We start from the raw sequence: 72,089 nt of genomic DNA, 5'->3' as shown, positions 1-72,089 counted from the left end.
TTTAACATTTTAAGCCCGTTTTTCGTGATTTTAAAGCGGGATTTTCTCCAGAAATTATATTTTAACATAATAAACTCTAAATATTCATAATTTAAACATATTTTGATGAAAATCATTATCTAAATAATAAAAAAAAAATCAAATGGGTGAATTATTAAAGGTGGAGTGTTGACTTTGCCTTATCCAATGTCACAAGCAACCACCCCACACCCACTCTTTGACTAACCACACCTCCCCACCTTACCTAAGTCATTTCAATGTCCCTTACACTCAAATTACACTCATTCCCACGTTTTTAGAGCTAGAACAAACATCCTCTCTCCTCATTTCTCTCATTTGCTCTCATTTCACTAAGTATCAAACACCACTTTTCTCTCAAACTTTTCCCACTCCAATTTCGAGATTCAAGGCTGATTTTCAAGTGTTCTTCCACTCTTAGTAAGTATAATTCATCCTCCTTATGATTATTTCACTTCATTCTACTCAAATCATGAATATCTTACACAAACTCCATCATATTAGCGTTAGAGTTTTGAATCTTCAAGTGATTTTTCAAGTGTTCTTGGGTTGAACACTTCTCTTCTTCAACACTTATCTACTGAAATCACTCAAGGTGAGTTCATACCCCTACATTTTTATGTTTTCTCAAGTTTTTAGGGGGGGAATACAAGTTAAAACACTAAGAACTTAACTAAAATTTTCTAACAGCCTTCATCAGAAAAGTTCAACTCCATTCACGGACTGTTTTGGGCATCTTAAACATTTTTGTTTTCAAAACTGTACAAGGTGCAAATTGTTCAAGTTTTTAGCTTTAAAATGAGTACTTTCACATCTCCATACGATTTTTCTACAATTTATGGTGATTTTTACAAAACTGCCTATCATTTCAAACAACAATCCGGACCAGTCTGTGATTTTGGACTTATTCACACAAGTTGGAGGTCATTAAAAATCGTGATAAAAATTATGAGTAAACTAGACACATTTTTTGAACTCTTAGAATTTACGGATCTAGTTTTCGACTTCGTATGATTTTTCTATGATTTTTCCAAAACAGGGCAGAATGGCTAAATTTAGCCAACAACATGTAAATATCATAACACTTTGTAATATGTTGAGCAAAGTGTATAATCATAAGTTCTAATTATGGAATGTGTTTCTTTGTTAGTTTATCATCATGAACTGAATATAAGTCATTCATAATAAATATAATTCATTCATTTTAGAACACGTATATTAAACTATCAAAAGGATAGTTTGATAAATTCATAACACTAATACATTTCCATAAAAGAGTTCATACGTATTACATACATTTTAGATAAATTATAATAGGTATAGTTTATGATACATCACCCAACACACTCGTACAAAAAGGGTACATTCATACAAGAAAGAGTTATATTCACACACATTTCACGTAAACCTGTTAACCTATATTGTGAGACTCTCTCTCTCTCTCTCCCCCCGTACGTCCGAGTGCGGGATATAATTCCTGGTAGTTATAATCAGAATCTCCTTGAGGGAGAACGTGATACTTGTATATAGATCTATATTGGGTTTGACACCCCACACCTTGCTGCTAGCTACAGTTGGACCTGCAGGTCTACGGGTGACAAATGTCATTTTATTTTTCGCGACACCTGAGAACGTCGTGGCAGGTTCACATAGTCATAGTATGATTATAGCGACTCACATAGGGATATAACAATCCATAAGTTTACGGGATTTTATTTTTAAAACCTAAATGAGTTTTATGTCGATTTAAAATCACTTTTTATCTCTATGGGTACAAATATTACTGTACACTTTTGGTTTTGGTAGTTACGACTACACATCATTTGAAACCACATTTATACTTTTAAGTATGGTCAATACTTGTTATTTCTCGGTCCTCTAATTTAGGACTACATATATATAAAGTATTAACGAACATGAGAACATACAGAAATTTCATTTAATTCAAACGCGTCCATGTCCATTTAAGTACATAACATTTTCTATTAATAAGAAAGGTTACTTTTACATTTTGGTCTTCAGTCATAAGACTACATTACGCAGATTTTAAAGAAAATATCGGATTTTCTGGATGCATATTCTAACGCTTTTACAAGGAAAACGATTTACTTTTCCAACGAAATCTCTTATGAACTCACCAACCTTTGTGTTGACACTTTTCAAAACTACTTGTATTCTCAGGAATTCAGTGAAAACAGGAAATCAACAACGTTTTGAGGATGGGATGATAAATCGTCAAACAGTTCATTTTGTATTATAATGTAATTGAGGTGAATCATGTAAACATGTGCTTTGATGTAACGTTTTCAATTATATTTGTGTTGGTTGTATTTACTTTGAGCACTATTATACTCATTGTTGTGATACTCTACATGAAGTCCTCCACCCCCGGACGTTTCCGCCATCCTTGGTTTGGGGGTGTGACACGTTTTGCATCGATTTGCGTGCCAGAAGTACCCCGAAGCCCCGGTAATATTCCCGAGTCCCGAAGCATGTCCTGAGATCCCGAAGATCCCGAGAAGTGCGGTTTTCGAGCCGAAGCTCTGCCCACGAGAAGTTCGATTTTTGCAGAGATCTTCCAGATCTACCGAAGAATACTACTTTTGCAAGTCGTAGTGCTGTCCGATCATCTTCTGATCAAGTGAGTGTATACTACCTTTCATAAACACGATAATAATACAAGTATGGTTTGAGTGTATTAAGTTTATTGTTGTTTATATATGTGAGTGTGTAGTTACTTTCTTCTAACGCATAATTATGAAGTATTTTATACGAAATACGTGTTATGTGTATATATATTGTGGTTTATATGTGTGAGTGTGCGGTTACTCTCTTCTAAACACATAAATATAAAGCATTAGCTATGAAATACGTGCTATGTGTTATATATTAATTGTCTATATGGGATGGGCTTGGAATTGATGTTTTTATATGGGTGTTAAATGATTTAAACTATATATGTAATTTATATCTACAAATATGTTGGGTAGAACATGGGTAGATGAAATAGTTGATGTGTGTTGAACGAATGTGATAAGAGAAAGGTGAGGATATAATGGTGATGATAATTAGGTGATGAGAAACAGGTGATGATGATTAGGTGATGAGAAATAGGTGATGATAGAAAGGTGATGATAATTAGGTAATGATAAATAGGTGATGTGAGATGAGAGGAGATACCATAACCTTGACCGGCGATTTGGAGTATAGATGGCGACCACGGACTATTCTAGATGACCCTGTGGAAACACCAGCAGGCTCATAACCTGTAGGTGATGAATTACGAGTCCAGGCGATGTTGTGGCTACGTATTCATGCGATGATACTCTAACCCTTACTATGAATTACGAGTCCAGGCGATGTTGTGGCTATGTATTCATGCGATGATAGTCTAACCCTTATTATGACTTACTAGTCCAGGCGATGTTGTGACTACGTATTCATGCGATGATCCTTAGGAAAAAGTCCTTAGGAACAATCATACAAGGAAATGTGATGTAAGGAGATGAGAGGTAAATATGATGTAGGAGATGACCCTTAGGATAATTCCTTAGGGAAGGTACTTAAGAAATAAATGGAGATAACGGGGATGGGTAATTGGGTTGATTGTTTGATGATTGAATATAATAATTATATTATTGTGGGTTGAAAACCCTATATGCTCACCAGGCTCCCAAGCCTGACCCACTCAGTTTAATTGTATCACAGGTATTGATACGAAGCTGCTTTGCACTGAGAGATTAAAGGAGATGTAAATCATTAGTGTAATTGAATGTAATTTCTGTTTATGCTTATATGTCTGTATCGGAACATGACATCCCGAGGTTTTATTATTAAATGAAAATACATTCTCTTTGAGAAATGTTTTGATAAGTTATTATCATATCTTGTTTTGGGAACAAATTCCACAACTCTTTTAATCAAAAGATTACTCTGATTTTATAAAACAAAGCATAAACAAATCGGTCTTTTCTGGCCATGAAATTGGGGATGTCACAGTTGGTATCAGAGCCTTAGTTTAAGCGAACTAGGAATTTGTAGGATTTCTAGACTTAAACTTAGAATGCTAAGTGATGATTGTGAGATGAGTGTCTACCATATTTTAGGCACGAGCACTAGTATATTTTAGGAAAGATGTCTAAAATGCTTTTATGTGCTAAATGTTATATGTTTGTTATATATGAAATTGTTTGTTTGGATCTATGGTTTGTTGCCAACCGGATCTGGAAAACCTTATGTGTTTAGGATTCTAACCGTATGATTACGATATTAGGACTAGCATGTAAAAGTTTCGGAGTGATAAGGAGATTTATACATGTATCGTAATTAAAGCTTTCTTATCTTAAATTCTTGCCTGATGCACCGAAGGTTTGCTTGGATGTACAAAACATTATGGTGAAGACTCGTAGAGAATTGAGTAAATGTAGGAAATGAAAGGCTTATGATAGTGAATGACACCTATTGGAAGATATCATAAGAGTGGTGTCTTGCCTTTAGTATATGTCTGGTAAAATAACGAAACGTTTAGAGGGGTACGATACGTTTGAAGTCCACTTCGATTGGCAGGATGATGGAACGATTGGCGAAATTCTTGAAGTTGTCTCACCGTCTGGAATTTCCATCACCAATCGAGTTGAAGTAGAGTTGATGATTGAAGATACGCATGGAAGAAGTCCTAGTAGAGTCTAGGAGAATTTTTATGATTAATTGGACACATTAGTATGTGTTAAATTGTTTGGTGATTTTAGGACTTGGGGACTACGAGACAATACTTGGGACGAGTATAAGTAGGTGTGAATAGTAGTGGAGATCTATACTACTGGAAGCACAGGACTCACGCTTGGATCATGGGAAGTCGCAAGCTTACCAAGAAGCTAGTAATTAATTCCATTTTATTCAAACATGTCGTTACCATTGTTTCGGTAATGACTAGTAAGACGGTTGTTATTCCGACCCTAGTTGTAACATCCGGATTTTACCAGGTATAATGTAAGTTTAATTGTATTATTTTGTAAGAGGGACTCGGCGAGTCAGGGCTCAGACTCGCCGAGTAGGGACGCGGGATTGAGCGAAGGTGCGCGCTTGGACTCGGCGAGTCCAGGGTATGGACTCGGCGAGTCTGCGCTGTGTTATGGAACCCTAAATCCCCGGGTTTGTGGCCTATTTAAGGGGCCTTATGGCCGTCATTTGCGCTCATCCAACCCCCAGAGTGTGTCCCTAGAGTTCTTGAGCGTTTGGTGAAGGATTGAGAGCAAATCTTGACCTTGTGAGTGTTGTTTAGCAAGAAGAAGGAGGCTCTAGGCAAGAGGAGGCAAAGGAGGTTGCTATTTCGTGGATTTGGAGCTTGGATCATCACTTTAAGGTAATATTTTCGGACCATTTTCTGTTTGGTGAAACTTGATGCAAGTTAGGGCTTAATATGATCATTTATGGGGTGATTTGGTGCCCTTTTGTTCCCTCTTTGAGTTGAGACCATGGATCTGGATCCATAGAGGTCCAGAGGGCCTCACTCATCAAGCTTTATGGGTGGAAATGGAGTCCTTGGCCTTGTGTTGAAGTAGTAGAGTCAAAAACATCATTTGTGATCATGTAGAGGTTATTTATGCATCAAGATTGTGACTTTACGTGCTAAATAAGCATGGGGGGACTGGATCTATGGATCAGTGGACTGGATCTGGCCTTTAGAGCGAGATTGAGTCAGTGCATGGCTCTGACTCGCCGAGTCCGAAGAACAGACTCGGCGAGTAGCTTGAATGCTGCACGACCACTCAGCGAGTGGCCTCGCCGAGCTGGGATGAGTGAACTCAGTGGGTCAAGGGGGAGTCAGGATGGACAGGTGGACCGAGTCAAACCGGACTCGCCGAGTCAGTCTTGAGACTCGGCGAGTTGAGTCGTGGTGGCCCCACAACTCGTGCCAGGTGGAGCTCGTCGAGTTGGGAAGGGATGCTCGACGTGTCAAGAGAGGATTCCAGGGAAATTGGTGATTTCGCTCAGACTCGCCGAGTCGCTATAGTGCACTCGCCGAGTCCGGTCAAGTTGACCGTTGACCAGCGTTGACCTAGATTGTCCTGTTATGGTATGGTCAACCCTAGTTGGGAAAGTGTTAATTAGAGATATATTGTGCTATAGGGGGACTTCAGCTCGGCAGATCGAGTGTTTAGCGATTCCAGGGTTACGGGTTACCGAGACACACGAGGTGAGTCTTCTCACTATACTTTACCTTGAGTAGGTAACCAGAGTTATGTGATAGAGTAATTGTATGCTATGTATGTTATGTGTTGTACTGCATTACTTTATATGTTTGATGCTGTGCATGTTTACAGAGTTAGAACCGGAAGGTTCACAGAGTTAGAACCTGAGGGTTCGCAGGGTTTGGGTGCACGGACCCACAGAGTTATAGCCTCGAGTGGCTAATATGTGTTATATGTAGTATTTTGGGAAACTCACTAAGCTTTGTGCTTACAATGTTGATGTTATTTGTTTCAGGTGCTAGTGACGACCGTGGGAAGGCGCCGGCTTGATCCGTACACACACGTTTGGAGCTTGACATCTTGATCTTGGGATTTTGTAATATCTTGTTGAACAATTAAAAGGGGTTGTTTCTATGAATATTGATGGAATTATGCTTTTATAAAAATCAAAAATTTTGTTTGAAAAATCAGTGTTACACTAGTGGTCATATCAATTGAGTCCGACTACGATAAGAGGTCATCAGGACACGGCCCATCAGTTTGTTACAATAGATAAATGAATGTATTTATCCTTAGAAGAAGAAGGAGTCCACAATAAGTATTTATTTTGTAACTTAAAGATGTCGATCTAAAGTCCAATGTAGTACGAAGAGCAGATGCAGGGTTGAGCATCAAGGTTATTACTTAGAATGCAGAGATAATTTATGGAGTCAGTATACAAATCCTATTTCGTTGATGATTCCGGGACGTAATCATCCTAAGGGGGAGATAATTGTAACGCCCGTAGATCCGGGCTAGTCAATTTAGAGACGATAAGCATCAAAACTGACTTTTTGATGGAAGATTATTTAGAAGGATTAATCTTAACCAAGTTTTAGTATATGTCACAAGGTTTCCGTGCATATAAAGAACGCCAAAATCCGAGTTATAACGAAGAAGTTATGACCTGTCAAAGTTTCGAGACAGAACCGACACGACCCAGCGCGACCCATCGCGACATAAATAGTGAAATTAAGGTAGATAGATATCTATCCTTAGTGATCTAAACAAGAGTTGAATATTCATTCGATAGTAGTCCAACGATAAAAAGACATATGAAAACGGAGTTCAGATGAAGGAGTTATGAATTTCGAACGGAGTTTTCCTGTCCCGGCCTACTATAGATATATATAAGTAATATACTTATAATATATTAAAAATAAAGTCAAAATTAGCCAATGGAGTCTAAACGAGAGTTGTAGAGCATAATCTCACATTCGCGGCAATATAAAGAACGTCGAAAACGGAGTTCGTATGCAAAAGTTATGAATTTCTGAAGTTCGGGGCGCGAAACCCCAAAACTGTCAGAGACCACGACGTGGCAAGCAGTGCCACGACGTGGCAAGTGTCCTGACACCTCCGGGAGGCCCCCAGATGCAACTTGGGATGACGCATGCAGTGACGACCAAGCCCACGATGTGGAAAAAGGTTGCCACGACGTGGCAAGGGCCAAATTTGCCCTATAAATAGATTTGAAGGGCCAGCCGTTTAGGGTTGCTATTTTCTCTCTTCTCTCTCCCGTTTTGCATCGATTTGCATGCCAGAAGTACCCCGAAGCCCCGCTAATATTCCCGAGTCCCGAAGCATGTCCTGAGATCCCGAAGATCCCGAGAAGTGCGGTTTCCGAGCCGAAGCTCTGCCCGCGAGAAGTTCGATTTTTGCGGAGATCTTCCAGAACTACCAAAGAATACTACTTCTGCAAGTCGTAGCGCTGTCCGATCATCTTCTGATCAAGTGAGTGTATACTACCTTTCATAAACACGATAATAATACAAGTATGGTTTGAGTGTATTAAGTTTATTGTTGTTTATATATGTGAGTGTGTAGTTACTTTCTTCTAACGCATAATTATGAAGTATTTTATATGAAATACGTGTTATGTGTATATATACTGTGGTTTATATGTGTGAGTGTGCGGTTACTCTCTTCTAAACACATAAATATAAAGCATTAGCTATGAAATACGTGCTATGTGTTATATATTAATTGTCTATATGGGATGGGCTTGGAATTGATGTTTTTATATGGGTGTTAAATGATTTAAACTATATATGTAATTTATATCTACAAATATGTTGGGTAGAACATGGGTAGATGAAATAGTTGATGTGTGTTGAACGAATGTGATAAGAGAAAGGTGAGGATATAATGGTGATGATAATTAGGTGATGAGAAACAGGTGATGATGATTAGGTGATGAGAAATAGGTGATGATAGAAAGGTGATGATAATTAGGTAATGATAAATAGGTGATGTGAGATGAGAGGAGATACCATAACCTTGACCGGCGATGTGGAATTTTGGCGATGTAGTCATCTACCAGAGTATAGATGGCGACCACGGACTATTCTAGATGACCCCGTGGAAACACCAGCAGGCTCATAACCTGTAGGTGATGAATTACGAGTCCAAGCGATGTTGTGGCTACGTATTCATGCGATGATACTCTAACCCTTACTATGAATTACGAGTCCAGGCGATGTTGTGGCTATGTATTCATGCGATGATAGTCTAACCCTTATTATGACTTACTAGTCCAGGCGATGTTGTGACTACGTATTCATGCGATGATCCTTAGGAAAAATTCCTTAGTAACAATCATACAAGGAAATGTGATGTAAGGAGATGAGAGGTAAATATGATGTAGAAGATGACCCTTAGGATAATTCCTTAGGGAAGGTACTTAAGAAATAAATGGAGATAACGGGGATGGGTAATTGGGTTGATTGTTTGATGATTGAATATAATAATTATATTATTGTGGGTTGAAAACCCTATATGCTCACCAGGCTCCCAAGCCTGACCCACTCAGTTTAATTGTATCACAGGTATTGATACGAAGCTGCTTTGCACTGAGAGATTAAAGGAGATGTAAATCATTAGTGTAATTGAATGTAAGTTCTGTTTATGCTTATATGTCTGTATCGGAACATGACATCCCGAGGTTTTATTATTAAATGAAAATACATTCTCTTTGAGAAATGTTTTGATAAGTTATTATCATATCTTGTTTTGGGAACAAATTCCGCAACTCTTTTAATCAAAAGATTACTCTGATTTTATAAAACAAAGCATAAACAAATTGGTTTTTTCTGGCCGTGAAATTGGGGATGTCACAGATGTGGATTCTGTTTTGAGATCAGCACGAAGGGCATCAAACTTAGTAGTATCTTCTTGAAGAGTTTGAGAGAAGGAGTCAACATAAGCTTGGTACTTAGCTGCATTAGTATCAGCATGAGCTTTGAGGGAGTCAAGGAAAATCTGAGTTATATGAACAACCTCAGTAACCTTCTCTGTGGCCTCGGAACATGAAGTTGTGGACTTGTTTACTGCAGCAGTGGATTGGTCAATAGCTTCAGTATATTGCTGAACAGCTGTTTCCACAAAAGCTTTCATGACAACCCCACTATAAGCTTTGTTGTCTGCAAGCAGGCGGTCATGCTTTTCATTGATTTCTTGAAGCTGTTGATTGTTGGTAGGAGCATCAGCATCTGTATCAGTTAGAATCCAGTAAGGACTAAAGTATAAAGAATCATACTCTTTGTCATCACCTCCCAAGGTTGCACCAGAGTTAGAAGATGGGGTGGGAGATGGTGGTTTAGAAACAGGTGGATCAACCACAGAAGTAGCCCCTGTATCAGATACATTGACTTCAACTGGGATTTGGGGAATGGTAGTAGTGATGGATTCTGTTGCAAGAGAAGTTGTGATAGGTGTAGTGGAGATAGGAACAGAGGTATAGATAGTTGAAGTTGGTATAGAAGAAGTTTCAACCGGAAGGGTTGGTATATCTATGGGAACAGAAAGTGGAGCTTTCTGTTGTGGTGATTAAGTTGGGGTTGAAATTTTTGTGGGTTGAGGAGATGGAACATTAGTATCTTTAGGAGATGAGGGTGGGGTTGGAGATCTCGGTGGTGTAGGATCTCTGGTGAACACTGCAGGATTCTCAGTTTCTGCTGCTTGATCTTTAACAGTGTCAGGTTCAGGAGACACATATCTCTTAGGCCTTTTAGCCATCTTTTTTACCTTCTTCTGTTTTGTTTGAGAAGAAGCTTCCTCACCAGCCTTTCGCTTAGAAACTTTCTCCTTTTTCTCCTTTATCTCCTTTACTTCTTCTTTCTCTGTTTTAACCACCCGCTTGCGTCTGGGTGCAGGTTGTTCCAAAGCATCCAGTGCAGCTTGTTGTTTTGCAGACAAGACCCTTGGACCAACTAGAGTTAATTTTCGGTAATCATCCATCACCGTGCTTTGTGCTGTGACACACATGTACATCGATTCAGGAATTGATCCATAATGAAGAAACTTACGTGGATCAGAGAGAATAATCTTCGTGGTGTGATAAGTAGTGATAGAAGCAAGAAGAACGTCTGTCATAACCGAAATCTCCAAAGAATCCATAGCTTTCCGTGTAATTACAGTCTAGAATCAACCACATGAGATTTCAGAATGACGGGTTGTGGTATTCAAACTTTGCACCACTTGGGACCAGATTATTGTGCCATAATCCAGATTTATCCCGTTATATAGACCATAAAGCATGGTGAGAAATCCTTTGCTAGTGGTATCAGAACCACCACTTCTTTCCGCTAAACCCTTGATGAGCAGAGTCAGCAACCCATTCCACTGCGATGGTAAGTATGACTTCTTGACCTTCGCCACCGTTGTAAGAACGTCGGTGTACCCCATTTTGTACAACATTGTGAAAATTTGGGTTATAGTGATGAAATCTGGAGAGATGATGGAGGAATCAACTGTAAGCCCTAAAAGGGAACAAAACTTCGTCTTTGAAATTGAGGATTGCTTATCGTGAATATTGAAGTAGATGCGATCCTTGTTCTTGTCATACGTCGCTGATGAGTACACTTAAGAAAGTAGCGACATCGGAACTGCTTCAACTAGGGTTAGGGCCATTACCAGTGGGGAATACTTCAAACACTCCACCACATGCAACATGTATGAGTCATATGCAAATGGACTCAGTTCGATGACCAGATTTTGGTTGGGTCATATTGTAAGCAAGGAGGATGTAGCAGTTTGATCATACGTGGAGGATGAGGTCGCCATTGTTGAACAAAGAAGAAGATGAACAGTTTAATCTTTGTGTGAGAGAGATAAGCTGTGACTTGGTAAATGACAAAGAAAACGAACACCCCTATTTATACGATTGCCTGGAGAGAGAAAGCATGATGATGAGGTTACTAAAACGTCGCCTGAAAAAGCGCGATTTGACAGGGTGGTTAATCCCAGGAAAATGTAAGCACGCGTGGGTTTGAAACGGATCAAATTCACGCGCCCAAATCTTATCTTCAAACTGTTTGAAATTCCCTGTTACTTTGTGTTTGGTTACAACGGATAACCAAAACTTATACCAATCAGTAATTAGAATGTTGGAAAATATTAATTTTCGTGCATAAGAGTGTGAAAGATAAAGAAATAAAACAAATATGTATAGGGTGTGAGTGCTGTCCTTTTAGAGAACAGAAAGCAGAGGATTCCGGGCAAGAATCACTTCCTTCAAAGTCAAGAGAGACTTGAAGTGCTTGTGTGGTTTCCCAAAAATACGATCAACTGTTTGTCAATAAACAATGAAAGACTTCTTTTAATCATATGCATTGGGTGGCTTTCCTCCAACCAAACTTCGAGTTTTAACATAAAACCGATCGTTGGTAGAGGTACCTGTGAGACCGATGTGATCTATTGAACATGTAGGTGGGATATATTATGTTTATGACTTATAGGAAGCAGAAATCAAAAAAAATAAAAAAAAAATAAACTGGATCTCTTTGGGAAGAAATGTCTTAGTTGTAGACGATTTCGTAAAAGATCACGCAAAATAAAAAAGATTTCCTCAGGTAACCAGTTAAAGCTTGAGTATTTCACTCACTGTCAATTCATTATTGGTGTTGAATTTTGGGTTTCACTTAGAACATGGTAATCGTATCTAAGATCATTAACACAGATTTTGTGTAACCATAAACCTCAGTGGTAAAGACCGAGAGTCTCAAGGGTTACATTTATGAACCGAAGGTAGATGGAGAATATAAGTAGATGGTTAAGGAACCGAATGTACCTTCTGCTAGATAAGCGTGACAGAGCAGAGAAACTCTTAACTCAAATGAGAAGAGTAAGGTAGCTCTAGAGTGAGTGAGTTAAAATAGCCTGATTTGGAAGAAACGATGGGTATCAATTGAATCATTAAGGCTTACTCGAGATCATAGATGCTTTAAGACAACATACAGCAGCATGCTTCTAGGGACACTTAACTAGTTTGTATAAAAGTTAAATCATACCTGCTTTGAGAATTTTCAATGGTTATTCTTGTGTCGTACCTATTAATAACAAAACAAAAAAAAGCAACAAAAAGAAAAAAAATATTTTTGGATTTTTGGATATTTTCTGAAGAAAATAAAAATAAAAACAGAAGATAAAATATTTTTGGATTTTTTGGAGATTTAAAAAAAATAAAATAAATAAAATAAAATTAAAAATAAAATAAAAATAAAAATAAAGATTAAAAACAGAGATTTCAGACGATTAGTGAGAGCAGACATAGTGAAGCCGAGGTTCACGGAGATGAGATATACAGAGCGTTCTGTTTAATTCGAAAAGACTAGAGCAGAGATAGACCGAGCGCTCTGTCTATCTCTGTCGTCCTTATTTTAAGGAGAAAATTGAAGATTCGGTACCGACTCTCCTTCCATCATACCCAAGCCTTGTAAGATTTTATTGAAGGTTGTTTCTGGTAAGGCTTTAGTAAAAATGTCGGTCAGTTGATCAGCAGAACGAACATAATGAACTTCGACATTCCCGTCTTCTACATTATCCTTGATGAAATGGTACCTTAGTGATATGTGCTTAGTTTTCGAATGCTGCACTGGATTATGACAAATCCTGATTGCACTTTCCGAGTCACAGTAGAGAGGGATCTTTTTCATACTCAGTCCATAATCTCTCAACTGACTTTGAATCCAAACAACCTGAGAGGTACAAGATGCGGCAGTGATGTATTCTGCTTCTGCTGTGGATAAGGAAACTCAGGTTTGCTTCTTTGATTGCCAACTGACAAGTTTTCCGTCAAGGAATTGACATCCTCCGGTAGTGCTTTTCCTGTCCAATCCACATCCTCCAAGATCAGCATCTGAAAAGGCTTGTATGAAGAATCCAGATCTTGCTGGATACCAGAGACCGAGAGTTGATGTCTTCTTCAGATATCGGAAAATATTCTTTACAGCAGTCATGTGGGGTTCTCTTGGATTAGCTTGAAACTTGACGCAATAACAGACAGAGAACATGATATCTGGTCTACTAGCTGTTAGATACATAAGGGATCCTATCATTTGTCGATAAAGAGTTATGTCTACAGCCGGTTTCTCCAGAGATGGGGTCAGCTTGGTATCGAATGCCATTGGAACCTTTACTTTTGAATCACCCTTCATTCCAAACTTAGTCAGCAGATTTTTAGTGTATGCTTCCTGGTTTATAAAGATGCCCTCTGGTCCCTGTCTAATATTCAAACCAAGGAAAAAGTTAATCGGACCCATTGTGCTCATTTCAAATTTAGTCTCCATCAACTTCCGAAATTCAGCAGTTAAGCTAGGATTCGTAAAGCCGAAGATGATATCATCAACATAAATTTGAACAATCATTAGATGTTCGCTTTCCTTCTTTCGAAAAAAGGTTGGGTCAACCAAACCTTGTTTAAACTTTGACATTTTTAGAAAACGAGTAAGAGTTTCATACCAGGCTCTTGGTGCTTGCTTTAGCCCATAGACAGCTTTATCCAGTACATAGCAATGATCCGGATACCTTTCATTCACAAAACCGGGTGGTTGCTCAACATAGACAGTTTCTTCTAATTCTCCATTCAAGAATGCACATTTGACATCCATTTGGAAAACTTCGAAGTTCTTGTGAGCAGCATATGCTAGGAAAATTCAAACAGACTCTAACCGTGCCACAGGAGCAAACGTTTCTTCATAATCAATCCTTTCTTCTTGACAGTAGCCTTTTACAACCAACCGAGCCTTGTTACGAATGACATTTCCTTCTTTATCCAGCTTATTTCTAAATACCCATTTCAATCCAACAACAGAGGCATCTTTCGGTGTGGGAATCAATCTCCAAACTTTGTTTCTTTCAAATTCATTGAGCTCATCTTGCATTGCTTGAACCCAATCAGAATGATCGAGTGCAGCATTTACTGTTTTCGGCTCTATTTTGGAGATAAAAGAGTTAAACATACAAAATTCCACTTTGGAGAATAATGCTGTTTGTTTTGCCTTCAGTTGAGATCTAGTAAGAACACTTTCAGACGATTCACCAATTATTTGCTCTTTGGGATGGTTTTTTGTCCATTTTACAAGAGGAGGATAGCTTGGATCATATTCTGGATTTAATTATGCTTCAACTTCAATTTCAACATCTGACTTATCCGCTTCACCTTCGTCAGTTGAACAATTACTTGTTATTACCTTCTCCCCCTCGACTGGCGAAGTGTAGCCTATGTCTTCAACAGAATCAGCAGTAGGAGTCTCCCCCTCGATTGGAGTTACGCTTGTTAATTTTGGTTATGTTGTTTGAGTATCAGATGAGGCGGAATGGTAATTCTCCCCCTCGATAGAAACTCCAGATGGTTGGAAAGTGTTATCGTCCTCCCCCTGGAACGTTGAATCGGAGTTTGAAGTACTAGGTGATGGTTTAAGAGTGGGTGTTTCGGTTTCCAATGATTTGGCAGCTTCGTCTATGACTTTCTTCATATTATCTACCTTGTTGTCTGCTGCTGTTACTTCCGAATGGATTGCCTTTTCCGGTTCATCGAACAACCGAATGTATTCATTAAACATATTTGATATTGGAACTGAGACCTGTCCAGATGTGGGAAAGATGTCTCCAGAGGCATCTTCTGTCCGTTGAACCTTCTTCATGTAATTATCATCAAAGGTGACATAGTAAGTCTCTTCTATTCTTTTGGAATGCTTGTTCAATACTCGATATGCTTTTGATGACAGAGAATAACCCAGAAAGATCCCTTCATCGGCTTTAATGTCAAATTTATTTCGGTTTTTTTTAGAGTTAAGGATAAAGCACCTGGAACCGAATATGTGGAAAAACTGGATGTTTGGTTTCCGATTGTTTAAAATCTCATAAGGAGTTAATGAGAATCGCTTGTTGAGGAGGTACCGATTCTGATTATAGCAGGCCGCAGTAATGGCATCAGCCCAGAAGTATAGAGGTAGGGAGGCATAACTGAGCATGGTCCTGGCTGCTTCACACAACGATCGGTTTCGTCTTTCAACGATTCCGTTTTGCTGTGGAGTATAAGGAGCAGAAAAGTTGTGTGTGATCCCCTTATTGGCCAGAAAGTCTTCAAAATCCTTGTTTTTGAATTCCAGCCCATTGTCACTTCTGATGTTTCTCACCGTCTTCTTTAGCTGAACTTCCACTTGCTTGATGAACATCTTCAGCTTGCGAGTTGCATCTGATTTCTGTTTAAGAAAGAAAACCCACGTGAAACGTGAAAAGTCATCTACAATTACCAGAATATACTTACTTCCTTCGATACTCTCTATAGCAGATGGTCCACACAAATCGATATGTAACAATTCAAGTGCTTCCACGATCTTGGTATTAATGCGTGTTGGGTGGCTTTTTCTGCTTTGCTTTCCCGTTTCACATGCTGCACACAAATGCTCCTTTTCGAACTTTAGAAGAGGAAGACCTCGAACGTGATCACCAATTACCAGTTTGTTGATATCTTTGAAGTTCAGGTGAGATAGACGTCGATGCCAAAGCCAACTTTCATTAGTGTTTGCCTTTGATAGCAAACAGATTGCTGGTGTCCCTCGAATCGGATTAAGATTCAAAGGATACATTTCTCCTTTTCTTGCCGATTTTAGCAGAAATTTCTTAGTTTGTTTTTCAATAATCTCAGATCCTGTATCATCGAATGATACCTTCAAGCCTGTGCCCACAACTAATTGCGAGACACTTATGAGATTGTGCTGCAATCACTCCACATAAGCCACCTTTCTGATGGAAAAGTCTCCATTAGTTATCATTTCGTATCCTTTGATTGTTCCATAGGAGTTGTTTCCAAATTTCACTGAACCGCCATCCTTTAGAGATTGAAATTCCCTTAATTCCTCCTTTCTTCCTGTCATGTGACGCGAGCAGTCACTATCTATATACCATTCGTCGTCAAACTGCTCGTCACTGATTACCTGCAATTTCAAGCAGATTTAGGAACCCAAAGTTTCTTGGGTCCTGGTGAGTTTTTCACAGAGAAAGGAATTACAATAGAAGCATCAACAAAATAAGTTCTTTTGACGAGAGTTGTTTGATCTTTTCTTTTGATAGTAAATACCTTGATTTTTGTTTTATCTTCTTTAAGGTTTAAGGTATATTTATTAGTTAGTTTAGTGTTTTTCGTTTGATTCTTAGGGTTAGGGGAGGATCGCTTATGTTTATATTGGAACGTGGAGGATCCATATCTAGTATTGGGACCGAACTCAGTGTCCGAAATGAATCTGGTGTAAGGACTGAACTTGGGTTGATGATGCAAAACCTGGTTTAGGACCGAACCTCGGTTGAGAACAGAATCTTGGTTTAGAACCGACACTCGGTTGAGAACCGAATCTAGGTTTAGAACCGACACTCGACTTTTGGTTTTGGGATTTGGAATAATAGGGGTTAGAGTCAAAATCTTCCTTTAACTTTTGTTTCCCTTTATCCTTGGATTCTTTCCTAGGATATTCATAGTTAGGATTTTGAGAATTCCAATGCCTTTTCCGTTCATTTAGATTCGAGGCATATCGCTGATTTCTGAGTCTTTTCTGTTCAGCTAGCTCCTTCTGAGATTTGTGAACATTGAAACTTGACTCTGATTTCTCCTTCATTCTCTTGTCTTCCACTCTGGTTTCGGTGCGTTCCTTAGTTTGAACTGCTGATGCTTCCTGTCTCTTGAGTGGACCTTTCGGTTCTTTTCTTTCGATTGGAGCGTCAGGTTGCATTGATGGTTCTTCAGGAATATCTTTCGTTCCGCTTGTGCTAGGAATATCGAAACTTGAAGGTTTATTGATGGGTTCTGGTATGTATCGCCCTTTGACTCTCCATGTGGTTTTCTCAGACAAACCCACAGTCTCATCTGCATTGTCTATGGGAGCAGACCAGAAATAGTCTTCGCATCCTTCAACATTATCCTCTTCAACTATCGTCCTTAATTCAGTTGTTTGTCTGTGAGTGACTCCAGTCACAACATAAACTTGGTTTGGTACGGTCTGTACCTTCTAATAAACCATAGCCTTTTCTTTGAGTTTCGGTTTCTGTTCCTTTGACAGACGAGCAAACTCAACGGAGTTTTCTGAAATAAGAGGTTTTTCACTCTTGGCTTCATCTTTCACAAACTCAGAACAATCAACAATATCCTCTACTGAGATTTCACTCATCTCACTCTCTGTTTCAAATTCAGAAGTATTATCTATAATAATTTTATTTTCCTTGACGATTTTGGCATTTGATTCATCGAATGTTTGTATAGTTTCGGTTTTAATATTCATCCTATCATTTTCATCTAAGATATCTCTTAACATACTTTTATGTTCCTTAGAATCAATGAAAGTTTCTATCTTATCTAAACCTAGCCTATATGACATGGATGTTTCTTCAGAGGAAACTTCTGATTCACATTATGCTATAACATCATCTTCCTTAAATTCAAGAAAGGGCAAAATCATTTTATGTATTTTCTTTCCAATTTCACAATTAAGATCTAATTGAGAAATATTAGTATAAAGACGCTTAGCAATTAAACAGAAAACATTTCTTTGTTTTAATAATTTTAAATTGTCTCTTTGCAAATAAATACTCTCATCCTTAGCCCTAAGTAACTCCGCTTCCTTCTGCTCAATCCAGATCCTTCTCTCCTCACTTTTTGAAGACACCCTACCGAGTTGGTCAGTTAGGTTAGAGTTTGCTAAGTGGGTTTGCATGAGGCTGCTACTAAGGTTGTTAAATTTAAAGTTCAGTTCATTTAATTCTTCTAGATATTCAGTTTTGGAAATTTTAAGAGATTCAAGGAGAGAATGTACCTTCTTGATCAATCAATTGCAGTCGTTGATCTTCTCACTCACTGGCTTGGCTGCAAAACACTTGTTCTCAGTCATGTTCGGTTCTGTGTCTGCACTTTCGGTTGATGGTCCAGCAGTGACTATCAGGCATTTTCCACCAGAACCTCCAGCCTTTCCGTACGTGGGTCTTCTAACCTCTTCGTCTTCAGAATCGGTTGACCAGACTTCTACGCCGCCAAACTCGTCTTCCCCTGCATCTTCTTGTACAATTAGAGTATTCATGGAGCTGTTGGAAGCCTTCTTCTTTTTGACTTCTTCAAGTTTTCGCATATAATACGCTTCATCGTCTTCACCCTCTTTCTTCTCAGCCATCTTTCTTAACATGCAATCTTTGGCAAAGTGGTTCTTGCCGTGACAGTAATTGCAGTCGTATCCAGAGTCTCCCGCAAGTTTGTTTTCTTCCACCTTTTGGGATGAGCCTTTCGGTTCTTCTTTTACCTTCTCGGAACGGTAACTTCCTTGCCAATTTCGGTTCTTATTGGTAGGAAATTTTCTTCTAGCAAATTTCTTTGGATTGGTTATCATCAGAGCATACTCCTCACTTGTAAGATCACATTCTGACATGTCTGACTCTTCTTCTTCTTCAACAGTACTTTTTCCTTTAGAGACAAGAGCCAGTGATCCCATGCCAGAGACCACTTTCGCCTCCTTAGTTACAACACTTTCATGTGACTTCAGGGATGGATAAAATAGAATGACCACTTTCGAACCTCCTCCATATTGAACTTGGCAATCGAAATTTCAGGTGGTATGACCGAAGTCTGCTCAGGGATGGATAAAATAGAATGATCACCCAGATTAGTGGTTGTGTCTAAATTAGATGTTTCCACATTGCCACCAGGACTTCCTGTCGCCTCGACAAGCGACTTAATAAGAGAGCCCCTCTGAGATGAGTCGAATCCCATATTATCATAACGAAGTGGAGACTGAGACTTGTCACTATCTTCAAACTCTATCTCGACAACAACCTCATCCACTTGCTTTCGCTTCTTGTTTATTTTCTTCACCATATCCCGAGCTCTTCGTTTCTTTGAAGCTCGAGAAACTGGAGCTGGGATTTCACAAATATTAACCCCCTTTCGACTAATTGAGGTTTGTAAATCCTATTTTGGCTAGAAAAAGAGAAACCTTTGGGGTGAAGAAATAGACTTCTCAGGAGCCTCTTCGACAATAGGCCGTTCAGGTGAATGACGAAGCCTATGTGCCATTTTCTTCAATCTCTTGAGAACACCAAATTTCGAAGGCACTACTTCATTTGCAAGTTCTTTAAGATCAGGAACTTGAACAAGCTTTGTAACCTCCGCCTGAGTAGGAACATGATCAGGCTTTGATGGATTAGCCTTGGTAACCTTCTTAGAAATCTTGCCACGTTTTGAAGTCCCTTCTATTCCCTTTGGAAATAGAACACCTATTCCGATAGAAGGATTGATGGTTTGAAGATAAGCCACGAGAATTGTATCTGCTGGATCAACTTTGCGAAACATAACATCAAGAATCCTTGCTACATTGGGGAACACCTCCGAATCATATTCCACCGTCGTGGGATGTTGATATAAGACAAATTCTACTTTAAGAACATCATCTGGAACCATTATTCCCGCTTTTTCGTACACATACTTCAAGATCAAACTCCAATATCTAGCATAAGAGACACAATTCGCAACATTGGTGTGTCCAATACTGTTACCAAACTCTTGCCATAATTGAGTTACATAATCCACTTGAAGATCATAATACAAACCAACAACCATCGCATATACCTCCAACTTTACTTTATCCAACCCAACACTTCGACCTGTCAAGCATCGAAGAAAAATACCAAATAGAAAATTCTAGATACAGGGTTAGGATGATTTCTTGAAATCACTGATCTTGGTGAGTGGGGGTTGATATATGAACGATTTGTTCATTCGTAACCTCATAAAAAGGTTCAACATTAGGAATATTCAAGATCTGAGCAAAGTGCTTCTTTGTCAGTTTGTATTTCTCTCCTTGGTAAGTAACAACCTTTGTTGTCTTGTTAAACACAGTTGTTGATTCGGCCAGTGATAACTATGTCATCGGTACAGAAAAGGAAGACGACATCACTGTGGAAAGCACCGGGTGATTTAAAGCAATGATTAACATCTTCAACTCTTCCAGGTACTTAGAGACATCCAGTTGAAATCTGTAGTTGGTACTATGGATCTTCAATAGAGGGTGAGATGTTGTAACACCCGCAGATTCGGGCTAGTGAATTTAAAGACAATGAGCGTAAAAAATGACTTTTTGATGGAAGATTATTTTGAATTAATACTCTTAACAAAGTTATAGTATATATCACAAGGGTTCCGTACATATAAAGAACGTCGAAATCCGAACTATAACAAAGAAGTTATGGCTCGTTGAAGTTTTACGGCAAAACCGACACGACACCGCGTAATGTAAAAAGTGAATTTTTGATAAAATACTTTTTAGCCTTAGAAATCTAAATGAAATTTGTAGTATACGTCAAACTGAGATCGTGCATAAAAATAAAACCCAAATTTGACTTCGTATGAGGAAGTTATGATTTTTCTACGATTTGGCATAGCAGTGCACAATCCGGAATTTGAATTTTAGATCGATCAATTTTTGGCCAACGCAAACTATATGAGAATTGAATATCTCATGAATGGGAACTCAATGATAAAAAGAAAGATGAAAACGGAGTCCGTATGTAGAAGTTATGAATTTTACACGGTCATTTAACAATGTAATCTTCTCATACTATTAAATTTAAAATCGGTTGAGAATTTGCCAATGGAGTCAAAAGGAAAGTTGTAGATATTGTCTTTACCTATGCGTGGATATAAAGAATTTCAAAAATGGAGTTTGTATGAGTTATGAATTTTTAAAGGTTGGTTGTTTTACCTGCGTCCTGCGCCACGTGTCAGCACCAGGCTTCGCCTTGGTGCCTACGCAAGGCTCACGACATGAGTACCTTGTCTCACGACGTGAATCGGCCCAGACAACCTATAAATAGAGGCGTAAATCACCCCTCAAAACTCACACATTGCATACCCTTTCTCTCACATTACCCCTAAACCCTCTCTTCCATTCCCTAGGACCTCTTAGGTGTTTGAGGCGAGTCCCGGAGCGTCGGAAGGCTCCGAGAAGAAGAGCTTTCGGATGAGAAGTTCTGTTCCTATAGAGCTCGTCTCCTAGCCAAACCCCCTCGTAGGTAAGTTATGCTTACCCTACTTTAAGTATAACGTATGTTTAAGTTCATTATCGTTATTATGAACCTATAAACAAGATTTATCAGTGATTCCAAGTCATTATACTAATTGAACTACTTATGGGGATACTCTTTTAAGGACACATAGAACTTACAGTTATTACCTAGGATGAATAGATAACGTATGGAATCATTATACAACTCCTATTTCATTGATGATTCCGGGACGTAATCATCTAAGGGGGAGATAATTGTAACGCTCATAGATCCGGGCTAGTCAATTTAGAGATGATAAGCATCAAAAATGACTTTTTGATGGAAGGTTATTTAGAAGGATTAATATTAACTAAGTTATAGTATATGTTACAAGGATTCCGTGCATATAAAGAACGCCAAAATCCGAGTTATAACGAAGAAGCTATGACATGTCGAAGTTTTGCGATAGAACCGACACGACACAACGCGACGTAAATAGTGAATTTACGTTAGAGCGATATTTGGCCTTAGAGATCTAAATGAAAGTCATAGAATACGTTAAATCGAGAGCGTGCATAAAAAGAACGCCCAAATCTGACTTCGTATGAGGAAGTTATGACTTTTCTGAAGTTTCGACTTAGCAGTATGCAGCCCGAATACTCGATTTGAGATCGAACGGCTTTTAGCCAAAACAATCTAAATGAGAATCGAATATCTCGTTAATAGTAGTGAAACGATAAAAAGATAGGCGAAAACGGACATTGGATGAAGAAGTTATGAATTTATAACAGAGTTTTCCTGTCACAGCCTACTAAAAATAATATATAAGTAATATATTTATAATATATTAAAAATAAAGTCAAAGTTAGCCAACGAAGTCTAAAAGAGAGTTGTAGATCATAATCTCACCTACGCGTCGATATAAAGAACGTCGAAAACGGAGTTCGTATGCGAAAGTTATGAATTTATGAAGTTCAGGGGGCGAACCCTAAAGCTGTGTCAGAGACCACGACGTGGCAACAGTGGCCACGATGTGGCATGAATTCTGACGCATTCTGGAGCCTGACAGAGCAAGTGGACGATGATGCATGCAGTGACGACCAAGCCCACGATGTGGAAAAAGGTGCCACGACGTGGCAAGGGCCAATTTTGCCCTATAAATAGATTTGAAGGGCTAACCATTTAGGGTTGCTCCATCTCTTCTCTCCTACTCCCGATACACCCTCTAAGCCCTATTTTAACCCCCCTAAGCCCCGATAACATCTCGAGACCCAAAGCAAGTCCCGAAGCCCGAAGATCCCGAGAAGAAAAGAGTTTCCGAGACGAAGCTCTGCCCGCGAGGAGCCCGGTTTGTGTGAAGATCTTCTAGATCTACCGAAGAATACTACTTCTACAAGCCATAGTGCTGTCCGATCATCTTCTGATCAAGTGAGTGTATAGTCACTTTCATCTTACATATAGATATGAAGTATCTTTTAAAATACGAGCTATGTGTATATATATTGTTGTTTATACGTGTGAGTGTGTGATTACTTTCTTCTAACACATAAATATAAACTATTAGCTATGAAATATGTGCTATGTGTTATGTATTATTTGTCTATTTGATATGGGCATGGAATTGATGTTTTTATACGGGTGTTAAATGATTCAAACTATATATGTATTTTATATCTACAAAATATGTTGGGTAGAATATGGGTAGATGAAATAGTGGCAACTATGAGACGTAGTGCCTATTGTATAAACCTTGGTGACTATAGAGTTAGCGCCTATTGTATAAACCTTGGTGACTATGGAGTTAGCGCCTATTGTATAAACCTTGGTGACTATGGAGTTAGCGCCTATTCGATAAACCCTGGTGACTATGGAGTTAGCGCCTATTTGATAAACCTTGGTGACGATGTGACTTCGTGCTTGTTGAGTAAACCTTGGTGACTATGGAGTTAGCGCCTGATAACTATGGATTTAGTACCTGATAGATAAACTTTGAAAACAATATACTTCATGCCGATTCCTTAGGTAAATCCTTAGGAACGAATGGATAAAGGATAGTTGATTCTTAGGGTAAAACCTTAAGAAATAAAGAGAATAATGGGGATGGGTATTTGGGTTGATTGTTTGATAATTGAATATAATAAATGTATTACTGTGGGTTGAAAACCCTATATGCTCACCAGGCTCCCAAGCCTGACCCACTCACTTTTCTTTGCATTACAGGTAATGGCACAAGAGTATAAGTTGGTGGACTTGATGAGAGAATTTGGATTATAGATCAGTAGTTATAAATAACTGTTGTAAGGTCTATTTTATATTGTTTATGCTTTTGGTCTGTATCGGAACATGAGATATCGAGGTTTTATTATTTAATGAAAATACATTCTCTTTGAGAAATGTTTTGATAAATGGTTATCATATTTTGTTTTTGGGACAATTTCCGCAACTGTTTTCCTTCAAAAGGATTACTCTGATTTTAAAACAAAGCATAAACAAATCGGTCTTTTCTGGCCGCGAAATTGGGGATGTCATATTCACCGTATAATTACCATCTTTGCTCCATTTGAATCGAAAACCATTAGCATCAGGGGATAAATTAACATTACAAAGCATTGAGCACAAGCTTTCGAAATAACGTGCAACCTCAGTATCCATATGTGGTGTTTTCCAATTCTAATTAAATTCATTGGTGCTAATCCTATCAGCGATTGAACAAAGCTTAACTTTCTCCAACGCATAAAGACGGGGAAAACATTCTTGGAGCGTAAGCAATCCACACCACCTATCCTTCCAAAATAAGAATCTTGTGTTCGAACCTGGGATTATGATGAACATGTCGTGATAATTAACATCGAATTCAAGGAGGGATTTGATAGCTTTTGCTATGTTGCACCAAGCTCCATTTGTTGTTTTCTTTGCCATGCAAGTGACAAGTTTTTTGTTCAAGTTATGTATGTAATTAATGCAATCCTTCCATAAACTGTCAGGCGCTGTTTTAAGTTTCCACCACCATTTTGTTAGTAGTACTAGATTTTGTGCTTTTAATGTCCCAACTCCTAGGCCACCGTCAGTTTTGTCCACTACAACTTTTGACCATGATACCGAATGTACTTTAGATTTGGCATCATCACTCCCCATAAGAACCTTCTACGTAGTTTCTCTAATTCTTCAATGATCCCCTCTGGTTCTTTAAAAAGTGATAAATAGTAGGTGGGGAGGCTATTAAGAACGGACTTGATTAGAGTAAGTCGACCACCAAATGACAATGTTTTCGCTTTCCAAACCGATAGTCGTGATTGGAATTTGTCAATTATCAGTCTCCAATGCTTTTTTAATGTCATGTTTGCTCCTACGGGAACTCCAAGGTAAGTAAACGGGAACGAGCCTTTAAGACAACCAAGCACTTGTGCTTGATGTTGAAGATCTACTTTTGGAATGCCAATCCAAAATAATCGAGATTTTTGAAAGTTGACTTTTAAACCCGAGCACATGTAGAATAATTTTAAGATCCTAGCTAGGTTTTTAATGCTCGAGGTGTCCCATCTTCCTACAAAGATTGCGTCATCTGCATAAAATAGATGTGAACTGGAAGGACAACTGTTTGGTAATGTGACACCCACAATAAGTTCTTTCTCCAAATCTTTTTTGTTAGCTTGGTTTAGGCCTTCCATGGAAATAATGAAAACAAACAAAGACAGAGGGTCACCTTGCCGAACACCCTTGGTGATAGCAAACTCTTCTGTGGGAGCTCCATTGACTAGTCAAGGTCAACAATCCATGTTGACCTTAACTCGCCGAGTTCCTTGAAACTTCTTCCCACTCGCCGGGTCACCAGGGTGACTCGCCGAGTTCTTACAATTTAAGACCGAACCCTTTAGACTATTCGTCGGGTTTCCTTTTAACAACACGACGGATACACATGCATTCATAACTTGGGGAAAACTCATCCGACTTGCCGAGTTGTTCATACAACTCGTCGATTCTATGGAAATCTTCATCGGACTCGCCGAGTTGCTCATCCTACTTGCCGAGTCCACGACTATCTTCATATGACTCGCCGAGTCAACCTTGCGACTCACCAAGTCCATTCAATCATTTTTCCATACAAACCTGTTTTGAGCCATACGTTGGCTCCAAATCTCAGATCCAAGCTTCTAGGGTATGCTTGTCACGTAAAGTTGCAAACTTTACGTGCATGCTTGGCTATAAAGGCACTAAATGCTTATTTTAAGTTCTTCAAGGAGCTTCATGCTCAAGAGGGACCTCAATCATAACCAAGACTGCAACTTTATGCTTCTAGAATCCAAGGAGAGTCCAGATCTGAAGTTACAACTTCAGATCTAGCCCATAGCTCATCTCATTAACTTAACATTCCATAAAAGAAACCCTAAAACTCAACTAATAGAAGAGATCTACAAGGAAATGGCGATTTGGGTACCTTTAGAAGATGATAACTGAGATAAGTGTTGATTCCCACACTCCACTTGCTCCAATCCCCTTCTCCTCCAAGCCTTCTCCCTCCAAAGATCCTCTTTTCAAGCTTCAACACACAAAGGGCACACACACACACACACACACACAGATTAGGGTCTCACACGAGCTCTCTAGAACTGTAAAAGAGGCCCAAAGGGGGCTAAGGTTCCTTTAAATAGGGTGTAAAATCTTGAGAATTAGGGTTTCATCTGCCAACACCTACTCACCAAGTCCCAATATGGACTCGTCGAGTCGGTCACTTATCACGCGATCCCACCCTGCTGCTACTCGACGAGTAAGGCGACCAACTCGTCGAGTAGGCCTTAACCCAAGAAATCTTATTTAAACCATACCTGAGAATTGGGGCGTTACACTCAATATGGTTAGTAAAGATATGAAAGCTTCTATTAGATAGAGATTTAAAGTTTATAGATTTGAAGGTCAATATTGTTGGATTAGTGTCTAAGCCCGTAACCATATTTGGTAGGTACTTGACCTAATTGTGCATAGTCCTTTTGGGTTGCCTTCACCAAAGCTACTTGACTGGAGAAATAATAGAGAAATAGGTAATTATGGTTTATTAATATATTATGAGAATTATATATTAAAAGAGACATCATATTTGTTTAATTCATATTGGTCAATAATTAATTAAGAATTAATTATGTGATCAAAAGTAATTAATTAAACTAGAGGGGTTGAACTGTAATTATGTGATAGTTGCAAAGTAGGGCAATGGATGCCCTATGGGATAGGGTAGACGAATTAAAGGTGATAAGGCCTTAGAATTCATCCATGATAAGGTTTCTAGGGTTATCTTTTGGGTTGCTTGGTGGGCAAACAACCAAATAAGGATAAGAACTGAAACCCTAATCGCTACACCTATATAAACACCCCTTGGCACATGAAATTTGTCCATGCCTTCCCAAGGGTTCCTAGGGCCGAATTTCATACCTCTCCTCTCTCTCTCTCTCTCTCTCTTGTCTCTCCATTTGCTCTTGGTGTTTGTGAGCCATTAGAGGTACTATACTTGTGGTACTTGCTTTTGAAGACAAGAAGATTCAAGATTTAGTTGTTATTACAATATAACAACAAGAGGTATGTATTTCATCTTTCATTGTTGATTTCGAAATTCGTAGAAGCCTTTTAGGGTTCTTCAAGTGTTCATAATGTTGTATAACTAATAGTGATAACATAGATCCAACTCTAGGGTTGCATGCTCCCGATCAAGAAAATACTGCAAATCAATATCGGTAGATATGAATGCTACTTATTGCATTTCAAGTTAATGGTTTCATAAGACATGTTTAGAAAGTATATTGCTATTATAGTATTATACTAATTTTCTTTTCTTATTTCTTTGATCTTTGGATAAATAACACTAACTTCCTTCATATTTTTGTTTTAGCTATTTGGAGCTCTTAGAAACTCAATTTTTCAATCTAACTAAGAATCATCAGGAACCTACATAAACTCTCAAATGGAGCACATCCGGATGCGGAACGAAGACCCTCTAACCCCCGCAATGCGGTGAAATCTTTTCTAGTTTATAAGTAAAAACAAAAAACATAATGCAAAGGATTCCTAATTTATATAGAAATATACTATTAAATGGTAACTATAGTTGCATAGGGACTAGGAAGTACTATTAAATATTCATTTTGAAATACATTTTAGACATTTCAAATTTTTAATAAATGTAAAAAAAATTACTTGTTTTAAGCTTTCTACTATTCAGATTATGCTTAGTAGTCTTATGCCATTGATTCAACACAAAACACACAAATACACTTCAACGATAAGTACATTGCAAACAAATATTTATGAGAAATGAGCATTGAACCTTTTTACCAAAATAAAAATAAAAAAGTTATATCCTTAGGATGAGATTTTTTTTTTTTTTTTTTTTTTTTTCATATCTATATTATCTTGAGGAACTTGATTACATTTACAAAAGTTATTTGTAAAAGGAAAAAAGTTTAACATGCTTAATTGTAAAGAAAACAAACGTTTCTTTGTTCTTAAATTCACAAACAAGCAAAAGGTAACGTTTTGATTAGGATGCCTTTCTAATCGAGACACAAAAACACACACAGATCAACCATTTTTAAAATCACCATTATAACTTGGAAAGGTGTATTAAATTATCAAATATTCATATCAGACTCCGATTTACCACTCGAGAATGTGGACGGACGATTCACAGCACCTACATTGTCAGTATATTCCTTCCCGACGGCCGGTTTCCTCTTCCATAACCACCACTTCTAGAGACAGAATCAAGCTTCTGTAAACAAATTCAACCAAAAGATTCAATCGTTGGTGTCGATTTAGCCAGGAGATGCAAAACTCAACTCAATCATCATCCACCACCACCACCACTCTTTACATCATCTTAACCATCACCACCTTTCTCTTTCTTCTTTTCTTCCTTTCCCCATTCCCATCCTCACCACCACCGCCGTCCTTCTCCGACCCATACCTATTCCCCCACCGTCCATCCACCGCCCAATACCACAACCACCAACTTCTCTTCCTCAACAACAACAAAACCACTAACCAATCTCCCCCCGCTTCACCCACCATCGCCTATTTCATATCCGGATCCTCCAACGATTCGGCTCGGATCATCCGACTCCTTTTGTCTATCTACCATCCGAGAAACCAATATCTTCTTCATCTCGACCGTTCTGCCCCTCAAAAAGAACGCGACTTTTTAGCCCTATCCGTTCAATCAATTCCGGTGTTTTGGGCTGCTCAAAATGTTAATGTTATAGGGAAATCTGATCTCGTTTCTCCTAAAGGATCTTCTTCAATTTCTTCCACTTTACATGGAGCTGCTATTCTTTTGAAGCTTTGCCCTGATTGGGATTGGTTTATTAATCTCTCTGCTGCTGATTACCCGCTTGTTACGCAAGATGGTAATCTTCAATTTTGCATATTTTACTTCAATTAGTTTGTTTCTCACCCACTTTTTTACATACTCTTAACTGCTAAATTTCATTTTTCTAGGGTTTATCTGTTTCAAGTAACATTGTCTTGGACTCGTTATTTATTGTTGGTTTTTTAAAGCTTTTCCACAATATATCCATCTTCCATTGATTATAATTTGGGGGTATTCTCTGTTCTTCCATAATATTTAATTAGAATTGATTTGGAGCCCTGATGGAGTTCCATTTTTGACCTACCCGAACTACTTTAACTTAAAAGACTTCTTGTTGTGGTTATTGTTGCAAAGTCCAATTCACAGAGTGTAAATCTTGTTAGGAAGTATCTATCTTGAATTGATTTTAGTTTGTGGGTTTAATTGGTGATTTGGTTGCAACGTTTCATTTTCGTTTTTTTGAATATGTCTTTGTTTTTGGCTAAACTACTTTTGAATATGCTTATCTTCAAATCTAGGGAACTACCAAAAAGTAGAGTAACATTACTTATATACCCGTATGCTTATCTTCATCTTATCTTGTGCATAATCACCTTTAAAAGTTATCTGATTATTCTTGACATAATCACTTTCAGATCTTCTTCACATTCTGTCATATCTACCTAAAGATCTTAACTTTGTGAATCACACAAGCTACATCGGATGGAAAGAGTATGAAATGATCACTTTTACCTAATATTTACACATGTTTGAATAGCAATTATGGAGTTCAATAATATGTATTTTCCTTCTTTTTGTTGTTAACATTAACAGGTCACGAATTTTAAAACCTGTGGTGGTTGACCCGAGTCTTTTTCTTGTTGAGCAAAGTGAGGTCTTTTATGGCACTCAAAGAAGGCCATTGCCAGATGCTTATCGATTGTTCACAGGTATGTTATCAAGAAATAACAATTTACTTTCATTGATTATGTTTGTTATAGCATCTTATTTCTATTTCATTTTATTACAATAATTGTTTTTGTACACATTCAGTCCTTATGACCAACTATTCCAAGTTAAGTTCTCACTTTGTACAAATATAGTCATTAATGTTTTTTTTTTTACAAAATAAGTCCTTGTTGTTTTTGTACACATGAGCAAAACCTAAAGAAAACCGGTCATAAGGATTGAATGTGTACAAAAACAACAATGACTTGTTTTGCAACAAAAAAATATTAAGGATTAAATGTGTACAAACAGAGAACTTAACTTGGAGTAGCTAGTCATAAGTACTGAATGTGTAGAAAACAAGTTAAAAGGCTTATTTTACAAGAAAACAAGAATAAGGACTAATTTTGTACAAAATGAGAACTATATTACCCTTTTAGGTCGTTTCCCATTTCGTTATTAGGGGATTTTACTTTGAAAAGTTACCTAAGATGATGTAATAAACAAATTAATGAAAGTATGTTGATATATCTTGCATTTAACCCAATGAAAGAAAATCATGAACTAAAAACATACTCTCATTATTTATCTATGTATTATAGCATCCTACTTCCATTTCTTTCTATTACACCATTGTACATTTAGTTTATTTATTTTTATCAAGGCATTATAATTCAAAAATCCACCCAATTACAACACTATAGTTTCAATTCTCTTATTAGCACGTTATATTCACAAAAAAAAAATCCAATAATATTAGCAAACATTGCTTTGTATTTGGATGACATTGCTAAAGTTAGATGGATTTTATTTATTCCATTCAACCCTATCATTTCCTCCAAAATGGAGGAGAATTTCACTTGTCAAATTTTAGTCCCTCACATTTTAGTTTTATCACTTTCTATCTTGTTTTATCAACTAAGTGTAATTTAAATGATATATTGTTATTGCAGGCACTCCATCTTCCATATTGACCCGAAAGTTTGTAGAATTTTGCATTTTGGGAACAGAAAACTTACCAAGAACCCTTCTCATGTATCTATCCAACAGCCTTTCATCTCAATCTGTATACTTTCCAACTGTTTTATGCAACTCTCCACATCTAAACAAAACTGTTGTCAACCACAATTTACAATATTCTGCATATGAAACCAAACATGAACCCCGAATACTCAACTCAAACGACTTCAATGACCTAATCAATAGTGGGTCAGCTTTTGGGTCTCCTTTTCTTCATGATGATCCGGTTCTTGACTGGATTGACCAACAACTTCTGAACCGTGGTCAGGGGAAACCGGTTCCTGGTGGGTGGTGTTTGGGTGAGTCGGGTGATGAGGTTTGTGGGATTTGGGGTGATGCTGATGTTTTGAAGCCGGGTTTGGGTGCCAAAAGGTTGGAGGAACGTCTTGTTGAGTTGCTGTCTAATGACGCTTTTTATTCCCATCAATGTATTTTTGAATGATGATGATGCACTGTTGTTTTTTTTTTTGTCTTTTTGTAGATTTACATTTGGAAAATTTTGTTGTATATTGGTATTTGGGTCAATTGAGTTACCTGCTTTTTTTATGTGAATGTTGTTTAGGATTTTAACTTCACTTTTCTGTTTGTTGAATTTCTCCATGAAAGCTTGGATCATTGTAGTCGTTAATGGCAGTTGGATAATTTCATTTTTTTTTTTTAGGCTGTGTTTGGTGCGCCACAACTAGTTGATAAACTAATTTATTTTTCGAGTTTTTTTATGTTGTCGTGTTTGACAAACCAAAAAATAGCTTATAAGCTAGCTTTTTGGAAAGCTACTTAGATCGGCTTTTTAGGATTTTTTTTTAAAATCTTTTTTCCAAATAGACTTTTAATTAATTATAAAAACAAATACTCTTCAATGTCTTTTTATGTAACTTTATATATTTCAGCAAATTTTACCAAACGTTATTTTTTATCAGTTAGTTTTTTAGCTATCGGCTGACTTTTTATTTCACAACTGACTTTTTATTTAACAGCTAGCTTTCAGCTAACAGTTAGTTTTTCAGCTAGTAAGCCTAACATAGTTTTAATGAAGTACCGAAGTTGTCCACTATCCGACATTTTTTTCGCTCTTATGATTATGATCATGTATTGTGTTATATATACTTTAGTGTTTACTGAATATGAAGAAGTGTAGATGAATGGATGAAAAAAGTACAATAAGGGCATATTGGTGATTTTATATAAGTTAATGACACAATTGTTAAACTAAACCGGTTTTAGGTTATCTAGTCGTCTTTTTGAATAGAAAATATGCAATGTAATCAAATATATGTAATATTCGTTTTGGGTTATCTTTTGTGAAATTAAAATTTAAGAAGGGTATGGTCATGGTGCTTGTGAAATGAAAACATATTCTTCAGAAGTTCAAGATTTCGGGACTGAACGGAGAGAAGCTTGTTCCACAAATTTTCCTGATTATTATTATTATTATTATTATTATTATTATTATTATTATGAATTAAAAATTTAACTGAACAATCAATCTTAATAGATGATTTAGAACTTGCTGGTCGATCCAAGGGAGCAATGAACATACTTACATTACATATTTAATTTTTAATTTTGCACCTATATTCTTTGATAAGCCAAATGTTTGCAATTTCTTCAACGAAAAGTATCACGATAATGTTTGCAATTGTTTGTCTAAAATGGATGTATAATGAATTTGATTGAAATGAGAGGGGGTTAACACTTAAGAAGACGACACATAAACAAAAGCTGATCCAAATGGTATCCACATCAGCCAAACACCATGTCCATATCAGCAAAGGTAGCCATCCACCTGGATCCCAATATCTTCTCCAGCTGGCATGACACATCAGCAAAAGAGCTGGACACGTGAAAAAAGACAAGTCCACTTGGACGTCAAATAAACAAAAACACTTTCAAGGCTCGTTTGGAGGATGTTCCAGATATAGCTGCACAGACAATGGATGAATATTCATGGACTTGATTGGTGTTATTACAGGAGGTTGTTTCCATTGCTGTGTGTTGCTTGAAATCCACGCATCAGCTTCAGCTTCAGGAAGAGAGCAAAAGTAACCTGTTATTTCCCACCTCCAATCAGATTGTTTACATTGAGATACAACAGCAGCATTCTTTGAAAAAGGTTCTGATAAACACAGCTTCACCAAGAATGATCGTAGCTCCATGTCCATCTTTTCCCCATCATAACACGACTGCTTCACATTAATCTTGAACATAAATCTCTCAACTGGAAATTTATCATCCTTGAAGAAAATAACTGCAACTCTCTCAACCAGCCCCTGAGACAAAAGTTACCTAAATCAATTCTCTTTTTCTCTCTCTCTCTCTCTCTCTCTCTCTCTCTCTCTCTCTCTCTCTACTTTTGATCTACATAATTAATTCTCACCTGTTGGATGTAAGGCTCAAGCGCATTGACAGAGTTGAGGATATAGTGATGAAGCTGAGGGTGTCGAGCCCTGTGAACCAATAGATTCATATATCTCCGCCTTTCAAAAGCACCTGTGTCATGTCATACATGAATTTTCAGACTTCAGTGACTCGATGAAATAAAAATGGAGGATCTTGAAAAGATTGCGAACCGGGTGGGTATATTCCTTTCAGGAAGATGATGGATGTAATGGCAACTTCAAGGAATTCAGCAACTACACGTGAAGTCTCCCCTGGAATTTAGATTTAAAAAAAAGCGAGGTGTTAGGGTTTATTTGATTAACAGATGGTTATCCAGAAAGAGTTGAAATCCATGAGACTTACTTTCCGGACATTCGTTTTCCTTGCAATCCATTTTGTTCTTCTCCCTTCACAGTATGTAACAAATGGATTGCTGGGTTTATGTAATGGTTTGACGCATTGACGTTCTATTTTTCATTCAACTCTGTCATTTTTTTTTTTCTGTAATGCATTGAATTCTAACAAGGTTCGATGAGGCTTATATAAAAAAAATCATTTACTACAAAACTTAATTTATGACATTTATTTAAAGATTAAAATGTTTCATTTTTCTTGTTGAAGAGGTCAGTGGCCATTTGTTAAGAACTAAAATCTCGATATGATAATGAACAAGGAATAACTCAAATGAAATGGACAAATTTGATTCAAATAACGAAATGGAGTGACACTTACATACATATAAGAAGGAAGAAACAGCAAAACAGGATCAGAAGAAACAGAAACAGCAAAACAGCCAATCGATTTCTCAGCAAAAACTCTTACATACGCCAGCAAAATTTCAGAAAGAAACAAGAAACAAGAAGGAGAAATCAGAAAATCTCGTATGAAATAGAGAAATTGGGAACAGAAAATCCCGTATGGAATGCAGAAATCAGGAACAAGAAGGAACGAAGGACGAAATAAGTAGCTGTTGTTCTCGTTTTCTCTATTTTCGTTGGAACTGGAAGTGAAGGCAGGAAGCGAACGGGCGATAGCTGTGTTCGACCGAGTGCCAAAGGGCTTTCTTTTGGGACCCAATCCATATTTGGACCCAATTCGGATTCAATCCATATTTCAGACATAATTGAAATGAACGTCGCAAGCATCTATAAGAATATTCACTTATTAGCTTCCTAATTAATATATATTTTATTTATTTTTTATTATGTATCATCTTATTATTCACCACTTGTCAACATAATGATTCTTTATTTCAAATTTCAAAATTTAAACTTATTACCCTAATTAAGTTAAATTAATAACAATAGAATAAAAATTAATATAAATTATAAAATGATATATTTCACATATATATTTAAATCAATAATTATAATTCTATATAACTAAAAAAATCTCTTAATTAATAAAATATTTAAAATAATTTATTTAAATAAATTGATTAATAATTTTAAGTTTTTACTACAAAAATTTAATAAATTTTATAACCGTGGTTTCCACGGGTTATAAACTAGTTTACTAATCAATCAAGACTTCTACAATTCTAATTCAAAATTCAAAATTAAAAGTCTAATATATTAATGAGACCCTTTCTTATCAATTCTAATTGAAACCCAACTTACCTACTATCTACTAAACAAATCTTTCAATCCAATTCAAATTCAAACCAAGTTTAATAGCCCTACACATTCATGCCCAGATGGACAGTTTGAATCCAAGACATGGGAGATTCATTAATGCAATCGATGGTGTATCATTATCAACCAATCAAACACAAATTGAGTTACATAGATGAGAGAACTAAGAAGTTGAGTTCTTTTATGTGCTTCTAAATTCTAAAAGAGTGTAACTGGATTCAAATACTGAAATAAAGCTTGAGTACGTAAACTTTTAAAAGAAATCATACAAAACAAGAACTAATCGCTAATATTCGATAAATTACTCGAAAATTGGAAATACTCACACAACCCGAGATTCCAACATATACAACTATGAAAACTTATTTGAAATTCTAAAACTGAAATTAGCTCTGAGATTGTGGAAAACGCAAGGTTAAGGCGATTTTGAATACTCCAAAATACAAAGACAAAGGGAAAAGAGCCAAAGAGTAGAGGAGATAGCGATTTGGAATAAAGAAAAGGTGAAAATGTAGCTGATTAGTAGTTGAGAGAGAGCTTAGATTAGATACAGAGACTAGAGTGGGGAAGATAGAGATGGAGACAGACAATACATGAAGATTGATCATCGCGCAAACCGTGGGCAATTGCTTGATTTGTCTTCGTTTCTGTTCTACGCGACTATATCCCTTTTTTTTTAGCACCTTTAATTCTTCAGTTCTGGGCTTCAATGCCAGGCTACCTATAGTCTGGGTCGGGCCAGGCTAGACAAATCTAAAGTTATAAAAGTTGGCCTAATGATATAACGCTAAATACTAAATAGAGGTCCACAAGGGCCGATTAAAACAAGTTTTCGGTTAAAAAATAGAATCGATGCTCCCCAGAGAGAGTTGTTCGGTCTGATAAACTGTTTGCCCAATAGCTCATAAAGCTGAGAGGACAACTCATGCATCTTTGGTGGTGCGAGGTGATACAACACTTTGGTAATCGGGGGCCGTATCGGGGATCAGGTTGATCTTGAACTCTACCTGCCTCACGGGAGGCACATCGGGTAAATCCTTCAGGAAAACTTCTGGAAACGCTCTAACAACTAGCACATTTGAAACCGAAGCTCTCCTCTTAACTCGAGTGTCAAACACATATGCGAGATAACTCGAACAACCATGGTGGAGATACTGTCTAGCCCTGGAAGCCGAACAAAAAGTTGAACCAATCCTGGTACCCTCTCTATAAATGGTCAGTTCTCCCCCACTTGGGGCTCAAAACACCACTAACTGCTTTTCAAAATCGATCACAACTCCAAACCTATTCAGCCGGTCCATCCCCACAATTGTGCATACATCCACCATAGGGATAGGAATCATGTCAATTGGGTAAGGCGCCCCGAATATCTTTAGAGTACAACTGCGAAACACGCTTAAAGCACAAACCTTGTGTTCGTTGGCGATGGAAACTCACAATGGGGACTCCAACTCCCCAATGCTTATATCGAAATCCCTACTGAAGGTTTAAGATACAAAGGATTGACTCGCATCCAAGTAAAAAAGCCCAAGTGTAAACAAGGAATTCACTAAGAAGGTACCTATCATGAATTTAAACATGAGTATACATAAATTAAATTTGACCAAATAGTAAATGAATACATACTAATAACAACAACACACGCCTCCCTGGCCTTCGGGCCTCAACCCTCCCCTGGTGTCCTTCTGTGATCCTAAGGGTAGTCGGAGCTGGTGCCTACACCTGTCTAGCAGCGAGCAATGGAAAACCGACATTCACATGGCCAACCTAATCACATTGATAGCAAATCATAGTACTCGGTGATGGATTCTGCTGACGACACTCCCTCGCAATATGGCACTCCTTTCCATATTGATGGCACCCAGTCACTGACCGACACACTTCCTCGTGCATTCTCCCACACTTGCCACAAGTACGACCCCTCTAGGCTCCATATCATGAATCAGCGTGCTTGAACTGCTTCGATGTTGGCTACGTCTGAACTGGGGTATGGATTTTCTCTTTAGTCTGGGTCTCAATCTTAGTCTCTCTCCTCCAAGAAAATAACTGAAGCTCGAAGAGGGAACAATACTTTTGATTCGCCACAAATCTCAGTATTGAGCATGCTCACGTAGCAGGACATCTAAACCTGCTCTGAGGCAGCATACTCAAGTCAGAAAAGAGCTCTCTTAAGCAACATCTTGATGATCTCCGTCACCGACTCTGTCGTCTGCTTCAAGGAAAGGTACTCCTAGGCTAACCTATCCCTCTTCACCAATGGAAAATAATCAGTGCAGAACATATCAATGAACTGCGACCTTCTTCGTAGGAGAATAAGTACCAGTCACCAACTTCCACCAACCTTCTGAAACACCCAGAATCTTGAGGAACAATTGTTGGGAATAAATTCCCTTTTGAGGATTGGACACGATGTGCTGGAGGAACCAACATGGCATGTCTAGATAAGAAGAAGCGCGACTTTCATTAAGGTCAACACGACATGTTGCCTCTTGGAACACGGGGTGTTGACGGATGAATGAAAACTCTAATCTTCCGGGTTTTTGTTCTCTATTTAAAAGACTAAGGAGGCTAGGGTTTGTCCATCCTTAGCCCCTCAAGCCCTGAAAGAAATCTTAATCATCTTCCTCCATTTTTAGAGCTAGTTTGGTGCTTTTTAAAGCTAAGAAGGAAGAAGAAGGAGGAAGGAAACAAAGATCAAGCAAGCAAGTCCCCATTCTCCACCATGGCACTCTTTTGGACCTTCGTAAGTGTACAAGACTCGATTTTTATCGTTCAAGTTGTTATATCTTTAGTTTTGTTCCTTTAGCTTCTTATTCTTGAATAATGGAATGGTTAGACCTCATAAAGTTGGCAACTTTATGAATCTCCAAGTCAAGAGGGGTTAGTAGTGTTTTAGATCTGAATTATAATCAAGTTTTGATGTCATGCTTAGAGATTAGGTCATGAATCTCCATTTTGACCTAAAATGGGTTCAAGACATGCATTAGACATGTATGTCTATAAAGCACCAACCTTTTGGATGGTTTTGTTGTTCGAATCACTTCTAGAAAGGATGAACTTCAAACTTTAAGGATTAAATGCTTGTTTGTTAAGCTCTTACATTATTAAGCTTTATGGATTGAGTTTTGAACCTTTTGGGTAGTCCCAATGGATAAAGTTGGAAAATTTATTCTTCTGAACCACATTATGGACTATATCTAAGTTTTGGAGCTCTTAGAATAGGTGAAAAAACTTAAGGTATTGAGCCATTGAAACTCAGGCAAACACGGCATGGTGTGTAACGCCCGCATATCTGGGCTAGTCAATTTAGAGATAATAGGGGTCGAAAATGAATTTTTGACAAAAGATTATTTAGAATAAATAATCTTAACCAAGTTGTAGAATACGTCTCAAGGGTTTCGTACATATAAAGAACGCCAAAATCCGAGTTATAACGAAGAAGTTATGGTCCGTCGAAGTTTTACGGCAAAACCGGCACGACACCAGGAGACATAAATAGTGAATTAACGATGGAGGACTTTTTAGCCTTAGAAATATAAATAAAAGTTTTATTATACATTAAACCAAGAACATAAAAAAAAAGACCGCCCAAATTTGACTTCGTATGAGGAAGTTATGAATTTTCTAAGATTTGGCTTAGCAGTGCACAGCCCGAAACTCGAATTTTAGATCGAGCAGTTTTTGGCCTACACGACCTAAATCAGAATTGAAGATCTCATTAATAGGAACTCAAAAGTAAAAAGAAAGACGAAAACAAAGTCCGTATGTAGAAGTTATGAATTTTACGCGAACATTTAACATTATAATCTTCTCGTACTATTAAATTTAAGATCGGTCGAGAATTAGCCGACAGATTCAAAATAAAAGTTGTAGATATTATTTTTACCTACATGTAGATATAAATAACATCAAAAACGGAACTCGTATGTGAAAGTTACAGATTTTAGAATTCGAAAGTGTGTTATATGAAAATGGGTGACATGGCACAATCTTGGCCATTGCTTTCTCCCCAAGTCTTGCCACCAGATGGTAACATGTGGCACAAAGTTCAGCCATATTTCACCCTATAAATAGAACCTCTCCCACCCTCATTTTTTCACACCTTTTCCATTCTTTCTTCTCTTTACTCTCTCTCTAGAACCTCTCTCTAGCCTCGAAACCCCCTGAAAAGCCTAGGGAACCTCCCTAGCACGAGGCGGAAGCCCCGGAGTGCTCGACGGCTCCAAGAAGAAGAGATTTTCGGCTCGGGAACGCCGCTCCAAGCAAAGCCCGGTTTTCTATAAAACCCGTTGTTTCATCGAATGAAATTATTTTTAAGAAGCGAAGCGCTATCTGAGTTCGGAATCACCACATTTTCAAGTAAGTGCATGGTCCCTTTCATCTTACACATAGATATGAAGTATTTTATATAAATTACGTGCTGTGAGTGCATAGTTACTTTCATCTTACACATATATATGAAGTATTTTATATAAATTACGTGCCAAGTGTGCATATTATCTGGATACTTGCTGTCTATGTTGGATGAACGTTTTTATACATGTTTTAAATGATTTAAACTATATATTTATTTTATATCTACAAATATGTTGGGATAAAACATGGGTAGATGAAATAGTTGATGTGTGATGAAGTAAAAGGATGAGAGATAGGTGATGATAATTAGGTGAGGATAGATAGGTGATGATGAATCGGTGATGTAGGATGTAGATACTATAACCCTGTCCGACAATTTGGAGATGTAGGCATCTACCAGAGTATAGATGGCGACCACAGACTATTATAGACAACCCCGTGGAAACACCAGCAGGCTCATAACCTGTAGGTGATGAATTACAAGTTCAGGGGTTGTTGTAACTACGTATTCATGCGATCATACTCTAACCCCTTACTATGAATTACGAGTTCAGGCGATGTTGTAACTATGTATTCATGCGATGATACCCTAATCCTTGGTTGGCATGTATTGAGGGAGTAATCCCTGAATCAATACTGTCTATGCGATGTAGGAGATGATCTTTAGGGAGAGTCCTTAGGAACAAACATATAAGGAAATGCGATGTAAGGAGATGATAGGTAAATATGATGTAGGAGACGACCCTTAGGATAAATCCTTAGGGAAGGTACTTAGGAATAAAGAAGATAATGGGGATGGGTAATTGAGTTAATTGTTTGACGAGTAAACATAATAATTATATTATTGTGGGTTGAAAACCCTATGTACTCACCAGGTTTTCCAGCCTATCCCACTCAGTTTACTTGTATCACATGTGACGATGTGAAGTTACATTACATTGAGAGATTAAGGAGATATAGATCACTAGTGTAAATGAATGTAAGTTCTGTTTATGCTTATGTTTCTGTATTGACGATGACATCCCAAATATTTTAAAAGGAATAAAAATACATTTCTTCGGAAATGCTTTGATAATGAAATTATCATGTTTTTCTGGGAACAAATTCCGCAACGTTTTTATTGAAAGTGATACTCTTATTTTTATAAAGCATAAACAAAAATCGGTCTTTTCTGGCGATGAAAATGGGGATGTCACAGTTGGTATCAGAGCATTAGTTTAAGCGAACTAGGAATATGGATTTATTTCTAGACTTAAACTTAGAATTCTAAGCAATGATTGTGAGGAGTGTGTATTAGGTAATACACCTGAATAGACATAAGCACTAGCTTATTTAGGGAAAATGTCTAACATGATTTTGTGTGCTAAATGATTTATGATGCTAAATGTATAATCAGATCTATGGTCTGTTGCCGACCGGATCTGGAAACATTATGTGTTCAGATTTCTAAACATTTAATTATAGTACTAGAACTGGCATGTAACTTTTCGGAGTAATAGGGATATTTACACGTCGATCGTAAATAAAATCTTTCCTATCTTAATTCTCGTCACTACATACCGAACGTCCGACTTGGTGTATAGATCGACATGGTGAGCACTCAAAGAGGAATTGGAAGTGGAAACCCGTAGCCCAAACCAAAAGTGAGTGAGCATGCACCAAAAGTAGCAGCTGCACCTGGGCCAATCACGATGGCAGGGGTACATGCAATCGTGTGGATAATGTTGGATCAACAGATGGACTAATAGGGATGGCAACGGGGCGGGTTTGGGATGGGTTTTGGTAATCCCGCCCCTGTCCCCGAATATGAAAATCGATCCCATCACTAGCTCGATTCCCAACGAGTATCCGTTTACCAAACACTATCGGGTCTGCGGGTATCCCAACGGGGTAATGGGGATCCCCGTTTAACATTCAAATTAATTTTTTTTTTGAAAAAATGAGAATACAAACCATTAGACTTAGTGATGCAAACATAAATTCATATCCAAAATAATTTTGATAATTTACAAAACTAGTAAGAGCATACATATTTGTTCTGATACATAAGTGGTTACTAGTGGCAATAATAACAATAAAGACACTAGCATTCATAAACCATAATATCACTATTACTCTAAGTAATATGAATAAAAAAGTGTCAAAACACTAGCATTACAAATAAACACGAAGCTATCTTAAGAAATTATCTTTAAATCGTTCACAACAAAGAAGATAACTCAAACAAATTAATATATATATATATATATATATATATATATATATATATATATATATATATATATATATATATATATAATCATATTAACGGTTTCAGGTAACGGGTTTCGGTTTTGGTTTTGGTTTCGGGTAATCGGGACGGGTATTTTGTTTACCGTCCCCGTAACCAAACCCGCGAAAATTTTCTAAAAGCATACCAAACCCGATCCCGACCCCAATTAACCGACCCCAAACCCGAACCTAATATGTTGGTTTTCGGTTTTCACCATCGGGTTCGGTTTCTTTTGCCATCCCTATGGACTAAACAAGGAGTTTAATTCAACAAAGTAAGGACGAGCTTACTGTGCCAGTACGCCAGGCACCTACTCTTGAGGCAACGATCTGGGTTGCTAAGTCTGTCGAAGAAATGATTGACAATAGGATCACCAACAAGGTTGAAGTTGGAAAGAAGAGGAAATTTGAGGGGTCTTCAAGGTCTAACAAGAACAACATGTTCTCAAAATATGGAGGAGGAGGTGAAAAAAAATGGTGTAACAAGTATGGAAGGAAACACAATGAGATATGCCCTAAGGAAGTGGCCTGCTTCAAATGCGGGAAGAGTGGTTACTATGCCCACAAATGCTCAACCAAGGATGTAGTTTTCCTTAAGTGTAGTGGAGAGGGACACTTTAAGCAAGATTGGCCAATGAGAGCTACAACGCTAAATGTATCGCTGAAGCACTATGAGAGATGCGACGAAGAGATGACTTGCTACAAATGTGGAAAGACAGGGCATTATGCCGACAAGTGCACATCCAACAAGAGGGTGTGCTACAGATGTAACAAAGAAGGGCATTTACTTAGGGACTGCTCGAAGAAAAATGAAGCAACAAGAGCGAATGCACCTCCATGACCAAAAAAAAGCATGATTGACGAAGTAGCTGACAATGCAATGAATCAGAAGTGAGAATTGATATCCGAAGATCGAGTCATGAAGTAGCCATAGTATCGTAGGGGTAGCCTATCAGAGGCATACTCTAGGGTAAACTTGAACACCTATGTAATTGTTTTAAGAAATAATATAAAACCTTTGTTTTGTTATCTGATATGTTGAATGATTGTGTGATTTTCTTGCATGGTGACCTAGATAAACTGCGAGACAATACTTGGGATGAGTATGAGTAGGTGTGAAAGGTAGTAGAGGCCTATACTACCAGAAGCACATGACTCACGCTTGGATCAGGGAAAGTCACAAGGTTACCAAGAAGCTAGTAATTGATACTGTTTTATTCAAATATGTCGTTACCATCATTTCGGTAATAACTAAGAAGATGATTGTTATTCCAACCTGAGTGGTCATATCGAATTGAGTCCGACTACGATGAGTATGTTATGTGGTTCAGAGAACCAAGTTTGATGCAGTATCTGACTTAAGCCGGAAGATTGAAATAAAAGATAATCAAAGCGATCGGTAAAGGTATCGTGATAGTTGCTTGTAGCTAGGAATGCTACCCTTAATATGAGATTAGAACATGAAGGAAAGTATAGTCTGTTCTGGAAGAATCTAAGAGACCTGAGTCTAAGCATTGCAACATACGATGATATGTCATTAGAGTATGACACATCGTTCCATTGTAGTAATAAAAGAATGTATCTTAAGTTTGTATCTAGTGAGGATTGAGATTGTGACTTGAAGGTCATAATTTGGAGTCTAACGTGAGATAGTGTGACAACCTGAAATTTCCATTCTATACAAACAATATCACTTCAATAGAAGTTATAACAATCATAGTCAATTTTCAGATTTTTCGTATAAGTTGGAGTAATTCAGGGTTTACACTTCAGTAAATATCAGGAGAGTGGATGCACTATGGTTTTGTGCAACACTGTTATTCCAACACTCTGTTATATTAGAAATCATTTCAGAATAAAAATATTTTCTGTCGAAAATATCTTAGGACTATAAATAGATTTCTGAACCAAATTCATTCATTATTCACATTTCCAACTAGAGAAAAGCCATTTTCTCTCTCACGGATCTTCGGGTTTTCGTCCCAAATCGTGAGTACACGTCTCTAGTTGTCTTATAATTCTTATTATGTAGTTATAATATGATTTAGGTGGCTAAATCACTAGATTTAGGATTTTACTCCCCAAGGTGTTCTTGGGCGGTAAACTCCCGAAACAAGGCCTAGTCTTTTCCCCATGATAAGTGATGGACTTAGGCTTAATTGTATGTGTATTTAGGCTAGAAAACAATCCAAAAACACCAAGATTAGAGTGTTCACGGACCAAGAAGTTCTTGGACCGTGAACTCCAAAATCAAGGGACAAAATGTGTTTTAACACTCCTAAGGCCTTGGACATTTAACCCTATTTGTTCCTAGCTAATTTGTGGACTTTAAAACATCAAAGACACCTCCCCAAAGAGATTTTACAGCCTTGGTAATGTTCTTGGGCCGTGAACATGAAACAAGGGAACCAAAGTGTGCCTAGGACCTTCATTAGCTTAAAACAAATGACTAGAAGCTATCCCACTTGTGCATGAGACTTGAAAACATCAAAAACAAACATCTTTAAGAGTTTACAACCATAAACTCTAAGGGAATTGTTCTTGAGGCCGTAAACTCCTCTAAGGAGTGTTTCTAGGTCTTAAACCCTTCCAAGAATTTAACCACCAGATTGGAATAATTCTAGGAATCATTTGGAACTTCAAAACACACAATACCCCCATGGTTGGGAGTTTACGGCCGTAAACTCAAGAGTTTACAACCGTAAACTCCATGTGTGTTGGCATTTGAAGAGTAAACACTCATACAAGGTCCTTTGGAACTTCAAACCCCTTTAGCCTTGTCCCACAACAACTTAGATGTAACCATTAGGACTTATAACACTTATACAAAGTGTTTACATGTTCTAGAGTGTCCTAAATTATTTCATTAGTTATTATTTGGCTAATTAGTTATATATATGCTCATTATATGATAACTAGGCTCGTGCGTGTGAACAAGTCTCCGTTTTCCTCCTAGCACAATATCCGACACTTCAATCCAATGCACTCACCACAGGTGAGTTCATACCCCTGTTAATTAACCTTTGAAATACTTTTAAATGTTTTAAATACTTTTATGGTGGGGGGGGGGGGATACAAGTTAAATACTTATAGTTATTACATCAATCACATGTGATTAATAACTATAAAACCAATGATTTTATCACTCTTCAAACTGTTTATCAAACTGCTTTACTTCAAAATGTTTTACAAACTCTTTTCTTACCAAATACTTTTATTTAAACTTTGTTATACTTCTTATAAATTACATGCCCATATATGTATAGATATATAAGAAATGTTTAAAGGGCTTAGGAAGGCCATCGACCCTATTTCCTTTTCGCGCTTGAGATGTGGTCTGGTGGGATTTCGGGTAGCCGTCCGAAGGTCGTTTCAATATTAATTATATATCAAGTGTACATATATAGACATAAAAGTACTTCCATATTCATGCGTATTGGTTACATCATTAGTAAGTTACCATCGGCGTAACACAGGATCATACTACTACAATTTTTAGATCAATGAGTCAGTTTATTCATGAGCCAACACTTATTACTATGAGAACATATACAACTATACTAGAAAGAGAACATATACAACTATACTAGAAAGAGAACATATACAACTATACTAGAAAGAGAACATATACAACTATACTAGGAAGAGAACATATACAACGATACTAGAACAAGTAACATTACATTACATATACATGAATACGTTAACCATTGTGATCCACTGTATCAGAGCATGCCTTAAATGTGATGCCCGAGTTGTAGCCAGAATTCTCTTGGAGGGAGAGCGTGAGTTTGCATATAGATCTATACTGGATTGACTATCCTACACCTTGCTGCTAGCTACAGCTGGACCTGCAGGTTTGCGGGTGCCAAACGTCATTCCGTTTTACGACCATTTGTATGTCGTTGTTACCAGTCAGTAGTATGGTGCAATTAATCACATGATACCTTAATATAAATCCGGTTTAAGGTATTTAGTACAGCAATAGTTCCTATAATACAACAGTACAGTACTACAATAATTTACCCATTACATATACTAGGTGATTATTTCACTTAAACATTAATGTACAAACTATATTTTGATAATGATAGTTACACTTCGGAAAATTACACACTTTTACAACAAACGATCATACAAAACAGTTAAGCCTTGGTAGAAGGCTACTTTAATAGAAAATATAGGTTTTTCTAAGAGATTCAAACTTTTACAAACACTTACAAGCATTTACATACATTTTACAAACATTTACATACATTTACAAACTTACACTTGATACATGTTCAAACGTTTTGATAACAAACACCAACACTAAAATACTTATGAACTCACCAACTTTATGCTAATAAACTCTTTCAAAATAACTTGTATTCTCAGGTCATCAGTAGACAGGTACCGAGGCCGGCTTTTGAGAAGATGGAGCGCATCCAAGACTCATCTTATTGTTTTGATTTACATTATTTTTGGTGTCTATAACTGTACATAACACGCTTGTATTAAAATTATATATTTAATGCAATGGATGATGTTGTTTGCTTGTTTACTTTCACTGTGTTGTGATACTTTACATGACGTCCTTCGCCCCAGAACGTTTCCGCCGTTCTTTGTTTTGGGGTGTGACAGATTGGTATCAGAGCATTGTTTATAGTGAATTAAGTATATCAACCCATAAAAGATATACTAACTATAAACCCATTTGGGATTAAAATACTCTGACCAAGAGTCTATACTTTAAATATTAAAATATTTAATTAAGTATACTAGTCTGCATTCATACTAAAATCAGTGTCACAATGACAAGAACAAAAGTATTACGATTGTTAAATATCACAGGTAAGCTCGGGGATGTATGGTCAGTCCTGGGAATGGCATAGCCTGATCAACTATGCTGGTCCGAGGAGTAATTAGCATATGCCCTAGAATGGTTGTGATATGCTAACAAGTCTAAAAACTTACCAACAATACCACAAGAAGATCAGTAGAACCTAAACTTAAAATACTATAGGTGCATTTATTACTACTAGCTACATATATACTATATCCTTATACCTCTCTTCTCGCGTAGATTTAAATGGCTGGATTCCATCACGGCGACCCGTACTTTCCAAATGAAGGCAACGCAGGATGGCTCGAAGCAGAGTCCGATGATGAGCACCAAATTCCATTGGATGATCATCAAGCTGAAGGCTTCTCGGATGGATCTGACTCTGAGCCCGAAGTCAACAACCTACCTCCAGTAGGTCAAGCCCCGAACAACAACCCCGACCAGCTTTTCCAGGTCCTACACCTTTGTGGGCAACCAACTTGAATCGCTGGAGTGACGAACAGGGACAACCCTTACCATACTTTGGGGCCGAAGCTTTTACAACGTCAACGAAGGTGGTTCTGCTGACCGAGCTCTGCCCATCATTATCCGCAAAATAGCTCGTAATGTTGAGCAAGGTCGAGCAGCCATCGACCGGGTCATGGAGATTGATGCCAACTCTGGTGTCAACACAGCTCGCATCCGCCGTCTTGAAGAAGACATGGAACGGACCCGGAGAACAAATGAAACCCTGCAGCAACATCTGGTTGCCTCTCAAGAAGATGTCATGGAACTTCGAGCTCATCAAAGGGGTCATGAACGACACCTTCAAGATGTGATCCGTCAAATGAGAGACCTCAGGGTTCTCCCAAGGAATACTCATCGCCGTTAGAAGATGTCTAGCACATCTCTGTCTTTTGGTTAAGGAATAGCCTTTAACATCTGTGCTCTAAGTAGCACTTGTCGGTAAAATATTCCTAACTTTCAGTACTCTAATTAGGAATCTAAGAACTGTCAAACTTTTCCGTATGGTATGATGTAAGACCTACTGATAGGTCGATTTTCCCTGAACTTATTACATCGGTAATACCAGTATTATTGACATCTATCTAATCTATGGGAAAAATCTGTACACTTGTGTTTTCCTACTAATATTCTTTGTTGTGATCTCAAACACTCATTCAAACTGTGGGGCTATGGTTAGTTAGTCCATGTGTCACTCTCATCTTACTTACAAATTGATCCTTACCACTTTGCTTATCTTTATAAACTTATAGCTGAAAGATGCCTCCTCACAAATCTCCCCGGAATAACCCGACACCTCCACCGCCTCCTCCGCCTCCGGTAATCGATACTGCAGCCCTGAATGCTACCGTAGTCGTAGCAGTGGCAACTGCCATGGCTCAGTATCACTCTTGTGATGCCAGCAGAGGTGGAACCCCTGTTGAATCAATTCCGGTTGAAACTCCTGTGCGTTCTAGAGAGTGATCCTACAAGGATTTCACCAACTGTAAGTCGATGTCTTTCCATGGAACCGACAGAGTCATTGCCCTCTCGCAATGGTTCGAGATGACTAAATCAGTCTTTGAAATCTGTTCATGCCCTGCGGCGAGCAAAGTCAAATATGCCGCATGCACCTTTGAAGGAAAGTCTCTAACGTGGTGGAACGGCCACGTTAAAGCTCTAACCCTCGTTGTAGCCAACGACATGGGCTGGGAAATGATGAAAGACCTCATGATTGAGGAATACTGTTCGAGGGGCGAAATCCAAAAAATTGGAGCAAGAGCTTTGGAGCCTAACCATGAAGGGCACCAACATTGTCGTATATACCGCCAGGTTCAACGAACTGGTGGCCCTTTGCCCCAATATGGTTCCCACTGAAGAGAAAAAGATCGAAAGGTACATATGGGGTCTAGTGCCTCTGTATCAGGGGAATGTCCTATCATCAAACCCCGCTACCTTCGACAGTGCCAAGCGACTGGCATAGCGACTCAATGACCATGGAGTCAAAACCCCTGCAACAACAACCACCCTAGCCATCCCGGAACCCTCCAAACCCGCTGACACTAAGCGAAAGTTCTAGGAAGACAAGAAGAAATAACGAGCTGCTAAAAAGCAGCAAGTTGTGGCTATGCATGCTGTGATAACCCCTGTTTCTGATACTGCTCCGGTGAGGCAGTATGCTGGAAGTTTGCCGAAGTGCAATAAATGCAACTTCCACCACAATGGCCCCTGCCGTGAAATGCAGTGCTCTAACTGCAACAGGAAAGGACACACCGTCCGTTTCTGTAAATCCCCGGTGAGGCCGATTGCCCAAGTCCCTAGATCTGGCACGAGCCCGACCTGCTATGGATGTGGTGAAGCAGGCCACTATAAGAGGGACTGCCCCAAAGCGAAGAATGTTGGCGGAGCAGGGAGGGTACTGGCAATAGGCCATGGGGAAGCAGTTGTTGACCCGATGGTGGTAACTGGTACGTTCCTCCTCGATAACTCCTATGCATGCATTCTGTTCGATAGTGGAGCGGAGCGAAGCTTCGTGAACCATAAATTTGCTCGCATGCTTAAACAATAACCACATGCACTTAAAGAACAATTCACAGTAGAAATGGCTAATGGAAAAACAGGAAACACCAATAGCATATACTTAGGCTGTACCCTAACTCTAGATTACCATTCATTCCCAATCGACCTTATGCCGGTCTCGATTAAAAGCTTCGACGTTATCATTGGCATGGATTGGTTGAGTCTTCATCGCGCCAACATCATGTGCTATGAGAAAGCAGTCCATATAAACCTCCCGTCTAATGAAACCCTCATCGTCTACGGTGACAAACCTGGTGCGAGTCTCTGTATTATATCAAGTATTCAAGCATAGAAATATCTGCGTAAAGAATACCATGCATTCCTTGCTCACATCATCGACACGAACCTCGAAACGAAAGAACTAAAGAACATTCCAATAGTGAGCGACTTCCCCAACATTTCCCTAGAAGAGCTGCCAGGATTACCTCCGCAACGACAGGTCGAGTTCAGAATCGACTTAGTTCCAGGAGCTACCCCAGTAGCCAAGTCTCCCTACCGATTAGCACCAGCAGAGATGCATGAACTGTCTGGTCAACTTAACAAACTGCTCAGCAAGGTCTTCATAAGACCAAGCTTCTCACCTTGGGGAGCACCGGTCTTGTTTGTTAAGAAGAAAGACGGATCATTTCGTATGTGTATCGACTACATAGAACTCAACAAACTGACGGTCAAAAATCGTTACCCTCTGCCACGCATAGACAATCTATTTGACCAACTGCAAGGGGCGAGTTACTTCTCCAAAACTGATCTGAGATCCGGATATCACCAGTTACGAGTACTAGAGGAGGATGTTCCTAAGACAACCTTCCGAACTCGTTATGGACACTATAAGTTCGTGGTGATGCCATTCGGATTGACCAATGCGCCCGCAGTTTTCATGGATCTGATGAACAGAGTATGCCGACCTTACTTGGATCAGTTCGTCATCGTTTTCATTGACGACATCCGGATCTACTCCCGAAGTAAGGAAGAGCATGGCGATCACTTGCGACAAGTTCTAGGAACTTTACGAACGGAGAAACTCTATGCGAAGTTCTCGAAATGTGAATTTTGGATCCGAAGAGTCGAATTCTTAGGACACGTGGTAAGGAAAGAGGGAATCCACGTGGACCCATCCAAAATTAAGGCCATTGAGAACTGGTCAGCACCGACGATACCTACAGAAATTCGTCAATTTCTAGGCCTCGCGGGCTAATACCGTAGGTTCATACAGAACTTCTCCCGGATAGCGAATCTCTTACAACGCTGACCCAGAAAGGTGTGGCCTTTGACTGGGAAGAGAAACAAGAAAGAGCATTCCAAATGCTCAAGCGAGCCTTGTGCACCGCACCAATACTGTCTCTCCCCGAAGGGATAGAAGACTTCGTAGTCTACTGCGATGCATCGAATCAAGGACTCGGTTGTGTTCGGATGCAGCAAGGTAAGGTCATCGCCTACGCCTCCAGACAGTTGAAGACACACGAAGTTAACTACACGACCCACAATCTTGAACTAGGAGCAGTGGTGTTTGCTCTGAAAATCTGGAGACATTACTTGTATGGGATGAAAAGCACTATTTTTACCGACCACAAGAGTTTACAACACATATTCAATCAGAAGGAGCTCAACATGAGACAACGATGGTGGGTCGAGATACTCAGTGACTACGAATGCGATATTCGTTATCATCCGGGTAAAGCCAATGTAGTAGCAGACGCCCTAAGTCGGAAGGAATATTTTGGTCGCAGGGTCAAGTCATTGTCAATAACCATCCATTCACACTTGTATAAACAAATTCAGGCGGCCCAACTTGAAGCCATGAAACCTGAAAATGTGACGAGTGAATCCCTTAGAGGAATGGACAAGAATTTAGAAGCCAAGGGTGATGGAGCCTTATATTTCATGGACCGAATCTGGACCCCGAAACACAGTGGGTTCCGAGATTTAGTCATGACCGAGGCGCACAACACTCAGTATTCCGTCCACCCAGGTTCCGATAAGATGTATCTGGATCTTAAAAAGCTATACTGGTGGCCTAATATGAAAGCAGAGATTGCTACCTTCGTAAGTAAATGCCTTACTTGCGCAAAGGTTAAGGTCGAGTATCAGAAGCCCTCCGGTTTACTGCAACAACCAGAGATTACAGAATGGAAGTAGGAGCGGATCACTATGGATTTGATAACCAAGTTGCCCAAGACAACGGGTGGACTTGATACCATATGGGTCATCGTCGATAGATTGACCAAGTCTGCACACTTCCTGCCTATCAAAGAAACCGACAAGATGGAGAAACTTACGAGAACATACATTTGGGAAATCGTACGGCTACATGGTGTGCCTATATCCATTATCTCCGATAGAGATAGTAGGTTCACCTCAAGATTCTGGCAATCACTACAACATTCCCTGGGAACAAGGCTGGACATGAGCACAACCTACCATCCACAGACCGACGGACAAAGTGAGAGGACCATCCAAACACTGGAAGATATGTTGAGAGCATGTGTGATTGACTTTGGAAAGGCATGGGATACTCATTTACCCCTTGTCGAGTTTTTTTATAATAACAATTATCACACGAGCATCAAGGGTGCTCCATTTGAAGCTCTCTACGGCCGAAAGTGCAAATCCCCTCTGTGCTAGGCTGAGGTGGGTGATACCCAATTAGCCAGGGGGCAGGCCTCTAACAGTACTCTCATCGGTCCGGAGATCATTCGGGAAATGACAGAGAAAATCGTTCAGATCCGTGAACGATTGAAAGCCTCTAGAGACCGACAGAAGAGCTACGCTGATAAGCGAAGAAAACCTTTGGAATTTTAGGTGGGAGACCGAGTCCTTCTTAAAGTCTCACCCTGGAAAGGCTTGATACGCTTCGGTAAGCGTGGTAAGCTTAATCTAAGGTACATAGGGCCTTTCGAGATTCTCGCAAGAGTCGGCCCCGTAGCTTACAAACTCGACCTACCCAACACACTTCGTAACGTATATTCTACATTCCACGTATCTAACTTAGAAAAAGTGTCTGTCCAACGAGACTCTTGTAATCCCACTCGACGAGATCGAGATTAACGAGAACCTCAACTTCGTGGAAGAACCAGTAGAGATCATGGACCGTGAGGTCAACCAGACAAACCAAAGCCGTATCCCAATCGTGAAGGTTCGCTGGAACGCCAAGCGAGGACCGGAATTCACTTGGGAACGCGAGGATCAGATGAAACTGAAATACCCACATCTTTTCGCTTAGTTATTTGTAACTTCTTATATGCTTAAATTCTAATTTCAGGACAAAATTCCTTCTAACTGGGGGATGATGTGACAACCCGAAATTTCCATTCTATACAAACAATATCACTTCAATAGAAGTTATAACAGTCATAGTCAATTTTTAGACTTTTCGTATAAGTTGGAGTAATTCAGGGTTTACACTTCAGTAAATATCAGGAGAGTGGATGCACTATGGTTTTGTGCAACACTATTATTCCAACACTCTGTTATATTAGAAATCATTTTAGGAATAAAAATATTTTCTTTCGAAAATATCTCAGGACTATAAATAGATTTCTGAACCAAATTCATTCATTATTCACATTTCCAGCTTGAGAAAAGCCATTTTCTCTCTCATAGATCTTTGGGTTTTCATCCCAAATCGTGAATACACGTCTCTAGTTGTCTTATAATGCTTATTATGTAGTTATAACATGATTTAGGTGGCTAAATCACTAGATTTAGGAGTTTACTCCCTACGGTGTTCTTGGGCGGTAAACTCCCGAAACGAGGCCTACTATTTTCCCCATGATAAGTGATGGACTTAGGCTTAATTGTATGTGTATTTAGGCTAGAAAACAATCCAAAAACACCAAGATTAGAGTGTTCACGGACCAAGAAGTTCTTGGACCGTGAACTCCAAAATCAAGGGACAAAATGTGTTTTAACACTCCTAAGGCCTTGGACATTTAACCCTATTTGTTCCTAGCTAATTTGTGGACTTTAAAACATCAAAGACACCTCCCCAAAGAGAGTTTACGGCCTTGGTAATGTTCTTGGGCCGTGAACATGAAACAAGGGCACCAAAGTGTGCCTAGGACCTTCATTAGCTTAAAACAAATGACTAGAAGCTATCCCACTTGTGCATGAGACTTGAAAACATCAAAAACAAACATCCTTAAGATTTTACGGCCATAAGCTCTAAGGGAATTGGTCTTGATGCCGTAGACTCCTCAAATGAGTGTTTCTAGGTCTTAAACCCTTCCAAGAATTTAACCACCAAGTTGGAATAATTCTAGGAATCATTTGGAACTTCAAAACACACAATACCCCCATGGTTGGGAGTTTACGGCCATAAACTCAAGAGTTTACAACCGCAAACTCCATGTGTGTTGGTATTTGAAGAGTAAACACTCATACAAGGTCCTTTGGAACTTCAAACCCCTTTAGCCTTGTCCCACAACAACTTAGATGCAACCATTAGGACTTATAACACTTATACAAAGTGTTTACATGTTCTAAAGTGTCCCAACTTATTTCATTAGTTATTATTTGGCTAATTAGTTATATATATGCTCATTATATGATAACTAGGCTCGTGCGTGTGAACAAGTCTCCGTTTGCCACCTAGCACAGTATCCGACACTTCAATCCAATCCACTCACCACAGGTGAGTTCATACCCCTGTTAATTAACCTTTGAAATACTTTTAAATGTTTTAAATAATTTTATGGGGGGGGGGGGATACAAGTTAAATACTTATAGTTATTACATCAATCACATGTGATTAATAACTATAAAACCAATGATTTTATCACTCTTCAAACTGTTTATCAAACTGCTTTACTTCAAAATGTTTTACAAACTCTTTTCTTACCAAATACTTTTATTTAAACTTTGTTATACTTCTTATAAATTACATGCCCATATATGTATAGATATATAAGAAATGTTTAAAGGGCTTAGGAAGGCCATCGACCCTATTTCCTTTTCGCGCTTGAGATGTGGTCTGGTGGGATTTCGGGTAGCCGTCCGAAGGTCGTTTCAATATTAATTATATATCAAGTGTACATATATAGACATAAAAGTACTTCCATATTCATGCGTATTGGTTACATCATTAGTAAGTTACCATCGGGGTAACACAGGATCATACAACTACAATTTCTAGATCAATGAGTCAGTTCATTCATGAGCCAACACTTATTACTATGAGAACATATACAACTATACTAGAAAGAGAACATATACAACTATACTAGAAAGAGAACATATACAACTATACTAGAAAGAGAACATATACAACTATACTAGGAAGAGAACATATACAACGATACTAGAACAAGTAACATTACATTACATATACATGAATACGTTAACAATTGTGATCCATTGTATCGGAGCATGCCTTAAATGTCATGCCCGAGTTGTAGCCAGAATTCTCTTGGAGGGAGAGCGTGAGTTTGCGTATAGATCTATACTGGATTGACTATCCTACACCTTGCTGCTAGCTACAGCTGGACCTGTAGGTCTGCGGGTGCCAAACGTCATTCCGTTTTACGACCATTTGTATGTCGTTGTTACCAGTCAGTAGTATGGTGCAATTAATCACATGATACCTTAATATAAATCCGGTTTAAGGTAGTTAGTACAACAGTAGTTCCTATAATACAACAGTACAGTACTACAATAATTTACCCATTACATATACTAGGTGATTATTTCACTTAAACATTAATGTACAAACTATATTTTGATAATGATAGTTACACTTGGGGAAATTACACACTTTTACAACAAACGATCATACAAAACAGTTAAGCCTTGGTAGAAGGCTACTTTAATAGAAAATATAGGTTTTTCTGAGAGATTCAAACTTTTACAAACACTTACAAACATTTACATACATTTTACAAACATTTACATACATTTACATACATTTTACAAACTTACACTTGAGACATGTTCAAACGTTTTGATAACAAACACCGACACTAAAATACTTATGAACTCACCAGCTTTATGCTGATAAACTCTTTCAAAATAACTTGTATTCTCAGGTCATCAATAGACAGGTACCGATGCCGGATTTTGATAAGATGGAGCGCATCCAAGACTCATCTTATTATTTTGATTTACATTATTTTTGGTGTCTATAACTGTACAGAACGCGCTTGTATTAAAATTATATATTTAATGCAATGGATGATGTTGTCTGCTTGTTTACTTTCACTGTGTTGTGATACTTTACATGACGTCCTCCGCCCCAGAACGTTTCCGCCGTTCTTGGTTTTGGGGTGTGACAGATAGGGAGCAATTGCAAGATCGATCACTGCATGTAGTCAAGGAGTCCAAGAGTTAGATACTTATTCGAAGAAACAAGGTAGTTACGATTATTACCTAGGATGAAGAGATACAATATGGAATCATTATACTACCCTTTTTCATTGATGATTCTGGGACATAATCATCCTAAGGGGGAGATAATTGTAACGCCCGCAGATCCGGGCTAGTAAATTTAGAGACAATAGGGGTCGAAAACGAATTTTTGACAAAATATTATTTATAATAAATAATCTTAACCAAGTTGTAGAATACGTCTCAAGGATTTCATACATATAAAGAACGCTGAAATCCGAGTTATAATGAAGAAGTTATGGTCCGTCGAAGTTTTACGGCAAAACCGACACGACACCGGGAGACGTAAATAGTGAATTAACGATGGAGGAATTTTTAGCCTTATAAATATAAACAAAAGTTTTAATATACGTTAAACCAAGAATATACAAAAAAAGACCGCCCAAATTTGACTTTGTATAAGGAAGTTATGAATTTTCTAAGATTTGGCTTAGTAGTGCACAAACCAAAACTCGAATTTTAGATCGAGCGGATTTGGCCTATGCGACCTAAATGAGAATTGAAGATCTTATTAATAGGAACTCAACGGTAAAAAGATAGACGAAAACAGAGTCCGTATGTAGAAGTTATGAATTTTACGCGGACATTTAACATTATAATCTTCTCGTACTGTTAAATTTAAGATCGGTCGAGAATTAGCCGACGGAGTCAAAATGAAAGTTGTAGATCTTATTTTTACCTACATGTATATATAAAGAATGTCAAAAATGGAGCTTGTATGTGAAAGTTACAGATTTTAGAAGTCGAAAGTGTGTTGTGTGAAAATGGGTGACATGTCACAATCTTGGCCATTGCTTTCTCCCCAAGTCTTGCCACCAGATGGTAACATGTGGCACAAAGTTCAGCCATATTTCACCCTATAATTAGAACCTCTCCCACCCTCATTTTTTCACACCTTTCCCATTCTTTCTTCTCTTTACTCTCTCTAGAACCTCTCTTTAGCCCTGAAACCCCCCGAAAAGCCTAGGGAACCTCCCTAGCACGAGGCGGAAGCCCCCGCGTGCTCGACGGCTCCGAGATGAAGAGATTTTCGGCTCGGTAACGCCGCTCCAAGCAAATCCCGGTTTTCTATAAAACCCGTTGTTGCATCGAAGGAAATTATTTTTAAGAAGCGAAGCGCTATCTGAGTTCGTAATCACCACCTTTTCAAGTGAGTGCATGGTCCCTTTCATCTTACACATAGATATGAATTATTATATATAAATTATATGCTGTGAGTGCATAGTTACTTTCATCTTAGACATAGATATGAAGTATTTTATATAAATTACGTGCCAAGTGTGCATATTATCTAGATACTTGCTGTCTATGTTGGATGAATGATTTTATACATGTTTTAAATGATTTAAACTATATATTTATTTTATATCTACAAATATGTTGGGATAAAACATGGGTAGATGAAATAGTTGATGTGTGATGAAGTAAAAGGATGAGAGATAGGTGATGATACTTAGGTGAGGATAGATAGGTGATGATGAATCGTTGATGTAGGATGAAGACACTATAACTCTGTCCGACAATTTGGAGATGTAGGCATCTACCAGAGTATAGATGGTGATCACGGACTATTATAGACAACCCCGTGGAAACACTAGCAGGCTCATAACCTGTAGGTGATGAATTACGAGTTCAGGCGATGTTGTAACTACGTATTCATGCGATAATACTCTAACCCCTTACTATTCAGGTGATGTTGTAACTACGTATTCATGCGATGATACCCTAACCCTTGTTGGGCACGTATTGAGGGAGTAATCCCTGAATCAATACTATCTATGCGATGTAGGCGATGATCCTTAGGGAGAGTCCTTAGGAACAAACATATAAGGAAATGCGATGTAAGGAGATGAGAGGTAAATATGATGTAGGAGATGACCCTTAGGATAAATCCTTAGGGAAGGTACTTAGGAATAAAGAAGATAATGGGGATGGGTAATTGGGTTAATTTTTTGATGATTAAACATAATAATTATATTATTGTGGGTTGAAAACCCTATGTACTGACCAGGTTTCCCAAACTAAACCACTCAGTTTACTTGTATCACAGGTGACGATGTGAAGTTGCATGACACTGAGAGATTAAGGAGATATATATCACTAGTGTAAATGAATGTAAGTTCTATTTATGCTTATGTTTCTGTATTAAAAATGACATCCCAAATGTTTTAAAAGGAATAAAAATACATTTCTTCGGAAATGCTTTGATAATGAAATTATCATGTTTTTTTGGGAACAAATTCCACAACATTTTTATTGAAAGTGATAGTCTTATTTTTATAAAGCATAAACAAAAATCAGTCTTTTTTGGCCGTGAAAATGGGGATGTCACATGGTGGCAATCCAACACGGCATGGTGGCAATCCAACACGACATGTGGCCGTGAGTTTTCCCGACTGATTGGATGTTGGTGGAACACGGCGTTGCCAAGGGGCAACACGACGTGTTTGGTCAAGATGGACTATTGACTTTGACTTTGAATAGAAGTTTGATCAAGGTTGACCATGTGATATTTTGGGCCAGTTTGGGCCTTTTAGATTGTAAGTTCGAGCTTTAGTCTTGGACCAAACTAGGTAAGGGCTAAAAAGGTCTTTTTTTACCCTAATTATGGACTGATGGTCGTGGATTGGAATCCAATTTTAGTTGGATGTTATTTGGTATTAATAGCTAGGGGATTTGTTAGACCAGTAGCCAGAGGTTATTGTGTGCAATTCAACCATTCGAGGTGAGTCTCTCTATAGTACTGTAACTCTGTTCAAAGTTGCACAGTGGTGTTTTGTCTGTAACGCCTTTATGATCAAATCTAGTGCTTTATTTACCAAGTGACGTCGATTTTTTTTCATACGGCTAGAATACTAGCCAAGGATCTGGATTCACTTGAGAGCGTGAGAATCAATTGATTAGGAAGTATCCCCACTTTTTGGCTCGATTATTCATGCTTACTCCGTGTCTAAATTCAAATTTCGGGACGAAATTCCCTCTAATGGGGGGATGATGTGACAACTGTTAAATTCTAGTCAATTCAAAGTCAAATAAAGTCAACGAGTCAAACCGGTCAACTCAACTAACCCTTGTATACTAGGGCTTACGTTCAGTATTTACTAAACAACTCGCTATTCTGATAAGAAAACATAAATTGAAAAGTACGTACAACTAGATCTCTTTAACCTAAAAACTGCGGTAAGTGGCAAGCCAAACCGATAAAACAATGATGCTTACTCATCGGGAGTGTGTAAGATCCTTAAACAAGGCTCAACAGGGTTTACGAACCATGCATTGCGATGCCGGACACTCACAACTGTCCCACATGGAACCTCTCTCAATCGTTTTCACTCTATCTCTCTCTATGTCAAATCTCTCCCAAATCCCTCTAAGTATGTGAAATCTCTCTCCAATAACTCTCTGTATGAGAAATCTCTCCAAGAATGTCAAATCCCTCCCAAATCTCTCCAAGTATGCGAAATCTCTCTCAAATCTCTCTCTGTATTAGAAATCTCTCCAAGAATGTCAAATCTCTCCCAAATCCCTCTAAGTATGTGAAATCTCTCTCAAATATCTCTTTGTATGAGAAATCTCTCCAAGAATATCAAATCTCTCCCAAATCTCTCCAAGTATGTGAAAACTCTCGCAAATATCTCTTTGTATGAGAAATCTCTCCCAAATCTCTCCAAGTGTGAGAAACCTCTCCCAAATCTCTCTCAAAAGTTCCCGTAACTTTTTGGGATCATTCGGGTCATTCCGACCCTTAACCGGGTGAAAAACGGCTCAAAACGGGGCGAAAACGAGAAAAATAGGCTTTAGGAACCGAAACCAAGAAGAGAGGTCTCTTAGGACCAGAACCGAGCCTCTGTTGGCTGTGGCACGCGAGGAACGAGCCTCTGCTCTGGGTCTCCCTTCTCGGTTCCCTGCTCCGCCTCTCAGTTCCCTTGCTTCCCTCTCTGTGTCCTCGCCTACTCTCGGTCTCTGTCTCTCTACCCGCCTCTCTGTCTTCTCGCGCCTCTCTGTTCTTTCTTCCCACCTCTCGGTCTCTGCTCCCTCTCTTCTCTTCTCTCGGCTTCTTCTCCCACCTCTCGGTCTCTACTCTCCCTCTTCTTCCCTCTCGGTTTCTGCCTCCCTCTCTCTCGGTTCAGCATCAGAAGACCGAACCTCGGCCAAATTTCGGGATTTTGTCATTTCTAGCCCATTTTTGATATTTTTAACATTTTAAGTACGTTTTTCGTGATTTTATAACGGGATTTTCTCCAGAAACTATATTTTAACATAATAAACTCTAAATATTCATAATTTAAACATATTTTGATGAAAATCATTATCTAAATAATAAAAATCAAATAGGTGAATTATTAAAGGTGGAGTGTTGACTTTGCCTTATCCAATGTCACAAGCAACCACCCCACACCCACTCTTTGACTAACCACACCTCCCCACCTTACCTAGGTCACTTCAATGTCCCTTACACTCAATTTACACTCATTCCCATGTTTTTAGAGCTGGAACAAACATCCTCTCTCCTCATTTCTCCCATTTGCCCTCATTTCACTAAGTATCAAACACCACTTTTCTCTCAAACTTTTTCCACTCCCATTTCGAGATTTATGGCTGATTTTCAAGTGTTCTTCCACTCTTAGTAAGTATAATTCATCCTCCTTATGATTATTTCACTTCATTCTACTCAAATCACGGATATCTTACACAAACTCCATCATATTAGCGTTAGAGCTTCGAATATTCAAGTGATTCTTCAAGTGTTCTTGGGTTGAACACTGCTCTTCTTCAACACTTATCTACTGAAATCACTCAAGGTGAGTTCATACCCCTACATTTTCATGTTTTCTCAAGTTTTCAGGGGGGGAATACAAGTTAAAACACCAAGAACATAACTAAAATTTTCTAACAGCCTTCATCAGAAAAGTTCAACTCCATTCACGGACTGTTTTGGACAACTTAAACATTTTATTTTTCAAAACTGTACAAGGTGCAAATAGTTCAAGTTCTTAGCTTTAAAATGAATACTTGCACATCTCCATTCGATTTTTCTACAATTTATGGTGAATTTTACAGAACTGCCTATCATTTCAAACATCAATCCCGACCAGTCTGTGATTATGGACTGTTTCACCCAAGTTTGAGGTCATTAAAAATCTTGATAAACATTATGAGTAAACTAGACACATTTTTCGAACTCTCAGAATTTACGGATCTAGTTTTCGGCTTCGTATGATTTTTTTGTGATTTTTCTAAAACAGTGCTGAAAGACTAAGAATTAATTAACAGCTTCTAACTATCAAAACACTTTGTAACATGTTGAGCAAAGTGTTAAAACTTTGATAACTTCATATATTACATGTATTTCTTGTTATGATATATTTAAATAATAGGAAATTACTTGCTGAATTTATAAGAATCCTCCATCATAATCATTAGTACAAGACAAACAAATTAAGCATAGCTATATTGTACTATGCATTTGACTTCCATAGAATGGGATTCTTAAACACCACAAAGAAATACACTAAACTATAATAGGTATAGTTAGGGTACATATACATTTCAAACATTTTAATAAACTATAATAGGTATAGTTTATGATCATTTACATATCATACTTATACAAAAAGGGGTAGAAATACAAAGTGCCGGGTTTATATACAAAAAGGGGTACAAATACAAAGTGCCGGGTCTCTATACAAAAAAGGGGTACAAATACAAAGTTCCGGGTCTCTATACAAAAAGGGGTACAAATACAAAGTGCCGGGTCTCTATACAAAAAGGGGTACAAATACAAAGTGCCGGGTCTCTATACAAAAAGGGGGTACCGATACAAAGTACCAGGTTCACTTAAGATAATTATTATGATATTAAAACTATATTTCATCTAGAATTGTTAGACTTCAACTATAATCGTTGAGCGTATATGTTTGAGTCCTATAAGAATTTAGTCTTGATTGGCCTAGAATTGGTGGTGCCCGCCTCATCTCCTATTCCTCGTTGGGTTGTGGACCTAGGGCAGACCCACTATATTCAACGTTATATCTAATTTAAATCTTATATAACTTATATACGCTGGACGATTATAGAGGAACTCTACGGGTCATTCTAGGGTTCATTAATGCATCATAAAGGAATATTTCTATTCACACTTAACTAAGAAAATATTGGATTTTCTGCAAACCAAACTATATCGATTTTACAAGGAAAACGGTTTCTACTTCAAACAAAACTCTTATGAACTCACCAACTTAATTGTTGACACTTTTCAAAACTACTTGTATTCTCAGGAAATCAGTGAAACAGGAAAACTTCATCGCTTTGAGGATGGGACGTTAAACCGTCAACAATTTATTTTTGTCATCATAATGTAATTGATTTTGAATCATGTAAACATATACTTTGGTGTAACTTTTTCAATTATATTTATGATGGTTGTATTTACTTTGAGCACTATTATATTCGTTGTTGTGATACTGTACATGAAGTCCTCCACCCCGGACGTTTCCGCCATCCTTTGTTTGGGGGTGTGACAGATTGGTATCAGAGCATTGTTATAGTGAGCTAAGTATATCGAACCACATAAGATATACAAACTATAAATGCATTGGGACTAAGGTCTCTGATTTAAAGTTTCAAAACAACTATACCTTTAGGAATAAATAGCTTTTGTTAAAAGTATACATGCATGCATACATACTAAGGTCAGCATCATTTTAGGACAAAACGAAAGTAATGATTGTTGGATATCACAGGTAAGCCTGGGGATGTATGGTCAGTCTTGGGAGTGGCATAGCCTGATCAACTATGTTGGTCCGAGGAGTGATTAGCATATGCCCAAGAATGGTTGTGATGTGGCAACAAGTCTAAAAACTTACCAACATTACCACAATGAAATACCATAGGGGTATTTTGGCATTATTATAATTACTTATCTGAGAACAAAATAGATTTTTATCAATAAGTTAATAATTGCTTAGGGGATACATTAAAATTATATGTATCCAGGACGTCATAGACTTAGAATCTGTGGATCTTTGCTTTACTTCCTGTTCTCGTTGGATTGGGGATATAGAGTTAGGGTCGCTTATTCGAAGGTCTATCCTGTCCCGAATACATATGACTAGTATGCACTAAACAATGCATTGAAGTACCTGATAAAGATCATCATATAGTTAGCTAATTAGTACGTTTGCTTAGTTATTTCTTATATCCCCATTTCTCGCGAAGATATCATGGTTGGATCCCATCCACACGACGACCCGTACTACCCTAACCACAACAATACCAAATGGCTCGGAGAGGAGCCAGAGAATGATTACCCAACCCCTGGGAATGGTCACCAAAATGAAGGCTATGCTGATGGTTCTGACCCCGATCCTGAAGTGGAGAACTTAACCCCGATGACTCTTGTTCCAAATCCTAACCCTTGTCCAACTCTTAAAGGCTCGACGCCTCCTTGGGTAGAGTGCTTGGAAACATGGAGCGAAGAACAAGACCAACCTATGCTATTTAATGGACACCAAAGCTTCTACAACATAAGCGAAGGAAGCTCAGCAGATAGAATCCTTCCAATCCTGGTCCGTAGAGTTACCCGAAACGAGATTCAGGGTGGAACGACTCTCCATAGTATCGCAGAGGTTGATGCAAATGCAAGAATACATACGATCCGCACCAATCGCCTTGAGCACACTCGTGAATTGTCTGAGGGAGACCATGAAACCTTGCTGCGAGCACAGGCTGAAAAATGAACCGAAGTCATAGAACTCTGAGTACGCCAGAGGGTATACAAAAGGCACCTGCCTGATATGGAGTGGCAACTAGCTGAACTGAGGGTTCACAAAAGGGATGACTGCCGCCAGTAGTAGATGCCTTACTTTCTTTCCCTATTAACAAGGAATTTTTCTTTTCCCTATCTATGTCCTATGTGGCATTCTCTATGAAACCATCTTGTACTGTAAGTACTTTTAGTTAGGCCTTTAGGCGGCCAAAACTCTCCTGCTCCGGATGTGATGTAAGACCCTCAAAAAGGTCAATTTTCCCCAATTTGCTACATCTTAAACATCAATGACGTTCTCAGTCAGATGAATTCTGTGACACTCTTTGTTCAAATACTTCCTGATGAGTCTATCTGAAGCCCACTTTAGTCAAGTTGTTGGACTAGAGTAATTTCGCTCCGGGATCATTCCCAATTTCTTTCAAAGGTTGAATCATGTTATTCACCAACCAATGGAAACCGGTTTGAACGACAAACGTCATTAGATCATTCTCTGAACTTACTTCTACTCCATAATAGGACTGCATCATAGGGGTGTAGGTCAAACCTTCGAGAGCATACTTCTACTCTATAGGTGGACAATCGAAATACATCTAGGTTCAATGATAGCCCTTACTAGGAATTCTAGTTCATCAAGAAGGATTAGTAAGAATGTTATTTGTTATGATTTCCTCACTTATACATTCCCCAGTTATATATAACGAAGACTTGGTAGACAATAGAATGTGAGATTTCTAACCTAGTTTCTTTTCCTCGTTGGGATGTGAAACTAAAGGAGAATCACACATTTTACTACCCGCCCAGTCTTGGTTATATCATAATGTGTATAAGCTAAGTTTTCATGTATAATAACTTATCTCTTAGTCAGAACCAAAATAATACAGAGCCAACCTTAGTCACTCACAAATTCCTTGTCTTTCGTATTACAGAATCATGTCATCATCCGGAAATAGTCAGCCGAACAATGAAGCCCCTAACCTTCATATCGACGCTGCAACATTTCAAGCCGCGGTAACAGTTGCTGTGACAGCTGTCCTTACAAACCTCAACACTGACGACGCAATCACGACGGACAAGGGAATTGAAAATTTCGATTGTTGTGTCGATCTAGGAAGCCACCAAAGGACAACAGTCTCGGACATACAAAGTCGTAAAACCGAGAAGAGGAAACGAAATCGCCGAGCTCAAAAGGAGCGTTAACGATCCCAAAGACTTGCCATGCAACAGCAACAAGTGGCAACTCCTGCCCCTTCAGCAACGGCACGACAAATTCCTCAAATCCCTGGCATCGGGACAAACCCTGCACACAAGGTTGATGGTAAAACCGGACCCCATAAAAGGAAAGTTTCGAAGTGGATGAATGAGGAGGGCACCCGTGTCCATGTAACTCTAACTAAACACCTCACTTCCACCACCACTGCTAGTGCAAGCCAGATATGTCATCAATGCGGCGAGATTGGACACCTTAGAAAGGACTGTCCAATCATAAAGAACTCTGGTGCAGACGGGAGGATACTAAGGATCACTACCGCAGGAGAAACTACTCAAGGCCTCGATAAAAACATCTAAAGCATTCGTTGTAACAGACTTATAACCTGCTTAAAACTAGTGCAACTAGAGTCTTATCTTTTGCGAGACCCCGTCCATAAAGGTGCCCTCGTGTTGCTTGCACTTATCTTTTGTAGTATACCTAGTTCGCAGCAATAGTCTTGCAGTAAATCTATAGTACTGTAACTCTGTTAAAAGTTAAACAGTGGTGTTTTGTCTGTAACGCCTTTATGATCAAATCTAGTGCTGTATTTACCAAGTGACGTCGATTTTTTTCATACGGCTAGAATACTAGCCAAGGATCTGGATTCACTTGAGAGCGTGAGAATCAATTGATTAAGAAGTATCCCCACTTTTTGGCTCGATTATTCATGCTTACTCCGTGCCTAAATTCAAATTTCGGGCGAAATTCCCTCTAACGGGGGGATGATGTGACAACCGTTAAATTCTGGTCAATTCAAAGTCAAATAAAGTCAACAAGTCAAACCGGTCAACTCAACTAACCCTTGTATACTAGGGCTTACGTTCAGTATTTACTAAACAACTCGCTATTCTGATAAGAAAACATAAATCGAAAAGTACGTACAACTAGATCTCTTTAACCTAAAAACTGCGGTAAGTGGCAAGCCAAACCGATAAAACAATGATGCTTACTCATCGGGAGTGTGTAAGATCCTTAAACAAGGCTTAACAGGGTTTACGAACCATGCATTACGATGCCGGACACTCACAACTGTCCCACATGGAACCTCTCTCAATCGTTTTCACTCTATCTCTCTTTATGTCAAATCTCTCCCAAATCCCTCTAAGTATGTGAAATCTCTCTCCAATAACTCTCTGTATGAGAAATCTCTCCAAGAATGTCAAATCCCTCCCAAATCTCTCCAAGTATGTGAACTCTCTCTCAAATATCTCTCTGTATTAGAAATCTCTCCAAGAATGTCAAATCTCTCCCAAATCCCTCTAAGTAGGTGAAATCTCTCTCAAATATCTCTTTGTATGAGAAATCTCTCCAAGCATATCAAATCTCTCCCAAATCTCTCCAAGTATGTGAAAACTCTCGCAAATATCTCTTTGTATGAGAAATCTCTCCAAGAATGTCAAATCTCTCCCAAATCTCTCCAAGTGTGAGAAACCTCTCCCAAATCTCTCTCAAAAGTTCCCGTAACTTTTTGGGATCATTCGGGTCATTCCGACCCTTAACCGGGTGAAAAACGGCTCAAAACGGGGCGAAAACGAGAAAAATAGGCTTTAGGAACCGAAACCAAGAAGAGAGGCCTCTTAGGACCAGAACCGAGCCTCTGTTGGCTGTGGCACGCGAGGACCGAGCCTCTGCTCTGGGTCTCCCCTCTCGGTTCCCTGCTCCGCCTCTCGGTTCCCTTGCTTCCCTCTCTGTCTCCTCGCCTACTCTCGGTCTCTGTCTCTCTACCCGCCTCTCTGTCTTCTCGCGCCTCTCTGTTCTTTCTTCCCACCTCTCGGTCTCTGCTCCCTCTCTTCTCTTCTCTCGGTTTCTTCTCCCACCTCTCGGTCTCTACTATCCTTCTTCTTCCCTCTCGGTTTCTGCCTCCCTCTCTCTCGGTTCAGCATCAGAAGACCGAACCTCGGCCAAATTTCGGGATTTTGTCATTTCTAGCCCATTTTTGATATTTTTAACATTTTAAGCCCGTTTTTCGTGATTTTAAAGCGGGATTTTCTCCAGAAATTATATTTTAACATAATAAACTCTAAATATTCATAATTTAAACATATTTTGATGAAAATCATTATCTAAATAATAAAAATCAAATGGGTGAATTATTAAAGGTAGAGTGTTGACTTTGCCTTATCCAATGTCACAAGCAACCACCCCACACCCACTTTTTGACTAACCACACCTCCCCACCTTACCTAGGTCACTTCAATGTCCCTTACACTCAATTTACACTCATTCCCACGTTTTTAGAGCTGGAACAAACATCCTCTCTCCTAATTTCTCTCATTTGCCCTCATTTCACTAAGTATCAAACACCACTTTTCTCTCAAACTTTTTCCACTCCAATTTCGAGATTTAAGGCTGATTTTCAAGTGTTCTTCCACTCTTAGTAAGTATAATTCATCCTCCTTATGATTATTTCACTTCATTCTACTCAAATCACGGATATCTTACACAAACTCCATCATATTAGCGTTAGAGCTTCGAATCTTCAAGTGATTCTTCAAGTGTTCTTGGGTTGAACACTTCTCTTCTTCAACACTTATCTACTGAAATCACTCAAGTTGAGTTCATACCCCTACATTTTCATGTTTTCTCAAGTTTTCAGGGGGGAATACAAGTTAAAACACCAAGAACATAACTAAAATTTTCTAACAGCCTTCATCAGAAAAGTTCAACTCCATTCACGGACTGTTTTGGACAACTTAAACATTTTATTTTTAAAAACTGTACTAGGTTCAAATAGTTCAAGTTCTTAGCTTTAAAATGACTACTTGCACATCTCCATACGATTTTTCTACAATTTATGGTGAATTTTACAAAACTGCCTATCATTTCAAACATCAATCCGGACCAGTCTGTGATTATGGACTGTTTCACCCAAGTTTGAGGTCATTAAAAATCTTGATAAAAATTATGAGTAAACTACACAGATTTTGAGAACTCTCAGAATTTACGGATCTAGTTTTCAACTTCGTATGATTTTTCTGTGATTTTTATAAAACAGTGCTGAAAGACTAAGAATTAATTAACAGCTTCTAACTATCAAAACACTTTGTAACATATTGAGCAAAGTGTTAAAACTTTGATAACTTCATATATTACATGTATTTCTTGTTATGATATATTTAAATAATAGGAAATTACTTGCTGAATTTATAAGAATCCTCCATCATAATCATTAGTACAAGACAAACAAATTAAGCATAGCTATATTGTACTATGCATTTGACTTCCATAGAGTGGGTTTTCTTAAACACCACAAAGAAATATACTAAACTATAATAGGTATAGTTAGGGTACATATACATTTCAAACATTTTAATAAACTATAATAGGTATAGTTTATGATCATTTACATAACATACTTATACAAAAAGGGGTAGAAATACAAAGTGCCGGGTTTATATACAAAAAGGGGTACAAATACAAAGTGCCGGGTCTCTATACAAAAAAAGGGTACAAATACAAAGTGCCGGGTCTCTATACAAAAAGGGGTACAAATACAAAGTGCTGGGTCTCTATACAAAAAGGGGTACAAATACAAAGTGCCGGGTCTCTATACAAAAAGGGGGTACCGATACAAAGTACCAGGTTCACTTAAGATAATTATTATGATATTAAAACTATATTTCATCTAGAATTGTTAGACTTCAACTATAATCGTTGAGCGTATATGTTTGAGTCCTATAAGAATTTAGTCTTGATTGGCCTAGAATTGGTGGTGCCCGCCTCATCTCCTATTCCTCGTTGGGTTGTGGACCTAGGGCAGACCCACTATATTCAACGTTATATCTAATTTAAATCTTATATAACTTATATACGCTGGACGATTATAGAGGAACTCTACGGGTCATTCTAGGGTTCATTAATGCATCATAAAGGAATATTTCTATTCACACTTAACTAAGAAAATATTGGATTTTCTGCAAACCAAACTATATCGATTTTACAAGGAAAACGGTTTCTACTTCAAACAAAACTCTTATGAACTCACCAACTTAATTGTTGACACTTTTCAAAACTACTTGTATTCTCAGGAAATCAGTGAAACAGGAAAACTTCATCGCTTTGAGGATGGGACGTTAAACCGTCAACAATTTATTTTTGTCATCATAATGTAATTGATTTTGAATCATGTAAACATATACTTTGGTGTAACTTTTTCAATTATATTTATGATGGTTGTATTTACTTTGAGCACTATTATATTCGTTGTTGTGATACTGTACATGAAGTCCTCCACCCCCGGACGTTTCCGCCATCCTTGGTTTGGGGGTGTGACAGATTGGTATCAGAGCATTGTTTATAGTGAGCTAAGTATATCGAACCACATAAGATATACAAACTATAAATGCATTGGGACTAAGGTCTCTGATTTAAAGTTTCAAAACAACTATACCTTTAGGAGTAAATAGCTTTTGTTAAAAGTATACATGCATGCATACATACTAAGGTCAGCATCATTTTAGGACAAAACAAAAGCAATGATTGTTGGATATCACAGGTAAGCCTTGGGATGTATGGTCAGTCTTGGGAGTGGCATAGCCTGATCAACTATGCTGGTCCGAGGAGTGATTAGCATATGCCCAAGAATGGTTGTGATGTGGCAACAAGTCTAAAAACTTACCAACATTACCACAATGAAATACCATAGGGGTATTTTGGCATTATTATAATTACTTATTTGAGAACAAAATAGATTTTTATCAATAAGTCAATAATTGCTTAGGGGATACATTATAATTATATGTATCCAGGACGTCATAGACTTAGAATCTGTGGATCTTTGCTTTACATCCTGTTCTCGTTGGATTGGGGATTTAGAGTTAGGGTCGCTTATTCGAAGGTCTATCCTGTCCCGAATACATATGACTAGTATGCACTAAACAATGCATTGAAGTACCTGATAAAGATCATCATATAATTAGCTAATTAGTACGTTTGCTTAGTTATTTCTTATATCCCCATTTCTCACGAAGATATCATGGTTGGATCCCATCCACACGACGACCCGTACTACCCTAACCACGACAATACCAAATGGCTCGGAGAGGAGCCAGAGAATGATTACCCAACCCCTGGGAATGGTCACCAAACTGAAGGCTATGCTGATGGTTCTGACCCCGATCCTGAAGTGGAGAACTTAACCCCGATGACTCTTGTTCCAAATCCTAACCCTTGTCCAACTCTTCAAGGCTCGATGCCTCCTTGGGTAGAGTGCTTGGAAACATGGAGCGAAGAACAAGACCAACCTATGCTATTTAATGGAGACCGAAGCTTCTACAACATAAGCGAAGGAAGCTCAGCAGATAGAATCCTTCCAATGCTAGTCCGTAGAGTTACCCGAAACGAGATTCAGGGTGGAACAACTCTCCATAGTATCGCAGAGGTTGATGCAAATGCAAGAATACATACGATCCGCACCAATGAGCACACTCGTGAATTGTCTGAGGGAGACCATGAAAACTTGCTGCGAGCACAGGCTGAAAAACGAACCGAAGTCATAAAACTCTGAGTACGCCAGAGGGTATACAAAAGGCACCTGCCTGATATGGAGTGGCAACTAGCTGAACTGAGGGTTCACGTAAGGGATGACCGCCACCAGTAGTAGATGCCTTACTTTCTTTCCCTATTAACAAGGAATTTTTCTTTTCCCTATCTATGTCCTATGTGGCATTCTCTATGAAACCATCTTGTACTGTAAGTACTTTTAGTTAGGCCTTTAGGCGGCCAAAACTCTCCTGCTCCGGATGTGATGTAAGACCCTCAAAAAGGTCAATTTTCCCCAATTTGCTACATCTTAAACATCAATGACGTTCTCAGTCAGATGAATTCTGTGACACTCTTTGTTCAAATACTTCCTGATGAGTCTATCTGAAGCCCACTTTAGTCAAGTTGTTGGACTAGAGTAATTTCGCTCCGGGATCATTCCCAATTTCTTTCAAAGGTTGAATCATGTTATTCACCAACCAATGGAAACCGGTTTGAACGACAAACGTCATTAGATCATTCTCTGAACTTACTTCTACTCCATAATAGGACTGCATCATAGGGGTGTAGGTCAAACCTTCGAGAGCATACTTCTACTCTATAGGTGGACAATCGAAATACATCTAGGTTCAATGATAGCCCTTACTAGGAATTCTAGTTCATCAAGAAGGATTAGTAAGAATGTTATTTGTTATGATTTCCTCACTTATACATTCCCCAGTTATATATAACGAAGACTTGGTAGACAATAGAATGTGAGATTTCTAACCTAGTTTCTTTTCCTCGTTGGGATGTGAAACTAAAGGAGAATCACACATTTTACTACCCGCCCAGTCTTGGTTATATCATAATGTGTATAAGCTAAGTTTTCATGTATAATAACTTATCTCTTAGTCAGAACCAAAATAATACAGAGCCAACCTTAGTCACTCACAAATTCCTTGTCTTTCGTATTACAGAATCATGTCATCATCCGGAAATAGTCAGCCGAACAATGAAGCCCCTAACCTTCATATCGACGCTGCAACATTTCAAGCCGCGGTAACAGTTGCTGTGACAGCTGTCCTTACAAACCTCAACACTGACGACGCAATCACGACGGACAAGGGAATTGAAAATTTCGATTGTTGTGTCGATCTAGGAAGCCACCAAAGGACAACAGTCTCGGACATACAAAGTCGTAAAACCGAGAAGAGGAAACGAAATCGCCGAGCTCAAAAGGAGCGTTAACGATCCCAAAGACTTGCCATGCAACAGCAACAAGTGGCAACTCCTGCCCCTTCAGCAACGGCACGACAAATTCCTCAAATCCCTGGCATCGGGACAAACCCTGCACACAAGGTTGATGGTAAAACCGGACCCCATAAAAGGAAAGTTTCGAAGTGGATGAATGAGGAGGGCACCCGTGTCCATGTAACTCTAACTAAACACCTCACTTCCACCACCACTGCTAGTGCAAGCCAGATATGTCATCAATGCGGCGAGATTGGACACCTTAGAAAGGACTGTCCAATCATAAAGAACTCTGGTGCAGACGGGAGGATACTAAGGATCACTACCGCAGGAGAAACTACTCAAGGCCTCGATAAAAACATCTAAAGCATTCGTTGTAACAGACTTATAACCTGCTTAAAACTAGTGCAACTAGAGTCTTATCTTTTGCGAGACCCCGTCCATAAAGGTGCCCTCGTGTTGCTTGCACTTATCTTTTGTAGTATACCTAGTTCGCAGCAATAGTCTTGCAGTAAATCTATAGTACTGTAACTCTGTTAAAAGTTAAACAGTGGTGTTTTGTCTGTAACGCCTTTATGATCAAATCTAGTGCTGTATTTACCAAGTGGCGTCGATTTTTTTTCATACGGCTAGAATACTAGCCAAGGATCTGGATTCACTTGAGAGCGTGAGAATCAATTGATTAGGAAGTATCCCCACTTTTTGGCTCGATTATTCATGCTTACTCCGTGTCTAAATTCAAATTTCGGGCGAAATTCCCTCTAACGGGGGGATGATGTGACAACCGTTAAATTCTGGTCAATTCAAAGTCAAATAAAGTCAACGAGTCAAACCGGTCAACTCAACTAACCCTTGTATACTAGGGCTTACGTTCAGTATTTACTAAACAACTCACTATTCTGATAAGAAAACATAAATCGAAAAGTACGTACAACTAGATCTCTTTAACCTAAAAACTGCGGTAAGTGTCAAGCCAAACCGATAAAACAATGATGCTTACTCATCGGGAGTGTGTAAGATCCTTAAACAAGGCTTAACAGGGTTTACGAACCATGCATTGCGATGCCGGACACTCACAACTATCCCACATGGAACCTCTCTCAA

The 72,089-nt window shown here is 38.5% G+C and overlaps 2 protein-coding genes across 3 annotated transcripts; one reads left to right on the top strand and one right to left on the bottom strand.

The window, feature by feature from the left end:
• The first annotated feature begins 28,085 nt into the window (after positions 1–28,085).
• LOC145001771 (Core-2/I-branching beta-1,6-N-acetylglucosaminyltransferase family protein) lies at positions 28,086–31,395 on the top strand. Its single transcript, XM_078961117.1, has 4 exons — positions 28,086–28,939; positions 29,538–29,613; positions 29,716–29,831; positions 30,783–31,395. The coding sequence occupies exons 1-4, from the start codon at positions 28,360–28,362 to the stop codon at positions 31,289–31,291; spliced, it is 1,281 nt and encodes a 426-aa protein (XP_078817243.1). The 5' UTR covers positions 28,086–28,359; the 3' UTR covers positions 31,292–31,395.
• A 1,166-nt stretch (positions 31,396–32,561) lies between these two features.
• On the bottom strand, positions 32,562–34,229 carry REV7 (DNA-binding HORMA family protein). 2 transcript variants are annotated; one of them, XM_078958803.1, is made up of 5 exons: positions 33,965–34,229; positions 33,592–33,729; positions 33,420–33,500; positions 33,227–33,339; positions 32,562–33,119 (listed from the first exon to the last, which is right to left on the bottom strand). In XM_078958803.1, the coding sequence occupies exons 2-5, from the start codon at positions 33,620–33,622 to the stop codon at positions 32,739–32,741; spliced, it is 606 nt and encodes a 201-aa protein (XP_078814929.1). In that variant the 5' UTR covers positions 33,623–33,729; positions 33,965–34,229; the 3' UTR covers positions 32,562–32,738. The 2 variants fall into 2 exon arrangements, with proteins under 2 accessions (XP_078814929.1, XP_078814928.1); XM_078958802.1 differs by having other exon boundaries at positions 33,961–34,071.
• Between the last annotated feature and the right edge of the window lie 37,860 nt (positions 34,230–72,089).

This window comes from Lactuca saligna, chromosome 6, assembly GCF_052625555.1.
Source record: "Lactuca saligna cultivar CGN05327 chromosome 6, ASM5262555v1, whole genome shotgun sequence".
Lineage (NCBI taxonomy): Eukaryota > Viridiplantae > Streptophyta > Magnoliopsida > Asterales > Asteraceae > Lactuca > Lactuca saligna.
The sequence above is the reverse complement of the archived record's forward strand: the minus strand, read 5'-3'. Positions and strand labels throughout refer to the sequence as shown.

Bases quoted from the DNA above. Each gene is read 5' to 3' on its own strand.
- REV7 (XM_078958803.1), bottom strand. From the start codon at position 33,622: ATGGATTGCAAGGAAAACGAATGTCCGGAAA. The intron at 33,501-33,591 runs GTAAGTCTCATG...TCTAAATTCCAG, and splicing joins GGAAAACGAATGTCCGGAAA to GGGAGACTTCACGTGTAGTT. The intron at 33,340-33,419 runs GTTCGCAATCTT...GACATGACACAG, and splicing joins GAAAGGAATATACCCACCCG to GTGCTTTTGAAAGGCGGAGA.
- LOC145001771 (XM_078961117.1), top strand. From the start codon at position 28,360: ATGCAAAACTCAACTCAATCATCATCCACCACCACCACCACTCTTTAC. The intron at 28,940-29,537 runs GTAATCTTCAAT...AATCACTTTCAG, and splicing joins CCCGCTTGTTACGCAAGATG to ATCTTCTTCACATTCTGTCA. The intron at 29,832-30,782 runs GTATGTTATCAA...TTGTTATTGCAG, and splicing joins TGCTTATCGATTGTTCACAG to GCACTCCATCTTCCATATTG.